The 72,089-nt window shown below is 35.7% G+C and overlaps 1 protein-coding gene across 2 annotated transcripts; it reads left to right on the forward strand.

Moving 5' to 3' along the window:
* Positions 1-1,483: 1,483 nt before the first annotated feature.
* LOC148955328 (transmembrane protein 33-like) lies at positions 1,484-58,505 on the forward strand. 2 transcript variants are annotated; one of them, XM_089108155.1, is made up of 6 exons: positions 1,484-1,846; positions 50,317-50,622; positions 53,036-53,217; positions 54,565-54,632; positions 57,006-57,136; positions 58,222-58,505. In XM_089108155.1, exons 2-6 carry the CDS (start codon positions 50,441-50,443, stop codon positions 58,439-58,441), a joined length of 783 nt encoding a protein of 260 aa, XP_088964281.1. In that variant the 5' UTR covers positions 1,484-1,846; positions 50,317-50,440; the 3' UTR covers positions 58,442-58,505. The 2 variants fall into 2 exon arrangements, with proteins under 2 accessions (XP_088964281.1, XP_088964282.1); XM_089108156.1 differs by having other exon boundaries at positions 1,836-1,921.
* Positions 58,506-72,089: the final 13,584 nt, after the last annotated feature.

A 72,089-nucleotide genomic window follows, 5' to 3' on the forward strand; every position in this document is an offset into this window, starting at 1 on the left:
CTATGGGCTCATTGTCTATGGTGCATGTGCAAAGACCCAGATGCAAAAAATTGAAACAACACAAAATGATATAATACGTCTCATATTTGGTCTTAGGACACCCACAAGCACCAAGTTTCTGCTTATGGAGAGTGGATTAACAACAATAAGGGAGAGACGTAGCTTTCTCTTGATAAAACATCTTACAAAAATTGAATCAAATAGCTCACACACATTACATAATTGGTTAAGAAATCCAGCCATGTATAGAGGTATTGCAGATGAGTATGCCAATATTGAAAAGAAGTTCCCTGTACCAGCAAAGTCTATTGCACCTACTTTCCCCCAATCCCCTCCATGGAATTGGTCATTTCCCATAATAAATACTGAATTTTCAAAATGGAATAAAGATTTAACCCCATTGCTTTTGTCCAGAAAAAATTTTCAGAACTTAATACAATTACCTATAAAACTCACTTCCAAATATTTGTTGATGGGTCAAAAATGAATGATAAGGTTGCAAGTTGTGTTTTCCTTCATCACCTGAAAATTGCAATGGGAGAGAGATTATTTAATAATTTATCTATAATGTCTGCTGAGTTAAATGCCATAATCATGGCATAAGAACACCTTAAGCAAAACCAACCTTTGATTGAAAATTCTAATAATATTATCATCTATTCCGACTCTTTATCAAGCCTTGAGTTGCTTGCCTCAGCTCCTCAATATAAGTTGGACATTGACACTTATCATTGTCTCAGTATTATTGATAATCTTGCTTCAAGTGGCATAAAAACTTACTTTCAGTACATTCCTAGCCACTCTGGCATAAGTGGTAATCATCAGGTTGATGAAATAGCAAAAAATGCTATAAATATTGACCAGCCAAGTGGGAGACCAATCCCAATTAGAGATATTTACCGATGGAGGCTATCAGATATTAATTTTAATAAGATTAATCCTATCCTTTCCCCCTTTCCCAATAAGTATATTTCTAAAATTTATCATAGAATTCGTTCTGTAACAAATGGACTCAATTTCCTTGCATTCTCATATAAGCTTTCTAATTCAAGTGGTTCAATTCCCCTGTCCCCTCTTTGCAGGCATTGTAATATGAATAATGAAACAATTGACCATTGCCTATTTGAATGTAATATGCTGACGTCTGCACAACATACCTTGCTTTGTAAACTGTTAAAATACTTCAAACACCACAAAATCCCACTATCAGCCAAGAGCCTAGCCAACTATACCTGCACACAGAGCATAGAAATCGACATCTATCATCTTATATTTGAACTCCTAGAGTCGAAAGATCTGCTGAAAGATATCTGAATATATCTAATAAATATGAGGCAATCAAGCCAGTAGCTCTGTAGCCCACAGAGTGAAGCAAAAGGAAAAGGGCTAAATAGTTATACTGAAAAGCCCGCCTGCTGTTAAATAGAAGAAGAAGAATTAAAAATTTTGCGCAAATATCGCCGCCTATGTCAAACCTATGATTAGACCATCAACCATGTTCTTTTTGGTTGCCCTGTGGCAACTCTCAACCATAAAAAAGAATGGCTAACTTTATCTGCTATACTCAAGCGCCTCAAGCTAACCCCTAATATTGACCAACTAACACAAAGGAGACACTCTTCAACTGATAATGCTGAATTGTTCAAAGCTGTCTTTAACTGCCTAAATATAGGTGGTTTCATCAATGATGTATAAAGCCTATTATTGAATAATAATAGTCTAATCTCTATATTTGATTTCCCAGAACACCCCTGACATAATCATACAATACGAAAAAGGTTAAATGGATTCATCCGAAGCCTACAATTGAAGAAGAAGAAGAAGAAGAATAGACAGTCCGGACAGGGTGAGTTTTCAAAACTCTATTATGGAAAATATGACTTCTCATTAAGCCATTTGGGTTTCTCTTATCAACATCAAAGTAAAAAATCTTATAGAATTAAACTTGCTATAGCCTAAGTTGTGAATTTCTTGCCCAGTCAAGGGGCTTCTTGCTATCCTAGAAAGCAGTCAAGTTAGGTAGATGAAACTTTCAGAAATGATTCCAGAGCTCAAAATGTATCCTGGGAAGGTGCTATGAAGCTACAAGTAGTTTAGGCAGGGGAATAAAATCTTCAGGAATCAAGGATTTTCTCAAACATAGCTGTTCTGCCAAGCAAATTGTGTCATTTCTCAAATCTGAGAGGCTAGCCTAACTGTTTTTCATAAAACCAAATGAACTTATATTATCTAAAAATGACTTAAAACATTGGTGGGAATAGGAAAAACAAACAAATATGAGTAAATTTGAAGATTTTTCCATTAGGCTACTGTGCTCTGAATTAGCCTAGGGGGACATTTTTTCCAATATATTTTGGTAAATATCTACCAAATCATATTATTGACTTATGCATAAAGTGAATATAGCCTACCACTCAATGCCTTTTTTGGTAAATTTCTACCAAATCATAGGCTATTATTGAGTTAGAAATAATGTGAATACACCATTAAATGCCTTTTTTTATGCTGATTATGAATATAATAATCATTTCTATTGGAAATGAAGGTCAGTATCTACCAAATTATATTATTGAGTTAGGACTAGAGTGAATACACCTTTTGATGCCTTTTTTAATGCTGATTACAAATATAATAAGCATTTCTATCGGAAATGAATTTCCCCCCCCCCCCCATATATGCCAATTAAGGGTTAGGTTAGGTTGGGTTAGGTTTGTTTTAGCCTTTATAGGGGGGGGGGGGCTGAAACTCAATTTCAATATAAATGCTTATTAAATTCGTAATCAACATAAAAAAGGCATCGAATGGTGTATTCACTATAGTACTAACTTAATTACATGATTTGGTATATATTGACCACCATTTCTATTGGAAATGAATTTCAGCCCCCCCTATATATGACACTTCAGGGTTAGGTTATGTTAGGTTGTAGAAATATATACTCTGTATTGGCATATATAGGGGGGGGGGGCTGAAATTCATTTCCAATAGAAATTATTACTAGCCTATATTTGTAATCAGCATAAAAAAGGCATTGGGTGGTATATTCACTTTATGCATAAGTCAATATAATGATTTGGTAGAAATTTACCCCTTTTTTATGCTGATTATGAATATAATAATAATTTCTATTGGAAATGAATTTCAGCCCCCCCCCCTATATATCCCAATTCAGGGTATATATTTCTACATTAGGGGGGGGGGGTAAAGTTTAAACTTACCTTCCATTTACATCAGAAACAAAATTTGCCCCCACCCCCCTAATGTAGAAATATATACCCTGAATTGGCGTAGGCCTATATAGGAGGGGGGGCTGAAAGTCATTTCTGATAGAAATGATTATTATATTTGTAATCAGCATAAAAAAAAGTCATCAAGTGGTATATTCACTTTATGCATAAGTCAATAATATGATTTGGTAAATATTTACCTACATTTTTTTATTCTCACTCTGAATATAATAGTTGTTATATTCAAAAGATCAATTATTGACCCTTAAAGATAATCCCTTTTCTCTTATTTTTGGCTCTAGAAAAGGGTTAAAATATTAGATAAAACTTACTATTTGATTATAATTACATTCTATTAGAGTTATGTAGGCGTAGCCTAATCCACAAGAATGATTCATCATGATCTAATTGAACACATAATAGTACTGTTCTTTTATCTGTAACACATGCACAATAGATGATAAAATAAACTAGTTAACTGGGTATCTGTCAATAGAAAATTAAATTGCAAACCATGGTTTGTCATTACATTTACAATATTTAAGCTATTGTTTTTTGGGATTTAGGGGAAAAAAGGTACCTAGGTTAAGTTACTTATTTAATATATACTATGCTTTACCCCCCACCCCCCTAATTTGCAAATATATAGACAAAATTTGTTTCTAAACTATTATATTTTCATCCTATTTTCTTTTATTTCATTAGCATTAACCAAACATCACTTCTCATGTGTGTTACAGGTAATAAAACAGTACCCACATAATTTATAATTTTTGTTTAAATTGCTGCATTTACTTTAAGCTGTTTAAGTCACACTTTTCCTATAGCCAATGCTAAGAAAAAATATATTATCTTTAATGGTTCAGAAATGGCTTAGAATTGAATTTCTGAGTAAAACCACTATTATATTTTTAGGCGGAGGTTTCCCCTCCTCTAAGTTTAAGGTATATAGTTATGAATCTTTAAAACCCTATAAATTAGGACTAAGCAAAGATACAAGGCTCAAAATACATTCCTTGTGCATTAACCAGCAAGATAAGATCATGTTGAACCTCTTGTAGAGAATGTTGTTGGGAGTGTGAACCTCTTCAAGGTTAGGTAGCATCCCAAGCTAGTTTCCATTCTCTATTTGTCCCAATTGACACCCTTCTTGAATGATTCAGCAGTCTTGGATTGAACAGTCTGAGAGACTACTCCATGGTGGGTCAAAGCACAGCATAGACAATCTGATGCACACATTGTTGGCTTCTTGGCAGGGGTGAATCTCCAGCATTTTTGTTGCGGGGGGGTAAGAGTTTTCACTATTCAGATAGTCAAGGGGCATGGGATATATAATCATTCTTTCTCCACATTATTGAGGGGGTAACTGCCTCTCCTTGCCCCCCCCCCCCAACAATGCCCCTGCTTCTGGGGACCTGTAGTTTCTCACAGTGTCCCCTGGTGGTACTGTAGAGATAACTAAGACTTAATAGTTCAAGCAAGTCCTTAGAACATCTCTCTTCTTTCTTATGTATACCAGCATAGGGAGTATTAGGGATCTAAAATGCTCTTCATAAGTTTTTCTTGCAGGTGTGGTACAAGTTTGGTGGCTTGGCACTGAGCATTTTCAAGCATTTTATTATCCATTTTATAATAGGACATGCCAAAATCATACCAAACTCTAAAAGATGGTAGACTAATGCCTTATAGAGCTTCCCAGTTTCCACACACAGTGTCCCAGTGGTAAAACTTCTCTTGATAAGCCCAAGGGCCCAGTTTGCTTTTGTAGCTTAAGCTCAATTATGGCTATGGAACTTGAGATCCCTGTCAATAATAAAACCTAATTTTTTTTCTTTAGTTATGACCTCAATTTGATTGTTTCCAATGGTATATGATTGGTTGGGGTTATTCAGCCAACTTAAAGAACTTTACATTTGGATGCATTGAACTACAGTCCTCAGACCATCTTGGAAGCTTGTTGAGGTCTTCCTGAACAGTTGAGGATTCTTCATTACACCTGGCCTGCCGTAGTAGCTTACAGTCATCAGCATATATTGTCAAAGGATTCTTCATGATTGTTCAACTGTCATTGATCTACATACTAAAAAGTGTAGGCCCCAAGATGGTTCCCTGCAGGACACTGCTGAGAACTACAGCTGACTCAGAGAAGATGGTACCATTTTTGGTATTTATGAAAACCTTCTGTGTTCTATCTGACAAGAATATGAGTCAACCCAAAAATCTGGTCTCCCTCATAGCAATTCCAGTAGGACTTCCCAGTAGGCAAAGCTCACACAATAGGAGCAATCTCAGTTGCCTGCTTGCCAGCAAGTCCTGTAGACATGGTTGGTCATAATTCTTTTAATGAATTAATTACAATACTTTCTGAAAAAGAAGTTTTCCAAAGAAAAGTAAAGGCCATTTTAAACTTAAGTCTAAAACCTACTGTGTCATGGTGCTTTACTGAAAAGGAATTGTATTACAAATATTTTCTTTTGTACTTAATATTGAAAATAAACATTGAAATTACAATAAAATTTTGAACTGATGAGCTTTCAGCAATTAATATCATTATACATCAAATATTTGGTTTAATTTATTAGTTCTTTGTAAAATTGTCCAAGACCCCTAAAATTGTCCCCTTCCTTAACTGTAAAAACCTAAAGACTACTGCATCATTGGTGCTTCATTGAAAACAAAATTATATTCCAAATATTTTCTTTTCCAGTTGTTACAGCATTGAAAATGAAAATAAAAATACAGTGAAATAAAATCTTGAACTGATGGATCTTTAAACAATTAATATCAATATGCATCAAATATTAAGTTTGATTTTGTTTATATTTTCCAAGACTCTTCAAGACACATTAAGTTTTAAGTAAAGCACCATGACACAGTAGGTTTTTGACTTTTACTGTGAGAGAAGGAGGCAATACCCAAACTCTTGTTTGTAGTGAGAGAGAGTGATTTTTGTTTGTTTCAAGCTTGATTTGCATATTCAATTTAAGTATCACTCGTTTTAAGATTTATTTATTCATTTACATTAGTATCTATTGTATGTTTGTTTGTATTGATTCTTTATTTAATTTCTGTTTGTTTTGAGTTTCATTTATACTTCAATAGAGAAGTGTTTGTTTTTTGTTTTAAGCTTGATTTGCATATTCAATTTAAGCATTAATCACTTTAAGATTTATTTATTCCTTTATATTATTACTTGTTGTTTGTTTTTTGGCTATGATTGTTTCTTTAATTTCTGTTTGTTTGGGTTTCATTTATTCTTTCATAGTAATTTCCGGTCATTATGAGTTTGAATTTTAACAGGTATTTGTATCTGCTGATCTTAAGTTTAAAATTTTTCTAAAAATCTTTAAAAAAACTTCTTTTTCGAAAAGTTTTTTTTTTGATTTTTGTTTGTTTTTGATTTCAAAAAGTTTCAAAAGTTTTTCAAAATACCTTATTTCAAAATAAATTTTTTTTTCAAAATCAAATGTTCATCAAAGTATCAAAGCAACAATATCAAAGTAAAAAAATGGGTTTGTGTCTACCTTGGAGTTTTTATTAGCTGATGTTTTATTTTTAATAAAACAGCTATCTCAAAATTTTTATCAGATGGGCTCGGGGAAAAAAGGGTGTGTGTGGGGGGGGGGGCTTGTTGCCCTTTGATCTCTTTTGACTCTTTAATTTTGAACTAGAACTTTCCACTTTCAATCAAATGAGACCTCTCTGAACTTTATATGAGCGTTTCTTCTATAAGAACCATATTTGCACCCAGGGCGTAAATTACTATGCCCATCCCCAGGCCCTGGAGGGTTTTGTTGACCCTAGATTTTTTTCTGATATTCAAAACTATTTTTAATAAAATGGCTGCCTCAAAATTTTTATTGGATGGGTTTGGTGAAGAAAAAAGCATAGAGGGGGAGGGGCTAGTTGCCCTCTGATCTCTTTTGACTCTGAGAAAGCAAACTAGAACTTTTAATTTCAAATCGAATGAGCCCCCTCTGAAGTTTAAACACGCATTCCTTACATAAGAACCATATTTGCCCCCATGGCATAACTTACAATGCCTGCCCCTAGGCCCTCAGGGGTTGTTTTGACACCAAAATGTTTGTTATGTGATCATTGAACTTTTTTTTTAACAAAATGGCAATCTCAAAATTTTTGTCAGATGCATTTGGAAAAAAAGGGCGTGGAAGGAGGGGGCTGGTTACACTCCAATATCTTTTGACTCTTAAAAAGTGAACTAGAACTTTCAATTTTCAATTAAATGAGCCCTCTCTGAAGTTTATATGAGCATTCCTTCCATAAGAACCATATATGTCCCCAGGGCATACAATGCCTGCCCCAGGGTCGTGGGGGGTTTTGTTGACACCTGAGTTTTAGTTATCTGACTTTTGAACAATTTTTAACAAAATGGCTATCTCAAAATTTTATCAGATACATTTGGGGGAAAAGGGGCGTGGGGGGAGGCTAGTTGCCCTTCAATCTGTTTTGACTGTCAAAAACGGAACTAGAACTTTCAATTTACAATCAAATAAGCCCTTTCTGAAGTTTTGCCCTCGGGCCCTGGGGGGCTGTGTTGACCCTGGAGTTTTTGTTATATGGTATTTGAATTATTTTAAAAAAATGGCTATCTCAAAGTTCTTATCAGATAGGTTTGAGTGGAAAAGAGCATGGAGGGGGGGGGTAAATGCCCTCCAATCGCTTTTGATTCTTAAAAAGTAAACTAGAACTTTCAGTTTCCAGTCAAATGAGCCCTCTTTGAAGTTTATACAAGCATTCCTTTCAAAAAAACCATATAGGTCCCCAGGACATGAATGACACTGCCTCCCCTCAGGCCCTCGGGCGTTATATTGACCTTGGAGTTTCTTTTATTGTACCTTTCAATTATTTTTAACAAAGTGGCTATTTAAAAAATTTTTCGAATTTATTTGGGAAAAAAGGGCCTGGGGGGGGGGGCTGGTTACCCTCCAATATCTTTTGACTCATTTCTAATCAAATCAGCCCTCTCTGAAGTTTATACAAGCATTCCTTTCATAAAAACCATATATGCCCCCAGGGCATAACTTACAGTGCCTGTGCCTGGGCTCTTGGGGGTTGTGTTGATACCAGAGTTTTTGTTATGTGATGATTGAACTATTTTTAACATAATAGCTATCTCAAAATTTTTATTGAATGCGTTTGGGGAAAAAAGACATTGGGCTAGTTGCTCTCTGATCACTTTTGACTCTTAATAAGGACACTAGAATTCTCTATTTCCAATCGAATGAGCCCCCTTTGAAGTTTATATGACAACCATTTCCATATGAAGTGCCTGTGGAAAAAAACAACATTGGAGCCATATGGCCTTTACTATAGGCAATGCTATAGTGTTGCCTCTGATTTTGAGTCTCCAATATGCCTATCTACCTTAGCTCTTCCCTAAGATGGGTGTTAGAATCTCATCAAGAGGTGAAATTAGTCATTTCTATACAGCTCTGAAAAAGTTAAGCCAGCTCTTGTCTTTACTGTAATTAGCAAAGGCTCCCAAGTCTTTATTTACCTCCACCAAGTTAATAATTGCTGAGAACTACTGCTGGTTCAGAGAAGATAGTACCATTTTTAGTATTTATGAGAATTTTCTGTGTCCTCTTTGACAAGAAAGTCTCAATTCAACCTATAACCTCAACATGGACATCATAAACATTTAGCCTCAGTAACAGGAGGTCATGTTGCACCATGTCAAAAGCTTTTGCTTGATCTAGCAGAATTATGTCTACAGAAAGGCTTCCATAAGTGAGTCTAATGACAATATCATACAACTCAATGAGGTTAGTTTCAGTGGAGTGACCTTTGTAAAACCCATGCTGACTTTTGCTAAGTAACAGGCTATTATCTAGATGATTGACCCACTCATCATTTATTATACTTTCCAGAACCTTCAAAGTGCCAAATTAAGGCTGTTGGAGCAGTAGTTACTAGCATGTTTTTTTTTTGTTCTTTTTTTAAGTGGGCTTGGTATTGGAATTTCTTCAGTCACTAGGGAGGACTTTTGAAGTCTATGTCATCTGGAATAGCTTTACAATAGATTAAGCTATATCTGACCCAGCAGCCTTATTCTCATCAAGCTTCTTGATCCTTTTGAGGGCATTTTCAATGATTATAACTTGGAAAGACATAGATGTAAGAATCAGGGATAACAGCATTGCAGGTGGTGTATTAGGCAATGACTTGGTAGAGAAATTGGTCGTGAAGCTATCATTCAATGTTTTTCCCTGATTCTAGAGCTTATGAGGTTACATGACAACACACTTTTCCTCTTGTGAAGGAAATACTGTTATAATAAAATTTATATTTTGGTATATACAGAAAAAATATATTAATTAGGTTGTTTCCACATTTTTCCATCATATGTATTTTTTTTTGTATTATGGTTATCTATTGTTTGTTTTTGTATGTTCCTGAATTTTATGTTTGTATGTTATGGTGCTAAATGCTATCTATTTCTTTGCCAGTGAAAATTTGCAGGTATCTGTTTCAAAGATTCCAGAATCTTAAAACAAAATTTTTTTTATACATCCAGTTAGGCCACATAGACACCATTGAAGAGGAAGGTCCTTTATCTAATTAAAATTAATTATAGGTCTAGTTAAGAAAGTAATATCCTAGACAATGCCTTTGAGTTTTTGATTAAATTAGAATAAGCTCAGAAATTTTTTTTTTTAGGATAAATTTTGTACACATATAAAAATATGAATTCTGTCATAGTAGTATTTCTTTAGAAGAGGCCAAAGACAAGAGTGTTACAAATTGAAAAGGAGACAGTTTTGCCTATTTTATCTTAAGCCAAAAGCTCAATGTCAGCATTGGACGTTTAACGTGCGGGGGTCACCACTTTTAAAGGCAAAAATGGCGCAAAGAGTTGCTATGCCACTTAATGGAGGGGGAGATCTTTCGTCGGCCCCAAATTAGTGGGATTCCGTTGTTATTCCCACGGATCCGTATACTAGTGTGATTAGATGGTATATGGACACATTTGAAGCCAAAGTTTACCCATATTTTTTTCTAACTATCTCTTTTGTTTAGACCTAAGCTTAAAAGTTAAAAGAGTACATAAAAAAAACCTACTGTATTCACAACACGTTGTATAAAAGAACTGAACTAAAAAGGACTCTTTCTCCCAGCCCGCTAGTCGCGTGCTGCGACAGGAGGTTACGAGGGTGGTAAATGAATCTTTCCAGCCAATCCTAGGACTTACTAATCTGCTGGTCAACTTCCCTAACTGCGCAATTTCTTACCTCGTGGTCTATTAAACACGTACGCAATTAAGAAAACCCGAAATGGCGTCACAAAATTAAAAAGAAATTAATATTTATGAGTGGTGGAAGGAAAATAATAAAGGGGCCAAAATAAATGAATCTGGTAGAGACATTTATCTGAAAAAACTGGGACCAAGGATTCCAACAGCTCCCTTCTAAGATAAATGGCCCGCATCTCCGGTGGATTGGCTGGAATCTCAGACATAAAATCAAATCAAAATAAACACTAAATTTTTCTTTATCTTGCTCCGGTCTTCCTGTTTATTTCTTCCTTATAGCTCCTGCCGTGTGGGGGTTTCTGCCTTGCCAAGTAGTGTGGGGTACTATGAAGTTTTCCTTGTTTATCAGTAGCTTCTCTTCCTCCTCCGTTGGAAATAATTGCAGGATGTCGTCCTCGGGAGTCTCCTGACGGTCAACGAACATGTTGAGGAGAGCCCTATCAGTTACTCTTTCGGGGCGGAGGAGGGGGGTTGACATAGGTAGCAGAGGTTTTATTTCTTCGGCCGGATATCGAATATCCGTGGCGGGATAAATAATCTCTGCTCTGCTTGTAGTTGCAGTAGCAGGATACCGAATATCCATAGCGGGGTAATGAATCTTTGGTGCGGCTGCATTAATAGTTGTTCCTTTCGAAGGTTGCCTTTGTAAGGCCACTCCAAATGAGGCTGGTGATGAGTTGGGATTGTGAGAGTTACGGGGATTGTGGTGGGGTTTTATTGGGGTGTGAATGGATGCAGAATGCGGTTGGTTGTGACGATTTGGGGAGGGGTGTAAATAAGGATTGGTGCTTGGGCGACTGTGTGTGGTGGGTGGACGGGTTTTACGATTTGGAGGGGGAAGAAGAGGGTTGACGTAAGGGCGCGCGGGCTCAGCCTGCGGCCTTCGGGGTATTTGATAGCTGAATATTGGTTGGTCGATTCCTAATAACGATGGACGGTCAGGCACAGCCCCCACGTCCAGTCTGACGTGTCTTTATTTCTTGTGAATGCGGTGGAGGGTTTTGGGATCTGCTTGTTTCTGCTCTGGCGTGGGTCCCTACCTCTCTTTTCCCTTTGTGATGGGACGGCAGCTGGCGTTTTCGAAGAGACTCTTCCTTCCATGCCGAACAGCCACACCCCTCCACCGATTCCTTTAAAATTTGATTGAGGCTTGGAATATGCACGTATTCTTTTATGCGGTGAAACATCTCCTTCACCGCTAGATGGTTTCCGCTTCGGTGCAGGTGTTTCGCCAGTTCCACAAGCCTTCCCTATGGAGGTGTAATTTTCCACGCGACAATGTCGGCTTTAAATATTGTGTACCCTACAATGGGTCCCCCCATTACTACTCGGTCTGGCATTATTACTGGTTGCTTTTGTTTCATTTCTACCATTGGTATCATTTCTGGTTTCGTCCAATTTTTGAGACATCCTATGTCCTGTGCCATAAATGCTTCTTTAACCTCCTTCTCCGTCGGCATACGTTTACCCCAAAATATCGACATCTATTTAATGGAGAAAAAATACAATTATTATCTTTTTCATATATATACATGGTATTAGGTAGGCACAGCCCACCTAATTTAACTTATATTATTCTTTTTTCACAATCGGGACATGCCGTCAGCATTTCCGTTATCTGTCCCCGGTCTGGATTTTATTTCGAAATCATATTCTTGTAAGCACAGGGCCCACCGTGCTAATTGTCGGTTATGTGGCTTCATTATATTCAGCCATTTCAATGGGTTGCGATCCGTTATTATTTTAAATTTACTTCCATATAAATAATAGTCCGGTTTTTTGACCGCATAAATTATCGCAAGTCATTCTTTTTCAATTGTGCTATAATTTAATTCTGCTTTTGATTTTCTGGATATAAATGTGATTGGATGTTCCCCATCTTCAAAATTTTGGGATAAAACTGCCCCTAATCCGTAATCTGAACTGTCAGTTTGTAGCACAAATGGTAAGGAAAAATCTGGATCTCTGAGTATCCTTTCGCCACAAAGAGCATCTTTCAGTGTATCAAATGCATTTTGTTCAATTTGTGACCACTTAACGGGGTCTACGGCCCTCTTCCTTGTTAATTCCGTCAAAGGTGTAGCAATCGTTGCAAAATTGCAAGTGCAATTTAAGGTAATATGTTTTTGCAAAGCTTACTGCTTGAGATTGGGTCATTCAGTTGGATACCCAAAACAATTTGTAAGAAATTTCTCAGAAAAAAAATCTAGGAAATCCTCCTCTCTCATTTGGGAGCACCCACACTTTAGAGCCCTACTTGACCACTGCCATCACTGTAGCTTCCAATATTCCAATATTGTTTTGCACTTATCTTCCTGTTACCTTACCTCAAATTACCTTAAATTGCAGCTAGGAGAAATCTAAGGATTTGTCCTTGTAGAGATCTAGAATAATGACTTGCATTGTATACAAAGTTCTTTAGTGACCAGGTTCTATTCATGATCAGTGGTATCCCAATTGAGTTTACACTCTCTGGAGGACCACTCGGCATCCAGCCTTCATATGAAAACACCAACAGATTCAGTAGTAACTTTTTCATTAGACGGTTTGTTCCAATTGTTGACAATTCATGATGAGAAGAACTGAGTATTCTTTCAAAAAGAATTTCAACTGTGAAAAAAAACTGGCTTTGGCTATTCTACTTTTAACATTTCACTGTACCTTCCACCTTTACTGACAATACTACCTATGTAAGTGGAGCTGTCCAGTTGATCAGTCTCCTTGTCACCCAACATCCCCTCTTCACATTCACATATTCCCAGTCTTAGCAACTTCCAGGTGTAAATACGGCAGACTATATAGGAAAGAACAGTAATTGTGCTTAAAAATTATAGTTAGCCCTCACAAATGACAATGATTGTTAGTCCTCTGTGGGGTCCCAAGCAATGGTCCATGGTTTACTGAGCCACTCCCTACCTACTGATGACTTGAACATGTCCATGCTGGTAGATTTTAGGATTGAATATTGTTCAATCCTGCTTTCCAGGGCTATAATGAGAGAAAGGTTGAGATGGCTAGGACACATTCTACATATGAAGGGTGACAGATTGCCAAAGATCATCCTTGTCAGTTAACCATCAAGGCAAAAAAAAGCAGGTCACCCCCAAATGGAGTGGGAGCATGCTGTAAGGAAGGATTTAAGGGAAATGGGAACTCCTTCAGAGGGTGTAAATAGAAAGTCTTTGACTTGATCGGGAATGGTGAAGGAGTTTGAATAGCTGTTTTGGCCTCAGGTGGCTTTGTACTGCAGTGAGTTGCTACTAGTAGTAGTAGTATACAGCTTAAAGGTTTCCCTCCAGAAAAGGCCTGCTCAGGAAAATAACTGAATATTTTACCTATGGACATCACATCAATGCAATAGAATTCTGTGAATTTTTAGTTTTATTCTTTGATGGGTAAAAATAAGAAGAAATTCCATTGATGGAAATGATGTAGGAGAGGCATTTTCCTTAAATTTTTTCCTGTAATACAGGGCTTCTTTTAGTAGACCTTTCCACAAACTCTCAGTTTGGGCATTGTCTTCCAGATGAATCATAGATTACAATGAAATTGGGCTGGAAATAACCTTAGATCTCATATACTATGCTTTGCAGAAGACACCACTGGTTTTGTGTACTGCAGACAATTTTGTTCTGGCTATTTTGCAGAATATAAAAATCCAAATGGACTAAAGTTTCCCAATACATGCAGGAAAATCAGCTTGGGAATCATCTGACTAGCTAATTGTCAAGCCCTAACCAAATATATCCATTAAAATGAACTGTGATCTACTAAAACTGGACTCCTTGCCTGAAATTTGAACCACAATTCTCATGAAATTTAATGTTTCTTTGGATAAATCTAGTTTTTCTTACTTTTTTCTGCCAGTTCTTTGTATTTTATATCTTAATATTTTTGTGTATGTATTATATAGCAATTTGAAAATTCTTTCCGAATATCCTGTGTGTAAATGGTAGAAATCTAGCCTGAAATTCAACAGCACCAAGTGGATTGAAACGAATCTTCTACAAGATGTGTTCTGGGTAGCCTTTGCCTAGCTGAACTATGAACTTGTGATCAGATTAAAATGAATTGTGAGCTACTAAAACTGGACTCCTTGCCTGAAATTTGAACCATAAATCTCATGAAATTTAATGTTTCTTTGGATAAATCTAGTTTTTCTTACTTTTTTTGCCAGTTCTTTGTATTTTATATCTTAATATTTCTGTGTATGTATTATATAGCAATTTGAAAATTCTTTCTGAACATTCTGTATGTAAATGGTAGAAGTCTAGCCTGAAGTTCAACAGCACCAAATGGATTGAAACTAATGTTCTGCAAAATATCTTTTGGGTAGCCTTTGCCTAGCTGCTATTTTTTGCATTGTGCCTGAAATTTTCAAAAGTGGGCCATTTTTGTGTTTTTCTTTTTCAGAAAAGTAAATGTGTAGCTTTGTCTAGTTTGAATTTTGTTTTTCATTAAATTGCAGCATATGTGAACCACAGGGTAAGTGTGCTCAGAAAAATCCAAATGAAATTGGATTTAGAGCACAGCAAAATATGCTTCTTTATGAAGATTCACATAAATTTTAAAGTCATTTGAGAATTTTGGAACGGTCTAACTTGTTCATATTTTATCATTTCTATGCTGAAATTTTCTGCTAGGATAACTTAAGCTTAAGATTTAATATCATTTTATTTCTTTTTTTCTAAATTTGTTTTTTCTTGCTTCTTTTTGTTTTCTTTGTTTTTCTCATTTTTTTTTAACTTAAGTTACAAAAGCTTATGTTTAGCTGAATTCTAATATGAATAGTTGTAATGACTTTATAACATTCTTTTGCAAGTTGGCAAGCAGAGCCAGCTTAGCTTTCCATCTGATATTCCTGGTGATCAGGAAGTTACAAGACCATTTGTCTACTTAGAAGAGACAAGAATTTTTTTTTTTTGCTTTGAGGTGTTTAGTTTATTAATAAAACATAGAACTTGACAAAATGCATACATATATGTAAATATATAATACATGAAAAAAAAAACAAGTCTTTCAAGGAAATCTTCTAGCCTGCCCATGAACTTGCTAAGGCAAGTTGTCCTAGGGGCGTGCCAGGAATAGAAAAAAGAGAGAAAATTTTAGTACTAATTTATAGCACAAATTAAGTATACCAGAAATATTGATAATATAAAAAAAAATATGTATTTGTGTATAAATAAAATACATAATTCCTGGCTGAGTTACTACTGGAGTCACCGTAAGGACAACAAAAAATAAGGAAAAACTATCCAAATAATCCACTATACTCCTTCAGACACCTCAAACAACAAAAGAAGAAGAAGAAGAAAAAAAAACGAATAAAAAAACGAATAGCAGCTTAGGACCCATTAATATAATACATTTTTTCCTTGAATTCACTTTTTTTTACTTCACAATTTTCCAAACCATTTTATACCATTAATAATCATATTATTACTAATCCATAAATTTATAAATCAAATACAAATAAAAATGACAAATAATAATTTAAAACTCATAATTAGAATACATTTTTTCCTTAATTTTATTTCTAAATTCTTCAAAACTTGTTGTGTCATTAATTGTCTTATCATTACTTCTCCATAATATTATTCCTTAATTTTTTAAAGGAGAACTTAGAACTTGTAGCACCGGTGAGTGGAGGAGATAGCGCCTTACTTTTATGAGTGTTATGACTGTTGCAATTCAATATGATATTAAACATTCCTGAGAAACAAATGGGTAAATTATTATTGCTTTACTTGAAAATTAATAACTGGTGATAAAAATCCCGTAAGCCAGCAGCAGGTAAAATTTGTTGTCTTCTATACTCCAATCTCACAGAATCACTATAAGATCTATTACAAAGTAAACAGATCGCATTATTTTGGAGAATTTGAATTGGATTAACTAGCGACGGAAATGTCCCTAACCATACCGAAGAACGATATAAAATATATGGATGTATTATCGAGAAATACAACAACCTTAAAATGCGATGCGGGACAAAGTGTGCGAATTTTCTAAGGATTCCGATGTTCCGTAATAAAATCGCTGATGTTTTCCCAGTATGTTTCCCAAACTAAAAAGTGTGATCAATTTTAATACCTAACTACTTGACACAAGACCTCCTTTTAATCCCGCCATAACTGTATCCTAATCGAAGAATCTTGGGATAATACGTAACTGTTGTTGAGAATATAATAAAACTACTCTTAACCAGGTGAATTTGTAGTTTATTTACGCGCACTCAAGTTGAAACTTTGTCTGACGATCGTTCGCTTAGTTCAAGTAATCCCTTCTCAGTTCTTGCGAGACAAACAAGTGACGTGTCATCAGCAAACATCGGTACTGTCACTTCTTGTGGATCACTGAATAATTCACTGAAATTGTTTTTTATATTAGATATGGTTTGAGTTAGGTCATTTACAAAAATTAGGAATAATAGCAGTCCAAGAACAGAGCCCTGTGGAACTCCGCATGTAATAGGAAAGCATGATGAGCGCTTTGAGTCAACCTGAACATACTGCAGCCGCCCTGCTAAAAATGCACGTAGAAACTTAAACCCAGGACCTCTTATGCCATAAAACTCACATTTTAGAAGTAGGAGATCATGATTTACTGTGTCGAAAGCTTTAATTATATCTAAAAATATTGCTAAAACCCTGTAGCCTTCATCCAACGCTTGATTGACTACGCTGCTTAGATAAGCAACTACTTGCTGTGTTATATGAGCATGCCGAAATCTGAATAGGGTAGGATTTAACACATTACGACGCTCTAAATATACATAAACACGGGCAGCAAACCACTTCGCTAAGGCACGTGATAGCGCAGGAAGAATAGAAATTGGCCTGTAGTGTCCTAAATTAATTGCCTCAACGACCCTATGAACAGTAGTAACATTGACTGCTTTAAAGCTAAACGAGAAAAAACCTTCTTTAAAGGGAGAATTAAATATGGACAAACGTGGCTTCTGGATTAGGGGGCAGAAAATTTAACCGTTCTTAACAATGTGATATCACTGCCAAAGGCCTTAATTCTCGTTTTGTAGATGATCTGTTTCATCTCACTAATGATACAGGTGCTAAATACATTGAAACCTCAGATTTATAATCATCACGGTAGTCAAAAATGCTGGGATCATGTAAGATTGGACAGATTCCTTCAGCAACACGCTTTCTTGCTACTGAGAAATAATTTTCGAATACCTTTGAGACAGCATCAGCACTTTTGGGCATTTCACCTTCTTGGTTAACTATTTCAAGTGTGATCGTTTTTCTTGGCTGCTGACGTACTTCTTTAATTATGCGCAATGTTTTTGCCGGACATCCCGATAGTTCCTCGAACTTCCTCGAGTAAAATTTTTTTTTTTGGCTTTTCTTAACAATCGAATCAGAACATTGCGATAATTATTATATATTCTATCGTTTATATCACATTTGTGATCGATCTTTTTTTTGTTAAGTTGGTCTCTAGTACGCATAAATTTTAGAAGGTCTCCAGTAATCCAGGGCGTCTTTGGGGTTGTCTTACGCCGTCCTTTTTTCCTTTGACAATGCTTTTCTAATTCACTTCGGATAATCTGGTAAAACAAATTAAATCTTTTTTCATTATTAGATGCAATTGATAAAATATTATCACAATTCATTTGAGATAAAACCCTCTTATAACGCAAGAAAATTGTTTTATTCACATAATGCCAAGAAAACTCATTCATTAACCTTCTACTATTTCCTAGAGGAATAGCATGTCTAGTAAACACACCAAAATGATCAGAAGTATAATTAACAACAACACGGGGGGTATCAGGACTAACATTAGAGAATATATTATCAAGGCATGTCGTGGATGTATCCATGACCCTCGTAGGTATGTTGATTGACGGAAGTAATCCAAATGATACGAAAATATTCAATAGTCGGCTGCTCTTTGCATTTATATCAATCAGGTCAATTGACTGGACTTGAAAAGTTAATCCAGGCCACTTGGTTCGGTTTGAATGTGTTTTTTTTTTTCTGTCTAGTAGTTTTTAGCACTTAATTCAAATCATTATGCTAGTGACTTAAATAATAGCTAAATAAATATATTAGTATATAATACTGAAAAATATAGTACCCATTGAAAAGACCTTTCCACAAATTTGTGAATGGGCTAAGCAACCTTTGATAATTACCTTAATCTTCAAGAAGAAGCATAATTTTCTATGCTGTAAAAATTGAAAATAATATCAGGCTACCTCAATTCAATGTTGTGACTGTTGTTCTTCAAAAAAGTAACTACATTTCTTTCAATAATGTTCAGTTTAATTAAAATTCAGTATCAGTTTGAATGGGGGGTAAAATTCAAAATCAGTTTCAATTGAACTGACTAATAGGCTATTAGCTAAAGAAAAAACACAGGGTACCATTCCTGAAAGGCTCAAAAGCCCCTTATATAAAGTAACTTTATCAGATGCCTTAGCTTGATCAACTGATATTATATCTATGCAAGATTTTGATCAATCGTTTTTGTACTCTATTCAAAATGTATATTAAACCGTTGTTGGTAGATCTTCCCTTCCTGAATCACACTCTTGAAAGGCTTTTAGGTAAAAAATAAACGTTTTTTTTTGGGGGGGGGGGAATCCACACGGGGGTGGATTTTATGTTGTTTGGCATTAAAATGAGCATGACATTAAAAAAAAAAAAAATCAATATTTGTGTTTATTGATTCAGTGCATTGTCATATCTTTTTATTTATGGAGTTGATCCCTTAATGAAGAGGAATTGTTGGGGTGGAGAATTTTTCAAATACTTTGAAATTTAAATTGTTATTAATACGCAGGAGAGGAGAAATTTTCCGCGAAGGGGAACTTGTCTGTAGTGGGGGGGGGGGATTTCCCTGAATTCCTTTCTCTTGAGATTGTAGCAATGCACAACAGATAAGCTGGTTATCAATGAAATAGATCATATTTGGGATGTTTACTGACAATAGATCTAATAAAAGTAGAAAGGCCCCTATTGATCCCACCCCTCACCCCTGCTGCCACCTACAACTTTTTTTAACACCAAATATGGGCATAGAGTCCCTAGGGAGAACACGTGGTTAATGGGGTCAATGACCTAAATTTCCAAGGTCGATGTTGTTGTTGTTTTGGCCATGTGCATAGAGTCATTAGGGAGAACACGTGGTTAATTAAAGCGATTGGGAATTTGGAACACCTGTGCTGTCAGTCATTAATCAAATTGTTTCCGGGCAAAGTTTAATTATGTCTGACAGGTACTGTCAATCATTAATCAAATTGTTTCCAGGCGAAGTTTAATAATGTCTGACAGGTGATGTCAAGATTGATTGATATGTCACGAAAAGGGAATTAATTTGTTGTTTCTAAGGGGAATTATTGATTCACGAAAGGAGAATTAATTTGATGTTTCTAAGGGGAATGTGGGGAAGAGATATATTGATTGCGTAATCGAAGGGAGAGAATTCCCGAGAAATTGATTACATAATCGGTAGAACCCTATAAGGAGCTCGTGACGGGAATCCATTTATGGGCATAGAATGACGTAATCAACTAAGACAAAAGGATTTCTGAGAAATTGATTACATAATCGGTAGAACCCTATCAGAAGGTCGTGACGGGAATCCATTTATGGGCATAGAATGACGTAATCAACTAGGACAAATGGATTTCTAAGAAATTGATTACATAATCGGTAGAACCCTATCAGAAGGTCATGACGGGAATTCATTTTTGGGCATAGAATGACATAATCGACTAAGACAATTGGATTTCTGAGAAATTGATTACATAATCGGTAGAACCCTATAAGGAGCTCGTGACGGGAATCCATTTATGGGCATAGAATGACGTAATCAACAAGGACAAACGGATTTCTGAGAAATTGATTACATAATCGGTAGAACCCTATTAGAAGGTCATGACGGGAATCCATTTATGGGCATAGAATGACATAATCACCTAGGACAAATGGATTTCTGAGAAATTGATTACATAATCGGTTGAACCCTATCAGAAGGTCATGACGGGAATTCATTTATGGGCATAGAATGACGTAATCGACTAAGACAATTGGATTTCTGAGAAATTGATTACATAATCGGTAGAACCCTATCAGGAGGTCCTGACGGGAATCCATTTATGGGCATAGAATTACGTAATCGACTAAGAAGATGCAAGTTACTTTCTTAATGTTCCTCCTAAACCCATTTTGCAACTTGAAGTACTTATCTTTTTCACCCACAACTATACTTTACAGCTTTTTGGATACCTCAACACCAAGAAATACTTTTAAAGGCCATTTCAGAGCAAATTACTTTCTTAATGTCCCTCCTAAACCCATCTTCCAACTTGCAGTACTTATCTTTTTCACCCACAACTACACTTTACAGCTTTTTGGATACCTCAAAACCTAGAAATACCTGTCAAATACCATTCAATAGAAAGTTACTTTCTTAATTTAACTACTAAACCCATTTTACAACTGGTATTACTTATATTTTTCACCCACAACTATACTTTACAGCTTTTTGGATACCTCATCACCAAGAAATACTTTTCAAAGACCATTTCAGAGCAAGTTACTTTCTTAATGTCCCTCCTAAACCCATTTTGCAACTTGAAGTACTTATCTTTTTCACCCACAACTAAACTTTACAGCTTTTTGTATACCTCAACACCAAGAAATACTTTTCAAAGACCATTTCAGACCAAGTTACTTTCTTAATGTTCATCCTAAACCCATTTTGCAACTTGAAGTACTTATCTTTTTCACCCACAACTGTACTTTACAGCTTTTGGATACCTCACCATCAAGAAATACTTTTCAAAGACCATTTCAGAGCAAGTTACTTTCTTAATGTCACTCCTAAACCCATTTTCCAACTTGAAGTACTTATCTTTTCACCCGCAACTATAATTTACAGCTTCTTGGCTACCTCAACATCAAGAAATACCTTTCAAAGATCTTTTCAGAGCAAGTTACTTTCTTAATGTCACTCCTAAACCCATTTTCCAACTTGAAGTACTTATCTTTTTCACCCACAACTATACTTTACAGCTTTTTGGTTACCTCAACACCAAGAAATACTGTTCAAAGACCATTTCAGAACAAGTTACTTTCTTAATCTTCCTCCTAACCCCATTTTGCAACTTGAAGTACTTATCTTTTTCACCCACAACTATACTTTACAGCTTTTTGGATACCTCAACACCAAGAAATACCTTTCAAAAGGCATTTCAGAGCAAGTTACTTTCTGAATGGCCCTCTTAAACCCATTTTCCAACTTGAAGTACTTATCTTTTTCATCCACAACTATACTTTACAGCTTTTTGGATACCTCAACACCAAGAAATACCTTTCAAAGACCATTTCAGAGCAAGTTACTTTCTTAATGTCCCTCCTAAACCCATTTTCCAACTTTAAGTACTTATCTTTTTCACCCACAACTATACTTTACAGCTTTTTGAGTGTCCCAACACCAAGAAATACTTTTCAAAGATCATTTAAGAGCAAGTTACTTTCTTAATGTTCCTCCTAAAACCATCTTCCAACTTGAAGTACTTATCTTTTTCACCCAAAACTATACTTTACAGCTCTTTGGATAACTCAACACCAAGAAATACCTTTCAAAGACCATTTCAGAGCAAGTTACTTTATTAATGTCCCTCCTAAACCCATTTTTCCAACTTGAAGTACTTATCTTTTTCACCCACAACTATACTTTACAGCTTTTTGATACCTCAACACCAAGAAATACCTTTCAAAGTCCATTTCAGAGCAAGTTACTTTCTTAATGGCCCTCCTAACCCCATTTTCCAAATTGAAGTACTTATTTTTTTCACCCACAACAATATTTTACAGCTTTTTGGATACTACAGAACAAGGAAATACTTTTCAAATACCATTCAATAACAATTTAAATGACCATTATAAAATCTAAACACATTTTCCAAATAGAAGTACTTATTTTTTTCACCCACAACTATACTTATTCGCTTTTTGAATGCTCCAACACCAAGCAATACTTTTCAAAGGCATTTCAGAACAAGTTATTTTCTTAATATGCTTCTTAAACCAATTTTACAAATTCTAAATTTTTCCATAGTAGATAGAATAAGCTATATCATAGCTGTGAATACTTTCTCGAAAGATAAGCAGTTCTATTTCAGTTTTAAATTTTCTCAATGAACTGAAGAAAAGTTCAAGTTCTCTTCTGAATTTTGTCAATGAAGAAGAAATTAGTTTTTATTCAAGTCTATTTTCCCAAATAATATAACAATTTTCCACTTTAGTTCAGATTTCTATCAAAGTGTTGAAAAATTTAAAATACTTTTTCAAATTTTCTCAACGATGTGAAGAAAAGTTCAAGTTCTCTTCTGAACTTTACCAAAGAACACACTTCAATTCTAATTTCTCAAGAGAAAACAAAAATCTTCCACTTCAGTTCTTTATTTCACAAAAACATAAAGAAATTTAATGTTCAATTCTAATTTTTCGGTGGAAGATAGAAAAAGTAATCCCCAACCCGAAGGAACCCCCCGGTCCTCCAAGGCCAGCGGCCCCCCCGGTCCCCCCATACCCCCTCCAGGACCCCGCACCCCAAGGCCCACCCAGGCCCCCCGACACCCCCAAAAGACCAACAAAAAAAAATTTCTCTTAGAAATAATATTTTTCATCACTGATAACACTTTTCTGTTCGAACTAGCAAGTTTTCTACCAAAGATAGCAAATATTTTCATAGAAGTAACATTTTTTGTTTGTGAAGACAATTTTTCTGTCAGAAGTAGCAAGTTTTGCTTAACACTAACAAACATTCTCATCAAAGTAATGATATTTTACCTTAATACTAACATACTTTTACTGAACACACAGAAATTTCTCTTAGAAATAATATTTTTCATCACTGATAACACTTTTTCTGTTCGAACTAACATGTTTTCTACCAAAGATACCAAATATTTTCATAGAAGTACCATTTTTTGATTGTGATAACAACTTTTCTGTCAGAAGTAGCAAGTTTTGCTTAACACTAACAAACATTCTCATCAAAGTAATGATATTTTACCTTAATACTAACATACTTTTACTGAACACACAGAAATTTCTCGTAGAAATAATATTTTTCGTCAGTGATAACACTTTTGCTGTTCGAACTGACATGTTTTCTACCAAAGATACCCAAATTTTTTCGTAGACGTACCATTTTTTTATTATGATAACAACTTTTATTTCAGAAGTAGCAAGTTTTGCTTAACACTAACAAACATTCTCATCAAAGTAATGATATTTTACCCTTAATACTAACGTACTTTCACTCAACACACACAAATTTCTCTTAGAAATAATATTTTTTCGTCAGTGATAACACTTTTTCTGTTCGAACTGGCAAGTTTTCTAGCAAAGATACCAAATTTTTTCTTACAAGTAACATTTTTTGATTGTGATAAGAACTTTTCTGTCAGAAGTAGCAAGTTTTGCTTAAAAATAACAAACCTTCTCATCAAAGTAACAAAATTTTACTTTAATACTAACATACTTTTACTAAACAAACAAAAATTTCTCTTAGAAATAATATTTTTCATCAATGATAACACTTTTTCTGTTCGAACTAGCAAGTTTTCTAGTAAAGATACCAAATTTTTTCTTAGAAGTAACATTTTTTGATTGTGATAAAAACTTTTCTGTCAGAAGTAGCAAGTTTTGCTTAACACTAACAAACATTCTCATCATAGTAACTATATTTTACTTTAATACTAACATACTTTTACTGAAAACACACAAATTTTTCTTAGAAATAATATTTTTCATCAATGATAACACTTTTTCTGTTCGAACTAGCATGTTTTCTAGCAAAGATATCAAATTTTTTCTTAGAAGTAACATTTTTTGATTGTGATAACAACTTTTCTGTCAGAAGTAGCAAGTTTTGCTTAACACAAACAAACATTCTCATCAAAGTAATGATATTTTACCTTAATACTAACATACTTTTACTGAACAAACAAAAATTTTTCTTAGAAATAATATTGTTCATCACTGATAACACTTTTTCTGTTCGAACTAGCAAGTTTTCTAGCAAAGATACCAAATTTTTTCTTAGAAGTAACATTTTTTGATTGTTATAACAACTTTTCTGTCAGAATTAGAAAGTTTTTCTTAACACTAAAAAACAATATCATAACATTAAAAAAATTTTACCTTAATACTAACAAACTTTTACTGAACACACACAAATTTCTCTTAGAAATAAAATTTTTCGTCACTGATAACACTTTTTCTGTTCAAAATAGCAATTTTTGTAGCAAAGATACCAAATTTTTTCATAGAAGTAACATTTTTTTGATTGTGATAACAACTTTTCTGTCAGAAGTAGCAAGTTTTGCTTAACACTAACAATCCTTCTCATCAAAGTAACGATATTTTACTTTAATACTAACATACTTTTACTGAACACACATAAAATTTTCTTAGAAATAATATTTTTCGTCAATGATAACACTTTTTCTGTTCGAACTAGCAAGTTTTCTACCAAAGATACCAAATTTTTTCATAGAAGTAACATTTTTTTATTATGATAACAACTTTTCCGTCAGAAGTAGCAAGTTTTTCTTAACACTAACAAACCTTCTCATCAAAGTAACGACATTTTACCTTAATACTAACATACTTTTACTGAACACGCACACAAAGTTTTCTTAGAAATAATATTTTTCATTTCTATGTCTGAATCTATTTGCTTACATGTCTGGGTTGGTGTTTGTTTAGGTTAGGTTAGCTAAGTTAGTTTAGTTTAGCTAGTAAATATTTCTTCATGCTTAAGTTAGGTTAGGTTAGGTCAACTTATCATGAGCGCTCATGATAAGTTAACCTAGCCTAACTAAAGCATGATACAAAGTCGACATGGGTGGATTTTCCGGCGAGTATGGTTAGGTTAGGTTAGGTTAGCCTACGTACGCGCGCGTACGTAGGCTAACCTAACCTAACTTGATCTAACCTAACCTAACCATACTCGCCGGAAAATCCACCCATGTCGACTTTGTACCATGCTTGAGTTAGGCTAGGTTAGCTTATCATGAGCGCTCATGATAAGTTAACCTAACCTAACCTAACTTAAACATGAAGAAATGTTTACTAGCTAACCTAACCTAACTTAGCTAACCTAACCTAACCAAACACCAACCCAGACATGTAAGCAAATAGATTCAGACATAGAAGTGAAAATATTATTTCTAAGAGAACTTTGTGTGCGTGTTCAATAAAAGTATGTTAGTATTAAGGTAAAATGTCGTTACTTTGATGAGAAGGTTTGTTAGTGTTCAGAAAAACTTGCTACTTCTGACAGAAAAGTTGCTATTACAATCAAAAATGTTACTTCTAAGAAAAAATTTGGTATCTTTGGTAGAAAACTTGCTAGTTCGAATAGAAAAAATGTTATAACTGACGAAAAATATTATTTCTAAGAGAAATTTGAGTGTGTTCAGTAAAAGTATGTTAGTATTAGGGTAAAATATCATTACTTTGATGAGAAGGATTGTTAGTGTTAAGAAAAACTTGCTACTTCTAACAGAAAAGTTGTTATCAAAATCAAAAAATGTTACTTCTAAGAAAAATTTGTTATCTTTGGTAGAAAATTTTTTAGTTCGAACAGAAAAAGTGTTATCATTGACGAAAAATATTATTTCTATGAAAAATTTGTGTGTTCAGAAAAAGTATGTTAGTATTAAAGTAAAATGTCGTTACTTTGATGAGAATGATTGTTAGTGTTAAGCAAAACTTGCTACTTCTGACAGAAAAGTTGTTATCACAATCAAAAAAATTTTACTTCTATGAACAAATTTGGTATCTTTGCTACAAAAATTGCTATTTTGAACAGAAAAAGTGTTATCAGTGATGAAAAATATTATTTCTAAGAGAAATTTGTGTGTGTTCAGTAAAAGTATGTTAGTATTAAGGTAAAATGTCGTTACTTTTATGAGAAGGTTTGTTAGTGTTAAGCAAAACTTGCTACTTCTGACAGAAAAGTTTTTATCACAATCAAAAAATGTTACTTCTAAGAAAAAATTTGGTATCTTTGGTAGAAAACTTGCTAGTTCGAACAGAAAAAGTGTTATCAGTGATGAAAAATATTATTTCTAAGAAAAATTTTTGTTTGTTCAGTAAAAGTATGTTAGTATTAAAGTAAAATATCGTTACTTTGATGAGAATGTTTGTTAGTGTTAAGCAAAACTTGCTACTTCTGACAGAAAAGTTGTTATCACAATAAAAAAATGTTACTTCTATGAAAAAATTTGGTATCTTTGCTAGAAAACTTGCTAGTTCGAACAGAAAAAGTGTTATCATTGATGAAAAATATTATTTCTAAGAGAAATTTTTGTTTGTTCAGTAAAAGTATGTTAATATTAAAGTAAAATGTTGTTACTTTGATGAGAAGGTTTGTTAGTGTTAAGCAAAACTTGCTACTTCTGACAGAAAAGTTGTTATCACAATCAAAAAATGTTACTTGTAAGAAAAAATTTGGTATCTTTGCTAGAAAACTTGCTAGTTCGAACAGAAAAAGTGTTATCACTGACGAAAAAATATTATTTCTAAGAGAAATTTGTGTGTGTTCAGTAAAAGTATGTTAGTATTAAGGGTAAAATATCATTACTTTGATGAGAATGTTTGTTAGTGTTAAGAAAAACTTGCTACTTCTGACAGAAAAGTTGTTATCATAATAAAAAATGATACGTCTACGAAAAAATTTGGTCTACGGTAAAATATCATTACTTTGATGAGAATGTTTGTTTGTGTTAAGCAAAACTTGCTACTTCTGACAGAAAAGTTGTTATCACAATCAAAAAATGTTACTTCTAAGAAAAAATTTGATATCTTTGCTAGAAAACATGCTAGTTCGAACAGAAAAAGTGTTATCATTGATGAAAAATATTATTTCTATGAATAAATTGTGTGTTCAGAAAAAGTATGTTAGTATTAAAGTAAAATATCGTTACTTTGATGAGAATGTTTGTTAGTGTTATGCAAAACTTGCTACTTCTGACAGAAAAGTTATTATCACAATAAGAAAATTTTACTTCTATGAAAAAATTTGGTATCTTTGCTAGAAAACTTGCTAGTTCGAACAGAAAAAGTGTTATCATTGATGAAAAATATTATTTCTAAGAGAAATTTTTGTTTGTTCAGTAAAAGTATGTTAATATTAAAGTAAAATGTTGTTACTTTGATGAGAAGGTTTGTTAGTGTTAAGCAAAACTTGCTACTTCTGACAGAAAAGTTGTTATCACAATCAAAAAATGTTACTTGTAAGAAAAAATTTGGTATCTTTGCTAGAAAACTTGCTAGTTCGAACAGAAAAAGTGTTATCACTGACGAAAAAATATTATTTCTAAGAGAAATTTGTGTTTGTTGAGTAAAAGTATGTTAGTCTTAAGTGGAAAATATCATTACTTTGATGAGAATGTTTGTTAGTGTTAAGCAAAACTTGCTACTTCTGACAGAAAAGTTGTTATCATAATAAAAAAATGGTACGTCTACGAAAAAATTTGGTATCTTTGGTAGAAAACATGTTAGTTCGAACAGAAAAAGTGTTATCACTGACGAAAAATATTATTTCTACGAGAAATTTCTGTGTGTTCAGTAAAAGTATGTTAGTATTAAGGTAAAATATCATTGCTTTGATGAGAATGTTTGTTAGTGTTAAGCAAAACTTGCTACTTCCGACAGAAAAGTTGTTATCACAATCAAAAAATGGTACTTCTATGAAAATATTTGGTATCTTTGGTAGAAAACATGTTAGTTCGAACAGAAAAAGTGTTATCAGTGATGAAAAATATTATTTATAAGAGAAATTTCTGTGTGTTCAGTAAAAGTATGTTAGTATTAAGGTAAAATAACATTACTTTGATTAGAATGTTTGTTAGTTATAAGCAAAACTTGCTACTTCTGACAGTAAAGTTTTTATCACAATCAAAAAATGTTAATTCTACGAAAAAAATTGGTATCTTTGATTGAAAACTTGCTAGTTCGAACAGAAAAAGTGTTATCATTGATGAAAAATATTATTTCTAAGAGAAATTTGTGTGTGTTCAGTAAAAGTAGGTTAGTATTAAAGTAAAATATCATTACTTTGATGAGTGGGTTTGTTAGTGTTAAGCAAAACTTGCTACTTCTGACAGAAAAGTTGTTATCACAATCAAAAAATGTTACTTCTATGAAAATATTTGGTATCTTTGGTAGAAAACTTGCTAGTTTGAACATAAAAGTGTTATCAGTTATTAAAAATATTATTTCTAAGATACATTTTTGTTTGTGGGTCTTTTGTGGGTGTCGGGGGGGCCTTTAGGTTCGGTGGCCCTGTGTGGGCATTGTGAGGACCGGGGGGCCTGGGGCCTTTGAGGACCGGGGGGTTCCTTCGGGTTGGGGATTACTTTTTCTATCTTCCACCGAAAAAATAGAATTGAACATTAAATTTCTTTATGTTTTTGTGAAATAAAGAACTGAAGTGGAAGATTTTTGTTTTCTCTGGAGAAATTAGAATTGAAGTGTGTTCTTTGGTAAAGTTCAGAAGAGAACTTGAACTTTTCTTCACATCGTTGATAAAATTTGGAACAGTATTTTAAATTTTTCATCCCTTTGAGAAAAATCTGAACTAAAGTGGAGATTTTTTATATTATTTCAAAAAATAGAATTGAATAAAAACTAATTTCTTGTTCATTGAGAAAATTCAGAAGAGAACTTGAACTTTTCTTAACTTCATTGAGAAAATTTAAAATTGAAATAGAACTGCTTATCTTTCGAGAAAATATTCACAGCTATGATATAGCTTTTTCTATCTACTATGGAAAAATTTAGAATTTGTAAAATTGGTTTAAGAAGCATATTAAGAAAATAACTTGAAATGCCTTTGAAAAGTATTTCTTGGTGTTGGAGTATTCAAAAAGCTGTAAAGTATAGTTGTGGGTGAAAAAGATAAGTACTTCAAGTTGGAAAATGGGTTTAGGAGGGATATTGAGAATGTAACTTGCTCTGAAATGGCCTTTGAAAAGTATTTCTTGGTGTCGAGGTATCCAAAAAGCAGGTATGGATAGGACTGTGTGTATAAGATAAGTACTCGAAGTTGGAAAATTTGGTTAAGGAGGGATATTAATAATTTAACTTGATATTAATTGTCGAATGAGAAGTACTGCTTGGGGATTAGTAATACTAAGGTAATAAAAGAAGAGTTGTCGGTAGATAAGATAAGTACTTCAAGTTGGAAAATGGGTTTAGGAGGAACATTTAGAAAGTAACTTGCTCTTAAATGATCTTTGAAAAGTATCTCTTGGTGTTGGGACACTCAAAAAGCTGTAAAGTATAGTTGTGGGTGAAAAAGATAAGTACTTCAAGTTGCAAAATGGGTTTAGGAGGGACATTAAGAAAGTAACTTGCTCTGAAATGGTCTTTGAAAGGTATTTCGTGGTGTTTAGTTATCCAAAAAGCTGTAAAGTATAGTTGTGGCTGAAAAAGATAAGTACTTCAAGTTGGAAAATGGGTTTAAGAGGGAAATTCAGAAAGTAACTTGCTCTGAAATGCCTTTTGAAAGGTATTTCTTGGTGTTGAGGTATCCAAAAAGCTGTAAAGTATCGTTGTGGGTGAAAAAGATAAGTAGTTCAAGTTTGAAAATGGGTTTAGAAGGGACATTAAGAAAGTAACTTGGTCTGAAATGGTCTTTGAAAAGTATTTCTTGGTGTTGAGGTATCCAAAAACCTGTAAAGTATAGTTGTGAATGAAAAAGATAATTACTTCATGTTCAAAAATGGGTTTAGTAGGGACATTTAGAAAGTAACTTGCTCTGAAATGGTCTTTGAAATGTATTTTTTGATGTTGAGGTAGCCAAGAAGCTGTAAAGTATAGTTGTGGGTGAAAAGATAAGTACTTCAAGTTGGAAAATGGGTTTAGGAGGGACATTAAGAAAGTAACTTGCTCTGAAATGGTCTTTGAAAAGTATTTCTTGTTGTTGAGGTATACAAAATCAGTAAACTAAAGTTGTGGGTGAAAAAGATAAGTAATTCAAGTTGCAAAATGGGTTTAGGATGAACATTATGAAAGTATCTTGCTCTGAAATGGTCTTTGAAAAGTATTTCTTGGTGTTGAAGTATCCAAAAAGCTGTAAAGTATAGTTGTGGGTGAAAAAGATAAGTACTTCAAGTTGCAAAATGGATGGAGGAGGGACATTAACAAAGTAACTTGCTCTGAAATGGTCTTTGAAAAGTATTTCTTGGTGTTGAGGTATCCAAAAAGCTGTAAAGTATAGTTGTGGGTGAAAAAGATAAGAACTTCAAGTTGCAACATGGGTTTAGGAGGGACATTAAGAAAGTAACTTGCTCTGGAATGGTCTTTGAAATGTATTTCTTGGTGTTGAGGTATCCAAAAAGCTGTAAAGTATAGTTGTGGGTGAAAAAGATAAGTACTGCAAGTTGGAAGATGGTTTTAGGAGGGACTTTAAGAAAGTAACTTGTTCTGAAATGGCCTTTGAAAAGTATTTCTTGGTGTTGAGGTATCCAAAAAGCTGTAAAGTATAGTTGTGGGTGAAAAAGATAAGTACTTCAAGTTGCAAAATGGGTTTAGGAGGAATATTAAGAAAGTAACTTGCTTGTCTTAGTTGATTACGTCATTCTATGCCCATAAATGGATTCCCGTCAGGACCTCCTGATAGGGTTCTACCGATTATGTAATAAATTTTTCAGAAATCAATTTGTCTTAGTCGATTATGTCATTCTATGCCCATAAATGAATTCCCGTCATGACCTTCTGATAGGGTTCTACCGATTATGTAATCAATTTCTCAGAAATCCATTTGTCTTAGTTGATTACGTCATTCTATGCCCTTAAATGGATTCCCGTCATGACCTACTGATAGGGTTCTACCGATTATGTAATCAATTTCACAGAAATCCATTTGTCCTAGTTGATTACGTCATTCTATGCCCATAAATGGATTCCCGTCACGAGCTCCTTATAGGGTTCTACCGATTATGTAATCAATTTCTCGGGAATTCTCTACCTTCGATTACGCAATCAATATATCTCTTCCCCATCTTTCCCTTAGAAACATCAAATTAATTCCCCTTTTGTGAATCAATAATTCGCCTTAGAAACAACAAATTAATTCCCATTTCGTGACATATCAATCAATCTTGACATCACCTGTCAGACATTATTAAACTTCGCCTGGAAACAATTTGATTAATGATTGACAGTACCTGTCAGACATTATTAAACTTTGCCCGGAAACAATTTGATTAATGACTGACAGCACAGGTGTTCCAAATTCCCAATCGTTTTAATTAACCACGTGTTCTCCCTAATGACTATGCACATGGCCAAAACAACAAGAACAACAACATCGACCTTGGAAATTTAGGTCATTGACCCCATTAACCACGTGTTCTCCCTAGGGACTCTATGCCCATATTTGGTGTTAAAAAAAGTTGTAGGTGGCAGCAGGGCTGAGGGGTGGGATCAATAGGGGCCTTTCTACTAATAAAGATGGAATTGGATCACCGCTAAGCCTAATTTTTTTTTTTCTTCAATAATCTTTGGTATTGAGAGTAAGCTCAGGGTTTTTAAGCAATTCTTGGCAAGGCTTGTTAGAGGAAGTAAAACTTGAACTGCTCATCCCCCTTTCATCTACGGTGTAAAAATCCATAGCAAAAAATAATTTGTGCGATTTGTTATTCAAAGCATTCTCAAGGGTCATTGAAATGGCTTTATAAGGGTCAAAAGATGCTGGTACAGGAGGGGGGGCCTACAGTAGGTACATACAACTGAACAAACTTGCAATTTTGTTTATAGATTAATTGTAACAACTTTTATCCAAGTGTTGGGCCAATGGAAGACAAAAAGAGATATTGCATACCATGAGATGATCTCTGGCTCAAATGCAACTCCTCAGCAAACTAAGTGATCCTTTAAGTTTGTGATTAGGGTATATCAATTCAAAAAAAAAAAAAAAAACTGAGTTCACTAATCAATTGATGAGCTGTTAGGCAAAACTTCACAGGGGCAAATCATTTCAGGACTGCAATTAGCAATGAGGGGAAGTAGATGTTTCATTTTACTAATTAAAATGTCATGATTTAGATACAGTATTCTTAGTTTGCTTGAAAGCTGAACTGGGGAAGTCTGGAATTTATGAATTATATCAGCCATTGCTGCTACTCCTTCGGTACATCGGTAAAGAAAATTCTATTGATAGTACTGTGTATGTGTATATTGATAATCATAGTTGTAATTTTTTTCTGTTAAAGTTGTGTTGGGGTGACATCCCATTCCTGTGTTTTTTGCATGTATTCTATCCTTTTTAATGACAAAATTAGATTCATTAGCTGCAGCTTTAGCCCTAAGTTTAGTTACAGGGCCTTAAGTATAGCATGATCTCTGGTTGACATGATGTCTTTTTTTTCTGAGTTTTTATATTCTAATTCCTATTCAACGATTCGCATGCAGATGTACTGCTTTCGTACCTATTTGTTCATTTGAATAGCTATTATAGCACTCAAAAACGAACGCTAAATTATGCTCCTTTTACAATAAAAAAAAATAAAATACTTATTCAGTTGCGTTAATACAAAACACTTCAATTGAATAACAAGAGAAGGATTTCTATTACTTGACAATATATGTTTTAAGTTTTTTTTTTTTTTTTTACTAGCATTGAAAAATTTTCCCATGGAAAATTCCTCCTCTCCCCGCAGAAAATTCCTCCTCTCCAAACAATGTCATTTTTAAAGAAGAAACGGTCAAAAATGGGGTTTTTAAGGCCAAACGAAAATGCTGAAAGAACACACAAAGCGAATATTTATAAAGGACAACCGCCTCTCTTCTTCAGCGCGAACAAAAAAAAAATATATATGTTTAAGCAAAATGCCAAAAAAGACTAAGAAAAAAAAGCAAATATGTAAAGCCAATGTGAAAAAAACAAAGAAAAAACCAAAATTAAAAGATGAATAAAAATCAATAAAAGCCAAAATTAGAAGAATTAAAACCAAATACTTAACAACGATAAAAGCGAGTAATTCACCAATATCCGCGTTTTTGCACAAAATCCAAAAATTTGAACTGCCATCGATGGGTGCTAGCAAACAACTGGCAAATAAAAGAAAATTCACTCAAACCAACGAGTCAGCAATCAAATAAGTTGGCCTTGGGAAGCCAGCTTATTTAATTGCAAATTATGTTCTGGACTTGGGAAGGCAGAGGGGTTTAGAGCCCTACTCATGTTAATTTCTGCTCTTTTTGAGTTTGACTCGGTTATTTATTGTAATTTCTGTTCGTTTTGGATTTCATTTATTTATCGATGCTGATTTGTGGTAGTTCCACGCTTGGTAGATTATTTGATTTTATTTTTGCTCCTTTTGGTTGAATAGAGTTCTTTACTTTTCTTTGAAAAACTTATTTTGTGGAAACAAATCTTATTTAATTAATTTCTGTTCGTTTTATATTGACATAGTCTTTTCAGGGAAATAGAAAATAATACTCTACATCTTTTCGTTTTTTTAAGACTTTATAGTTTGGCCTTTTATTTGCATGCTGGAGAAAAATTTTCAGCAATTTTTAACAACATACACCCTTTTAAAAATCTGGACACAAATAGAAGTCTTTAATTTAGTTTCACACCTCTTCTAGTTGACCTGAAATAGAAAACCACCATTCACCAAAAAAAAAATCTGTTTACTTTCTTTGATAGCTTGGATACACTTATGCTATTTTGATTTGGTTAAATTTTATGAGCAGAAGTAGCCCCGAGAGTTTGAAAATAATACCCTCAGTTGTTCTTAGGATATTGCTGAGATATTTTATTAAGAATTAGCTTTATCACAGTACGTTAGTATTAGACCTCGAGGCGATATTTGATTTCTAACAATACTAGGGAAATTGGAAGGTGGGTGTTGGCAAAAAATTAGTTACCCTTCGAACCTTTTTGACTATCCAATTTGACATCATCCCGTTCCATTTTCATTCAAATGAGCCATTTTCGGAATTACTACGACAACTCCTTCGATACGAAGTGCCCTGGTCTAAACAAAAAAAAAGAAAAAAATAATAATAATACATTGTACTCACATCAATCTTTAATATAAAAATGACAACCCTTCCAATCACTTTCAACTATTAAAAGGGAACTAGTCCTTTGAATTTCCAATCGAATGAGACTTTTTTGAGTTTCTACGACAATGCTTTCTATAAACACCTTATATGCCCCCAGGGCATAACTTACAACCTTTGCCCTGAGGGCTGGGGGGGTGTCATCCTCAAAGACCTAATTTCCAGAACTTTCAACTATGTTTGACAAAATTGCTATCACAAAATTTTGATTGGATGTGTTTGGGGAAATGGTGGGTGTGAGAGGGGGGTTACTTGCCCTCCAATCACTTCCGACTATTAAAAAGGGCACTAGCCCTTTCAATTTCAATCGAATGAGCCCTTTTTGAAGTTTCTACGATAACGCTTTTTTATGAAGAAAAACTTTATATGCCCCCAGGGCATAACTTAAAACCCATGCCCTGAGGGCTGTGGAGGGAGTGTCCTCCTCGAAAACATAATTTCCGGACTTTTTAACTACCATACGTCGAACATAATGGCTATCTCAAAATTTTGATTGGATGTGTTTGGGGAAATGGTGGGCGTGAGTGGGGTGTTCGTGGCTCTCCAATCAGTTTCTACTATTGAAAGGGCACAAGCCCTTATAATTTCTAGCCGAATGAGCCCTTTTTGGAGTTTTTACAAAATCACTATCTATAAAAACCTTATATGCTCCCAGGGCATAACTTACAACCCTTGCCCCGAGAGCTCAGAGGGTATTATGATCCTCAAAGACCTAATTTCTAAAACTGTTAACTACGTTGAAGAAAATGGCTTTATAAAAACGTTGATTGGATGTGTTTGGGGGAAAGGTGGGTGTGAGAGAGGGGTTAGTTGCCCTCAAATCATTTTCGACTATTAATAAGGGCACTAGACCTTTTTCAAGTTCCTACTACAAAGCTTTCAGTAAAAAATTTTGATTGATGTGTTTGGATAAATGGTTGGCGTGGAAGGGGTGTTAGTTGCCTTCCAATCTTTTTCGACTATTAAAAAGGGCAGTAGCCATTTCAGTTTCCAATCAAATGAGCCCTTTTTGAAGTTTCTATAACAACGCTTTCTACAAAAACCTTATATGCCCACAGAGCCTAACTAACAACCCTTGCCCTGAGGGCTGTGGGGGGGGGGGGGTTGTCATCCTCAACGACCTAATTTCCAGAACTTTCAACTACGTTGAACAAACGGGCTATCTCAAAATTTTGATTGGTTTGTTTTGGGGAAAAGGTGGGCGTGAGAGGGGGGTTAGTTGCCCTACAATCACTTTCGGCTATTAAAAATGGGCACTAGCCCTTTGAATTTCCAATCGAATCAGCCTTTTTTGAAGTTTCTACGACAACGCTTTCGATAAAAAAAACCTTATATGCCCCCAGGGCCTAACTTACAACCCTTGCCTTGAGGCCTTTGGGGGAGCGTCTCCTCAGAAACATAATTTCTATCTGGAAATAAACTACGCTGAACAAAATGGCAATCTCAAAATTTTGATTCGATGTGTTTGGGGAAATGGTTGGCGTGGACGGGGTGTTAGTTGCCTTCCAATCACTTTCGACTATTAAAAAGGGCACAAGCCACTCCAATTTCCAATCGAATGAGCCCTTTTCGAAGCTTTTACGACAACTCTTTCGATACGAAGTGCCCTGGTCTAAAAAAAAAAAAACAATACATTGTGCCAACATCGTTCTTTACTTAGGCAGCGCTATTGCGCTGCCTATGATAAATTTGGGAACTTATGGTTTTAGTGGGTCTTTAATAAGTGCAAATGCTAGTTTTCCTTAAATCGTTTGAAATGTGGTCTGAAACCCCTTTTACGTACGGGAGACCAAGATAAACTGAATTTTCTCTTTGATCTGTGTTTACTGTGTCACTGATAACTTTTCAAAACGTTTTTCAATCAAAGAATGTATCAAACTAATATGATAACCATTCCCAAATAAAACACCTCTAAGGTGGTCTAGCTCCGATTCCAGGAAACGTGATGAACAAACCTGCAATGCTCTATCAACTAGGGAAGTGACCTCTCCTCTATTCACCGCAGGATAATGATAAGAGGTATAATTTAAGAAACGGTCACTATGTGTAGGTTTTCTATAGACCCCAAACTCAAAACATGTATCATTATGGTGCACCAGGACATCCAAGAAAGGATCTACCTCTATCTACGTCTAATTCTTGAGTAAATTTGAGTTTTGGATGACTCATATTTCGGTTTTCTTAAAAGAGAAGCCTATACTTTTGTAATCCCTGAAATAAATGTTGAATCACCTTCGTGTTCACAAAATCAAACGCGTCGTCAACCACTTGGGTCTCAAAGGGTGTCTGCAAGGAATGCAATTATTAAATCAGAAATCAAATGATAGAGTTTTCCAACTTTTTTAATTACTGGCTTGTTGATTTGAGTTATAGACGTATATTTAAAATTATAAATCTATGGTTTGAGTGAATGAATTTTTTCTTTTTGTTTGCCAGTTGTTTGCTAGTATCTGTCGATGGCAGTGCAAATCGCGGATATTGGTGAATGACTCGCTTTGTGGTTGTTAGGTATTTGGTTTTAATTCTTCTAATTTGTCTTTTATTAAATTTTATTCATCTTTTAATTTTGGGTTTTTCATGGTTTTTATTGGTTTGTTTTTTCACATTGACATTCCACGTTTGCTTTGGTTTTTCTTAGTCTTTTTTGGCATTTTGCTTAAATATTTTTTTTTTTTACGCTGAAGAACAGAGGCGGTTGTCGTTTCGAAAATTTGCTTTGTGTGTGTTCTCAGTATTTTCGTTTTGCCTTAAACGCCCCCATTTTTGATCGTTTCTTCTTTAGATTATGGCAGGCCAATATGGTTTATGGAATTATCTATATTATTTTTCAATCAAGACTAGGCCTCCCTGATTGAAAGGTAAAAAACACCCATCTGAACCACATATTTGAATCAACGAAACGTATTTGATTCGTATTTTGTTGCAAAACAGAGTAAAAGGTAATATTTTTTGCCATTGTGAGTTTCTTATGGAGAAGATCTTGAGAAACTTCAGTTGCATTCATTTGGCGTTTGACATCTATTGTTCAGGATAAGGTTGATTTTGGCTACTTTTTTGTAATCCAAGTTATTTTTTTCCTTAGCATAGTTAAAAAAATCCCGTCTGGTTAATCCATCATTGAAGTTAAAATAATGAAAAAAGCTAGAAAAAAAGATGACACATCAGTGCAAACCATGCAAAAGAATGACTTTCCTTTATGTTCAAGGTGAGGGTTCTTTACGATGCTAGGCTTATTTAACCCCCAGAAAATACCCCCCTTCCCCCTAGAAAATCCTCATCTCCCCCGGATAATTCCCTCCACATGCAAAAATGAGCAGCTACGTGGAAAGTATGACAAGCGAAAGTAATGAAGAAATGAAGAAATTTCGAAATATTCTACCAATAGTCAAAAATATCGACATACAATGTATGTGTAGACTGTTTTATAGTTTTTATTTTTATTTTTTAATTTTAGTTATTTTTCCTTCTTTCTGGGAAGTTGAGTTATCATAGCAGGGTAAGATACAGTTTAATATTGTGGCTGTGGGGGTAATATCAACCTCAAAGTCAAACTTGTGAGACATTTCGAAGTTTTTGAACAAAACAATGACCTCAAAATTTGGTTTGATATTGTAGGGTTAGAAAAGACTCAGAGCAGAAAAAGAACAGAGAGAGAGAGAGAGGGTGGTTGCCTTCCAGTAGCATTCTGTCTTAAAAAGGACACAAGAACTTCCAGTTTTCAGTCGAATGATCCCCATTCCAAGTTTCAAAAAAATAGACCCTTCAATTTGAAGTGGGCCAGAAAAAAGGTTTGGGTCCTTTTTTGTCCTGCTTTTTGAGGCAAAGAATATTTTTCTCGTTTTCCTTCTGCAGTGGGGTTTTGTTAGTCCAATGTTTCATTTAAGTTTCAAGCCAATCAAAAATAATTGATGTTCTTTTGGCCCCTTGTTAGAGGAGGGACCAATCCTTTGAATAATTTCTCACATAAAATGTTAATGATCTTTTTGACCAAGAATATACTCTCTGAAAGTTTTTCATGCCACTGAACTCCCAAGATCAAGCATACCACCCCGCCCTTTTTCTATTATGAAATATATCTCTAAAGAATTGACAGTTCGCATAATTCACGTCCTTAACCCATGGGCTCTGGGGGTTATGTCATTATTGGATGCAAATCTTTTGGTATTTTCAACTACCCTGGACAAAATGGGTTCCTCGTAATGCTAATCAGGTATCCTAAGGGGTTAAAAAAGGACCAGACATAAAAAAGGACTGTAGGACAGGGGTTGGTTGCTCTCTGATCACTTTTGACTTTTTAAAAAAAGCACCAGAACATTCAGTTTTCGATCGAATGAGCATCCTCCAAAGTTTCTCTGACTACGAGATGAACTGATGAGGAGGAAACCCCAGTAGTATCGATATATGCAATCCTACGGGAGGTTGTATAAAGCGACCAAACACTCTATATTATGGACCTATAAAGTGACCAAACACGTTATATTTCGGAACCATAATGCGACCAAACAAGCAGACAGGTTTTTCTGTGGTCATTACCCAAAACTAAGATGATTTCCTGTCTTAATATATCGGAAGTGTATATCATTTAGAGTGATCCTAGCCTCTAGTCAAGACAGTTTTTGTTAGAAATGCGTCGTGGGCAATTACAGGACGAGGAAAGGAATTGTACAGTCAGAATTGTTTTAACTTGTATCATTACGAAGAATATAGATATGTAGCCAAGATGAGAATAATACGAGAATTATTTTAACTGGATTCTATGGAAGTGGTAAAAAGGATTCTATTTGCGAAAAGCGATTCCATCTGCATAACTCTGCTCTGAATGATCTTAATTGGTGATTGAATAATAGGGGTGAAACAAAGCTCGATAACATACTTAGTTGGATTGTATGAAGGTGGTTAAAAAGGGTTAAACTACTTGCCAGTTAAAGTAAGTCTGAGAGGATGGTAAGTCTCATGCAACTTGACATAAATGTTAGAATGACATCATATGTATCAGTCTATGGAAACGGTTACTGCTGACAAGGTGATCATGGGACTTAGTTTTACTTCTTGGCTGTGTTCTGTATAATACGTAACTACCATTTGAGCAGTGTTGCCAATATAAAATATGCTTTAGCATTGTAGTATACTAAAAAGTTAGGCCTGGGAAGGATTTGGAAAACAATCAGAAATTAAATAAAAAAAGAGCTTTTCAACTGAAAGCGAAGAACAGATTTGAAACCTATTTGAACAGATTATTCTTTATACGAAGGGGGTTGTCTCCTCCTTAGCTCCTTACTCTTTACGGTGAAGTTTTGCTTTTTTTCCAGATTTTTTTTCTCTGAAAATTTACGAATGGAAAGATAAGATTTTTCAAAGCACAAAAAATACTTTTGTTTAATGAGCAAGGTGTTGAGAAGAAGGCAGTCCCCCTCATACACAGAGTTATTTATGTTTGTTTTAAGTTTTATACTTGATCCTTACTTTAGTTGAAAACGTTTTTCTATTTGTTTAATTACATCTGATGAAATTGTAAAGTTTTATGAATACAATACTTTTGGTAACGCAGAAGAAACGATCAATATTTCAATAATCTTTGTTTGGATTTTGATGGGTAATCAAACAGTTCGTGGCAATGAACTGTAAGTACGGAGCGGCCCAGCTCAATAGTAACTGAAACTCTAAAAAACTTAATTTTGATACCAATTGATATATCAAAAGAGTTGGCTTATTATGCTAATTCCAAATATATAACCTTCATTAAATTTAGTACGAGCCTGAGTAAATTTGTCTAATTTTCTAAGAAAGAGGTAAAGACCCCCTCGAAGTCATATAATTTTAATGAAAAATACACCATCGGATTCAGTGTATCAAAGAACCCTGTTGTAGAGGTTCAAGCTCGTATCTACAAAAATGTGGAATTTTGTCATTTTTGCGAGAAGAAAGGTCAAGGATGCGTGTTTATTATTATTTTTTTCCATTGATGTTCGTGCAACTCCAACAGCCTTTGACAGCTAAGGGAGGGCTCACTCTGATAAAAAATAAAGGTTACAGTGCCCTTTTTAAATGACTAAAGTATCTGGAGGGTAACTAGGCCCCCCTTTAGTCCATCAGTTCCCCAAAATCTTTTCATCAAAATTTTGAGATAGCTTTTTTCTTCAGCATAGTTGAAAGGCCCAATAAATGTATCTTTAGACATAAAATGACCCCCTACAGCCCCTAGGGAAAGGTTTTTAAGGTGTAAAATTTACCTATTGTTTCACTTGTTATTGGGAATAGGCATGCGCTTTTCGGGTGAGGAGGGGAGGAAGAATTTTCTGCTGGGAGGATTTTACACGGAGAGAATTTTCCATTGAGAGGGAAGTTTCCAGGGGGTGAACTTTTCAGGGGAAATTTTACACTTGGTGAATTGGCCAGAATTCCTTCACGAAATTTCTTTATAGGTTTTGCTTTTTCTTTACCGATTCAATTTGGGCGTGGAGATGTTAAGAGTAATTATCCGGGGTAAATTTTCGCCAGGATTGAGTTGCCCAGAGGATATTTCTGTGGGGAGGGGGGTTTTTCCTTGGAGCCAGGTATCCTGGCCTTATTAAAAAAAAAAAATCAGAAATTAAGTAACGAGCAACATTAAAACTAAAAACGAACAGAAATTATTACGTATATGAGGGGGGTTGCCCCCTCCTCAACAGGCAAGTTGTCTTAGGGGCGTGCCAGGAATAGAAAAAAAGAAAATTTTAGTACTAATTTATAGCACAAATTAAGTATACCAGTAATACTGAAAATATAAAAAAAATTATATATACGTATATGTGTATAAATAAAATACATAATTCCTTGCTGAGTTACTACTGGAGTCACCGTAACGACAAAAAAAGAAAAGAAAACACTATCCAAATTATCTACTATACTCCTTCGCACATCTCAAACAACAAAAGAAGAAGAAAAAAATGACAAATAATAGCTTAGGACTCATTAATAGAACACATTTTTTCCTTGAGTTTACTTCTATATTTTTCAAACCATTTTATATCATTAATTATCATATTATTACTAATCCATAAAGGGTCGTTTATTTGGAACAACAAGTAACTTATTTTTAAGTGCCGAAAAACTGTAGCATGAAGAGCGAGGTATTGAGGAGGGGGGAAACCCCCCTCATATACGTAATAATTTCTTTTCGTTTTAAGTTTTAATGTTGCTCCTTACTTTCAGTCGATTTTTTTTTTTTTTAATGAATCTTAGAGACAACCATTATTATAAAGGCATTGAAAAAAGTATGTCAATTAAAGTTAAAGTATATAAAAATCGAAAAAGTAATTAATTAAAAAATTACACAAAACAATAGCCTACTTACAAAAACTAAGATATAAACTCCCAGCATTCAGTTCTGTTGAGCAATGCCGAAGCGTTGGATACCCGGCTCAATAGCAACCGAAACTCTAAAAAAACGGATACCAGTAGATATGTAAAAAAAAAAATCGGATTTTTATGCTGATTTCAAATATATAAGTTTCATTAAGGTTATTCCTACCATTAAAAGTTACGAGTCCGAAAAAAAATTGCCTTATTTTCGACAAAAAGGACAAAAACCCCATAAAAGTGGTAGAATCTTGATGAAAGTCAAACCATTAGATTCAGCGTATCCGAAAACCCTACTGTAAAATTTTAAAGTTCCTATCTGCAAAAATGTGGAATTTTGTATTTTTTGCCAGAAGAAAGATCACGGATGCGTGTGAGGATACGTGGGAGGGTCTCCATGGAGGATGTTTTCATGGGGGAAGGGACTTTTCTATGAAGGGGGACGCCGGATTTCCCAGCATTATTTAAAAAAAGATCAGAAATTAAATAAAAAAAATAAGTTTTTTCAACTGAAAGTAAGGACCAACATTAAAACGTAAACCGAACAGAAATTATTAAGTATATGAGGGGGGGTTCACCCCCTAGTCAATACCTCGCTCTTTAAGCTAAAATTTTTTTGTACTTTCAAAAGAGCTATCTATTCTAATTAAACGGCCTGGGTGATTCAGGGGCTTGGGATTCGAACAAAATTCGAACTTTAGCGTAAAGAGCGAGGTATTGACTAGGAGACAAATCCCCACATATATGTAATAACGTATGTGTAATTAAAAACAATAAAAAAAAACAAGCGATACAAGCGAAACTTTAAAAATGGGAATTTTGATGTCAATAAATATATCAAAAGAATGGGCTTATAATGCTGATCCTAAATATTTAAGTGGAACTAAAATCAAACTTAGGTTATTATAAGGTTATTATTAGTTAAAAAAAGTAAAACTAATATGCAAATTTCGTTTTAATTATTCATGTACAGTGAGTCAAATTCAAAACATGCATTAATTCGAAAACGTTCAGAAAATAACTAAAAAAAAAACAAGTTTTTTTAATTGAAAGTAACGAGCGACATTAAAACTTAAAATGAACAGAAATTATTCCGTATATGAAAGGGGATGTCCCCTCTTCAACTCCCCGCTCTTTACGCTAAAGTTTTTTATTGTTTTAAAAAGTAGAGCTTTGAGAAAAAGACGAACTTTTGCGTAAAGAGCGGGGCGTTGAGGAGGGGACAGCCTTTCATATACGGAATGATTCCTGTTCGTTTTAAGTTTTAATGTCGCTCGTTACTTTCAATTAAAAAAAAAAATGAGTTAATTTTTTAACAATATCGACAGTTTTGAACTTGGTTATCAAACACCAGAATATTTAATGCCTTTAGATTCATTTGTTCATAAAAAGTAACGTATAATCGAAGTAGTTTGTCCAAAGTAAAACATTAAAACTAAGATTAAGAAGATCGAATAAAGTTTTTTAATTCAATATTTTTAATTTAATTTCGAATAGCAAAAACCAATATATTTGGCACCTTTATACTTCATAACTGTAAAAAATTAAATCTTTTCCAAAGCGAACTAGATAAATACAATCGCTCCTGGAAAAATAGATAAATGATCATAAAACACAAGAAACGTACTCGTTCATGCGGAAAATATAGAAATTTCCGGCATTCCGTTCAGGGGAAACAATTGTCATTATAATAGCTTTACAGAGCAGCTCATGGGTACTCTGGTAATGTAAGCAAAAGTTGATGGCAATTTTTTTACCCAAGCTACCCCTTATTAAGTTGTTTTCCTTGTGTTTTCGTTAATTATATAAACTTTCTTGTGTACTAATAACTGCACTAATTACTAATAAACAAATACATATTTAGATCGCCATAAATAGCTGATTATTTGATTTAGTGTTATCAATAGTTAGGCTCTCATACTTTCGTTATAGGGTCAAAATCTATTGGGAGGCAGTCAACGATGGGGTAACTCACATTTTTTTTATGGTTTTTCCATATTCTGCCTTTTTTCTGTTGGTTTTCTTATAATTACTTTATAGTCCCGAATTTCCAGGAGGGGGGGGCATGACCCCCCTGCCGGTGCCCATGAGTGATTCAATAAAAATAACTAATGTGAACTATTTACGCTCTTCTCAAGGTTGTCATATTGGCTCATTTCTCGCCAGACTGGCTTATTTTAATGGTGACTGGCGAGAAAATTTTGAATTTACCCGCCGGCTTAGGTTTTGACCAATTTTATAGGGATCTGGCTTATTTTTTGGTGTGAACTCCTTTTCCGGGGAGAAATTATTTTCTTCAACAACCCATAGGTTCAAGGTTTTTAATTATTAATACCATATTTACACAACATATTAAATTCCCGACAGAGAGAAAACTCGACAGAGTCGGGATTAACCACGACGGAATATGGCTGTATGGGTTTGACAGAGCCCATACAGCATTTGAATCCAATAATTTTCACTACATATAACAAAGCTATAATCTCTGTGTGCACGAAAGGCTGCAAAAGACGAACTAAAGGCCTTGATTTGTCAATTCTTCCAATAGGTCCAGGGTTATGTTGTCGGAGATTGCGTTTGGTGCTGTATAATCACAAACCCACAAATTAAAAAAAAATGTAACACGTGGTTGGTTTTATCTTACCGAGGAGGGTTGATACTGGTAAGAATGAAGCAATGAGGTTTTTTCTATCGTAAAAGCGAATCCTAAAAATAAAAAGCCGTCCGCCGTTGGAGAAGATCTTGTATTACCTGCTGCTATTAAAATGGTTGAAGTAGTACATGGAAGGGAATATGGCGATGACATTCGAAAAAGTCCTTTGTCAAACGGCAATGTCTCGAATAGACTTTCTGATATTAACAAGGACAAATTAGTGCAGCTTACTACAATAATTTAAAAAAAGCACAAAATTTTCAATTTAGTTGGACGAAACAACTGATATTACTAAATTGGTTCAGTTTTTAGTATGTGTCAGGTACATTTATAAAGAAAACATGGAGGAAGAACTGTTATTTTGTAATCCTGTGAAAGACTACAGGGAAATACATACATTGAAAAGTTGACGAATTTTTAAAAACTGAAGGTTTGGAATGGAAAAATTGCTGTGGAATATGCACAAATGGTGTATTTGTGATGACGGGCAAAAATATTGGTTTTTAATAATTTTTTCAAGCTGCTTATAATGATCATATAACTTTTACGCACTGCCTTATTCACTGAGAGGCCCTTGCAGCAAAACAATTAGCACCAGAATTGAAAAAATTGCTTCAGGATGCTGTTAAGATTATGAATACTATTAAGAGCCATGCTCTTAACAGCATATCTCTGTAGAATTAGAACTGAATTTCCCACAATCGGTGATATGGCGGTAAATGTTCTTCTGCCATTCTGCCAAGAGGTGCGAGCCGTGTAGATAGTATTTACTGCACTTCAGACCTCATGAAAAAGGTGACGAAGATTGAAAACGTTGTGATACTTTTCACAAATCACACGGCTTTATTTACGACAGTCAACTTTGATCCAGACAAGACCGTAGTATCGACGTCAAAATAACAAGCATTTTGGAGAATAGATCCAAATATATTACGAGAAAAAGGGACCAGAACAATAATTCGAAGTAAAGTAAAAGAATTACGAAGAGTTTACGCTGAACAAACAGGCGTTGCCAGTTTTGGATTACGTTCAAAGCAAAAATAGTTTATTTCATTATAGGCCTTGAAAAGCAACAGAGAAGAGAGACAGAAGCCCTCAAACGCCATCTGTTTAGGACGTTAACAGATCTAAAGGAAGAAATAGATTTAGGGCAAAGCATTTGGTAGGAGTATTACGAAATAAAACAACAAATAAGACAAATTGAAGAAAAAGAGTTCGAAACCTTCAAGATAAAAAAAAGATTACAAGAGTTGGAAGGATTAAGACTGGTAACGATGTCAGAAAAAACTAAAGCGCATGCAAAGAGAAACGAAAACCGTATTGGGAAAGTCAGAACCAAAAACGGTGGAACAACATTAGATCAAACGAGAATATAAAAAGAAACTGCCTCCTTTTACAGGGTGTTGTACAATAAAAAACCTCCCGTTGAAAACACCACAGAGAACTGCTTCCGTGATTTCCAATCCGTATACTAGATTATAGATGAATACAATGTACGGCTAGGGCAAAAAGTTATGAAACATGAATCAGAAAAAATAATATCCGGGTGAATAAATGGAATATCGGTAGAAAGTGCTGGGCTAAGCTGTGATTTTTATAATTTAACTTGGAGCGAAATCGGAGAATTTTTGTTGAAAGTACTAAATGAATTTGGGTCTAGAGGATACCCTGAAAGTGAACTGTTAATTATATCACTGTTACATAAGGGTGGACCTAGAGAAGACCTCCGAAACTGGCGACCAATCTCCTTAACAAACTGAGACTATAGAATATGTACTAAAGTATGGTCTAAACGACTAGAGATAAGTTCAGCAAAAATAGTGGGAGATTACCAGCACGGTGGAATAAAAAGCAGGAAAGCCCAACATGTTCTGACAGTTCTCAGAGACCTTTGCCTTCGGTGAGATAAAGAAAAACGATACAAAAAGTGTTAGGCTGGAACCTACTAGCCCTAGTTGGCGCTGACGTAGTGAAGGTGTATGATTCCGTAATACGGGAAATGTTCAGGTAATTAATGTGACTAAAGATGAATTTTCGAAAGGAAGTCATAGATAAATTAGAAAGAATATATTCTGCACTGAAAGTGGTTATAAAAGTGAATGGAAGACTGACGACAATAATAAACCTAGAAAGAGGTCTGCTGCAAGGGGACTCTTGTTCTGGAACGCTATTTGAATTATATCTTGACCCACTCTTTCGGTATGTAGAAGAAATAATGTGCGGTGTTCAAGTTTCTGAAAATGTTTTTTCTGAAAAGTGCAGCTTTCTTAGATGGCTGAAATTTTATCACAGGAAGTGAAAAAGATGTGAAAACTGTGTGTAAGGGGTTGCATCATGGGCGTAGGCAGCATTAGGCAGCATATTGTCTAGTATTATGACGACATAGCAAGAAACTGTTGGCTCCCGGTTGTCGGAAAAGCGCGAATATTGGGCCTGACTTTTGAGAATGTGCTGAACACAATACATATTTGGGAGGAAAAGGTGAATAAAATAGTCGGGATATTGAGTCAACCGAGAAAAAACCTTTTCAAAACGATGTTCGAAATAGTTCTGTATGTCAATACATATTGCCTCACACTATTATTTTACACTGCTCCTCTTTTCGCATTACCTGAAAACCTTGCCAAACAAATTGAAAGAGCCATCTGGAGATTTGTTTGGACGGGGAAAATTGAAAAGTTACAAATAAAAATGCTATATCTTCCTGTGGAATTGGGCGGAACTGAGGTGGCAGATTTCAGGGTATTATGCAAGACGCTCTTCCTCAGAAACATTTGCGAACTTGTGGTTAAAGGGGAGCCATCAACTGCAATTATGAGGCAGTGGTTTCTCCCTATAGTGAATGAGGATGCAGAAGAGAAGGTGAAAAATTAAGAAAAAAAAATTCCTAACCCTCTGCGGTGGATTTTCAGCCGTCTGAAGAAATCAAAGGAATTAGGAGCACTGGGATGTGACTTCGGGAATGAGGAACTAAAGAAGGTATCGGGGGATGTTCTTAGAAGTGAGAAAGAACCAAATTACAGAGCTAGAAAAAAGGAACCGTTCATTCATATTCATTTATCTTTTTAAAGTCGAAGTGAATTGCCGTTTAGTTATGAACAGAAAGAGTTTGTGTACTGCATGATTTATGGAATCTTACCCTTTACTGACAGAGTTAGTCGCATATTGAAAACCCAAACGCCTACTTGTTCAATGTGTGGAGACGAAGTGCTTGACGGACTGATGCCTGAATTGATTCAATGCCCCTCGAACGGTGGATTACCCCAAAGATTATTGGAAATATTAGGAAATGAAGGAATAAAAACAACGTCTGTAGAAGAAAAAAAGAAAGCTCTAAAGCTGTCCTTTTGTGTTAAAGATAAGTCAAGGAACTATGCGCTGTATCTGTTATTGACAAGTGTTAGCATACATGTGTGGAAAATGCGGAAAAGTCAAAAGCAAGTCAAAATTCCTTTGGCGAATGTTTGGCTTGTAAGCTATGTGGATGACTCGAGACAGAGTCGAGTATAGAGAGAGAGAGTAGATTTAAAATAGATGAATGAAATTGAGTTTTAAATTTGAAAGTTCTGATTTAAATGTTATAAAGTATAACTAGTTTTAACTTGTAAATTTAAATTTTTTTAGGAAATGAAGTTAGTATTAAGATAAAAGATTTTAGATTATATTTTAATGGTTAATGTATGATTTTTGAGTAGCAAAAGGGTATTAAAAAGAATTTATTAGTTTATTTGTGTGTTATTAAAGAAGAATTAGAATGGCGTGCCTAAAGATATTTTAAGGGCACAGCATTCCACTCCTAGGTTTGTTATTGGGTCAAGGGAAGATTGGGAGGATGGAGGATGACGTATAGTTGATTGAGAACAAGGTTTTAAGAAAAGAATTTGTTTATTATTAATTTATTTCCACGGTGAAAGGGGTGCCCTATGGCGGAAGGGCACCGTGCAAAACCAGGAATGGTATTTTTTGTGGTTTTGAATTTTATAGGAGTATACCTTGTTTTCATCTTTTATATTTGGCTACCCAAATTAAAAAATAAAATAAGTTTTTAAACTGGTGTAGGCAATAGTAAAGCTTGAAATTAAGTGAAAAAGATTATTATGTCACCGAGAGGAGAGGAGATGGGATTTTTTAAGTTAAAAAAAATGTTCTTCTGCCATTCAAATCATTTATGAGAAGTTGTTTTCTCTGCTTTAACACTTATTAAATCCCAATTTCGTCCATCGCTAGTCAATGTTGAAGGTGTTACGTCCAGCAGTGTCAAACATTCCACCAAGATTTAATTTGTCGTGCAATAAAAAACAAGCATCTCACTAAATTTTTACTTTAATTTCAATATAATACTAACCACTGATCGACTGCGTTCGAGTATATTCGAGCGAACTATGACGGTCTGAATTTCCTTTTATTCATGTTGTGGCGAAAATGCAATTTTGATGAAAAATATGGCAAATAATTTTTGTAACTACATTAAATAGTGTTTATTTTTGATTTTTTTTATGGTTCCAAACAAATTACAAAATTATATGTCTTCATATGTTTATATATATTGTCATCTAATAAATAAATCATCAAAAAATATCTATTTATGTTTCTTTTGTATTTATTTGGGATCGCCAGGAAACTCGCAATTATAAATGAAACCTTGAATGAAAAAAGTTTAAGAAGCCCTGGTATAGACTAATAGACACTTTCTAAATACAGGGCCACAAGGTAAATCACTTGATTTAAAATTCATTTAGACTTGACTCAAGGAAGCTTCAAACTGTGAAAGATAAATTAAAGAATGAATTGAAATCAGACAAGTACAACAAGCATAGGTCTCTTTGAGTGTATTACATAGCTTTCTAAGGGCAAAAGAATAATCGAAAGATACAAGTGTTAATCCACCGCGGGATCTGGGATGGTTCTTGAATTCTTAGGGTTTGTACAACTATTGCAGATGTTCTACAGATACTGGGAACTCTCTTCAAGACTGGTCTATACAACCCACAGTGAATTTCGGAAAATCTAGGCATAAAATTCAAATTGGTCCCATTTACAAAAGCCACATCTGCCTAATGGGAGGTATCTGAGGGGCAGTCATAACTGGTAGAAAAAGATATTTCGGAATCTCCAACTCAACGACTAGGAAACATGATTTTATGGACTATTCTTCAAATTGTTCGAATTTGATGGGAAAGTTGGCTTACCCCCCCCCCCCGTGGTATTTTAATTTGGACTTTCATTAAAATTAACTTATACTTGGAATCAATTTAACTTGTTGAATACAAATAAAAACATGAAACGTAAATTGTTGGAAGAGTCTATTGCACATTTACACCTATTACAGATTAGTACAGCCTATTTCAAAACAAACGAAAGTAAATTTACTGAAAGACAGACATATCGAAAATACAGTCTGTTTGGAGGTTCTAAGTTCTGTGTTTGTAGTTTCCATAGCTTTACAAGAAACAAAAACTAAATACACGCAATTAGCTTTTAAGTATGCTCTTTGTATTGATTTTTAAGGGGGAATTTGTAAAAAGCAAATGATTAGTAGTCAACTGTTGCATCAGAAACATGTCCATAACCAAATTTGTGTAATATACTCCTCCCATTTTATTTGCATGTTCATGCTTCATAATATCAAGCTTATTCATTCTGTGTGCAGTGTCGTTTAGCATGGTACATAAATTTTGACATTTTTTTCAGTGTTTTTGTGGTGAAAGACGTAAGACAAACCACCAAATATATTTGCAAGTGCATTTCATAAGTAGTATTGTTTGCTTCGGCAAGATAAGTGCTCATATTGGAACCTGCACCTTCCTAGGAAGCAATGTCAAATCAAGGACAGCCATCTGAACAAGAGCAAGCACCACCAGAAGCAAGTACTTCAGATCAGGGAAAATTTACTGCTCTTATTTCATATTTCAAATCTCATCCTTATGATGTTGTACTAGCTGTTACAAGGCTTTTGACTTTGGTTTACAGCTTTGGCTATGTCTTCCCTTTTTTCATGTAAGTATATATAGTGGTACCAGTTTTGGTAGTGGTAGCTTTTTTTTAATTTATCTTCAATTCTGGCTGCCCTAAGTTGGTAATACAATAAAAGTCCATGTACAATTGAAAACACTGCTACTGCCCATGTATTTTGTCTTTGTTCTCTATTTTTTTATTTTTTTTTGTATTGCTCTTTTGTTTTACTTGGGGAGAGGGAGATTTGATGATTTCCTGTCATTTGGTTTCTTGCAAATAAAACTTTTTGTCCAGCATGAATTTTCGTCCAACCACTATTTTGTAGGTTCCTACAAATCATTGTTTTAATGAATTTGGAATGCAATCCCTACACAGACAAAATTACTAAAGATAACCCTGTCACATTGTTGCAGGGATAGCAATTATATTTTCGCTATCTTAGTTCCCTTCTTTCTATGTTTTCTTTGGGGGAGGGCATCATTTAACGAAATTTCATTTTATAGCAAAGGATATTGTGTCTGCCGAAGACCACAGGAAAGAAAAGTTTTAAAGGCTTGCTGATCATTCTTATGCTAGGGATGCAGAATTTTGCTTTAGGTATTACTTTAGAAGGTGATAAAAAAAAATGGGACTTGAAACCTTGGGCTTGTAAAGGAAATGGAATAGAACTTTATTATACTAAATCACATCTTATAGTGATTGAGGGCTTTCCTATGCCATAGAACCTTTCCATGTCGAAAACTGTTGAGAAAACACTTGATTTCTTGAATACATTTGACTGGAGGAACATAGCTTGACTTCTTGATATCTCAAACACGGGAGGAAAGGAGGGCTGACTGTGAAGTCTCCCAGTCAATTGAATTTATGTTGCCCAGCTAACTATTCTTTGTCTGATCTATCCTTAGGTGTGTCAAAAGATGTAATCCTATTAGGCGTAACCCTATTAGCATTGAAGCAGTCCACTATGGTAGTTAAGCAGAGTATACGTGACTATTACTAAACAGAGACATTGTTTTAATCCCTCCGCCCCCTCCACCATGGTTTAAAAGATTTTATTTTATAGGCTATACGAAGTTATTGGTCTGAAGGTTCAAATTATTTTTCTACCCCCCTCGCCCCGCTCACCCAGTAGATTGTAGGTGAAATAACAGGGCCCCGTCAATGCCATAAATGAAAATTTCCATTTCTAAAACTTAAAAACTTTGCATCTTAAATGTCTCCAGTTGGTGGTAAGTTTTGGTGGTTTTCTTGAAGTATTTTCTTCTTTACATTTGTATTCGTAATTTTGCTTTGGAACATCTCTGTATTACTTTGTATATCACTCTTCTTTTTCATTTGTATATAAAAATTCTATTTTGAATCTATCTTCATATTTAGGGGAGGCCCGAATGAAGCAATGACTGAAGGATTAAGCTGCCAATTGTTGTGAGCAAAACGAACAGAGAAGCCTGAAAATTCTTTTGAAGTGTATGTTTTGCTACCCATCAGCCCTGTGAAGATTTTTGGCTAATCCGCTATAAATTTGAGTAGGGAAATGCACTTGATCTCCTGTGGGTGTACCACTGTTTTGTTATAATTGAAACTGGGTATAGATTTGTTTGCAGAAAAGTTTTTGACTTTTCTTGAGCAAGATCACGGTTGAAAAAACTTATGTCTGTTTTACTGCAGCTTTTGTTGTTTCTTCTCTTTTCTATGGTCTTCCAGAAACGATAAAAGTTTTTTGGACCCTTGATTACATTAACATATAAAAATTCGATATTTCACATAAAGAATTAATCTTGATCCTTTATCTTTTCATGTTTTTAAACATATTTATTGCACATATTGTGGTTTGGTATCATGAGTATCAGTATTTGACGGAAAAGACTATTCCAAGTAGTATTATTGCAGAAACTGATTGGACTGCATTGTTGTTCGAACTTTGAATTCTGAAATACGGCAGTGGCACACTGTATACAACGTGCTACCGTTATTTATTCATACCAATACTGCTGTTACTCATGCTTTTCAATGGGAGAATCTTCATTAGTTTCTTTTCCTCTGCCAGATAGTAGTCTATGCTTCAATCAAGTCGGACATCCACCCTAGCTCATGTCATTGGTTTTGGGCTGTCAAATTCATTGAGCTTCTAACTAAAATAGTAATTGAATTTGGTTCTAGAAGCTTATTTGGTGAATTTGATGCACTTAGTTTCGTTGACATTAAGCTTCCATTTTACTGGGCGGGGGGGGGGGGCTCATCATGTTCAACTTCTGTGCTTGTATTGCAAGAAGAAGCTGCAAAAAAAAATAAAAAATCTCCGAAGAACTGATGTTAGAGAAGGGTATTTTGACTAAAAAATTTCGAACTGCTAAACACATGGAACTATGTTCTTGTTGACAGTCATGTATACTTTTGTGTGTGTAAGCGGTCTGTGTACTTCTGAGAGTGTTAACACCAATTCAAATTTTTTCAGGAATCCTCAAGATTGTTACTTCAAGGCCCTTGCTTCCAGTGCGGCCACCTCTGCCCTAAGACTTAATCAACGAGCACCTCCTTTTCAGTTGAGCCAAATTTATTTCGCGCAGCTGCTGCTAGAAGATAGTGCCCATTATTTGTTTTATTCTTTGACGTTTATATATTCACCCCCCTTGACACGTAAGTTGATAACTATATATGTTGATATATGTATAACTATATGTGCAAGTTCTATTGTTCGTCTGTTCAGTCTCTTTAATGATTTTCAACGAAAATTTTTAAGCTATAAATTTCAAATTTTCTGCAAATAATCTTGAAGCGACGAAAATGCAATTCTAAGCTTATATTATATAATAATAATAAATATCAATATATACATATATATATATATATATATATATATATATATATATATATATATATATATATATATATATATATATATATATATATATATATATATATATATACTCTTTGTCTAGTTTGTAAATGTCTATACATACATACTTATATTTTTATATACGATATATATATGTATACAAAAACTCAAGCTAGAAACTTGAAATTTTATGCTAGTAATACTGTAAAAATGAGAATTCAAATTAGCTATAAAAACGAAAAAAAATGCAGAAACTGAAAAGGTGATGTCATGAAATATTCATGACCGGCCAGGGAGCTAGAAACTTAAAATTTTCTGCGAAGAAATCTAGAATCACGAGGAAGCAAACTAGGCTGTTAAAAAAGAAATGATTTAAACTACAAATGTGTACAAAATTTAAATCTATGTGTACATAAATTTAATTGTTTATTTATCTGTATGTCATTCCAGTGATTGCAGCTAAACTATTTAGGCTTGGAATCGAAAATTGGCTGCGAATAATCCCAAAACCGTGAATATGCAAAGTTATATTCAAATCCAAATGTGTAAACTTAACAACAAGTTATGACGTCATTATAACAAGCGTGTGAGTGTCTGACCATAGAGTGCGGAGGGGAGATGACGTTAGGCTAAACCGCTAAATGTGTGAGGGCCAGATGCCTTACCCCTGTATTCGTGAGGGCCGAAAGCCTTAACTGCTAACTGTAGGGACCGGAGGCAGGTGACAAAAAGCTGACGAACCCAGCTTTTATCTCGTATATTTATGTACGAGACTCTGTGTTACTATTCACGCTTAAAAACAGCATCATATCTTATAAAAATGTAGTTAGGTAGTTGATATTTGCATTCTAATATCAGATTTACTAATATCAGATTTTTGTTACGAGTAAGTTCTATATATAATGTAGCTGTATGAGTTTCTGGAGGAGGGGCGCAAATAAATTTTCGCGCTCAAGTGTCAGTCATGTTTTGCACCGGCTGATGCTAGACATAACTGGGTCTTGTTTGTTTTTGTACTGACGGATTTAGCTCTTTTATTATAGATTGTTATATTTAGCTTGTCTAAAGGAAAATGACTTAGATTAAAGTTTTATTGAAACTGAATTTTATTTTATTCTAGAAAATTTCAAACTGAGTTTTCTTTGCAGTTGTTTTGCTGCCTGTTGCACTGTTCGCTATTCTTAATTTCTCCCATGCGTGTTCAGCTTGGCTTGCTGTGAGTACTTCCTTTTTGTTTCTTTATTTTTTTTTCCGTTGGGTGTTCATGAAAAATCTTGATGCTTTTTTTTAAGTAAAAGAAAGCGCAATCTAGAATACCTACCGTTTTTAGACTTAGTCCAATCGTTTTTACCAATGCCCCAGCCACACGCTAGTAACACGTATGAGTAAGAAAGCTTTATCAATGATATGTGTCTTTCCTTGATTTTGACGTCACATTTGTACTACAGAACCCAAAAAATTAAATGGCAAGAAATTTGTTTGAAATTCTGTATTTGACGGTATACATTATTGGCTCTGTAGTTGTGCATAATTTTGCTTTTATCCAACTTGCGTGACTGTAATTTGGCTTAAGAATATCCCATGCTTTTGAGAAATTATTGACCGAATCGACAAATGATAGTCATAATAATCCCATAAAACGTTTTGGATCTGAATGTTTCAGTTCTGGACTATGCCTTTTTGAGCAGACAATTGAAATCTTCTCTGTTTTTTTGTTGTTTTTTTTTCATTGCCGTTGTCAAGTTCTTCGAAACTGTTTTTAGCCATATGTGCAATCAAGTTTGACAAGAATAGTTGCGATCCAATTGTAATCATGCGGTTTTTTCCAATAAATTGCTGTTATGAGAAAAAAACAATTAAGTAGAAATTTTTTTAAAATCTTCCTTTTTTTGAAAAGTTTCTAAATTACTTTCTGTCCGATTTTAAATGCCGTAGTTTTATTATTGGCTAATCCTAGGAATATTCGTAATTTTTTCTGTTTTGGCTCAATAACTAAAATGTCGGATTGTAATATAAATGTTCGGTAAAATTTTAATGTTCAGTCGAAATTTTCGATCAGCCGTAGGTTTGTGGAATAATTGACTTTATAGTATTTTCAGCGTGAATTTGGGTTGGATGGGGAGATGTCCCCCATATGCATTTGTAAAAACGATGGAAATCTTTCGTAATTAGTCTGTAATCGGGAGACTATCAAGTAGGTTCACAGCACAAACAGATTCACACTTCGCAGCAGTGTTTTACATCTCCAATAATAATGGGCTCGTAGCGTTTTTGCTTATGCTTTCAAGGAGAGTTTCACAACTAGAGCATTCTTCAGATAATTTATCAAGAAAAATCCTAGTTTTGCATTATAAGGTCAGCCGTGTCAGTTGGGGTGGGATGGGGGGTGGCTGTATCCGTTCTTAAATTTTTTGCCCCTCTCCTCAAGATTTTGAAACCAAAATTTTTGGGGTGTTTTTATTGAAAATACCCTTTTTTAGTATTTTCGTTGGAAAGAAAATGGAAAAAGGACAAATTTGCCCCCACACCCTTGATATTGGACAATAACCCCCCCCCCCCCCGTAAATCTTTGTCATTTTATGTCACTACATGAGGCAGGTAAGTGTTTATAAAGATGGTTTTACTAAGTTTGACTGCCGAGAAATGCCCATGAGAAAAACAACATGACGGACTCAAAAAAGTTAACTCTTGTTTTGTGATGGAGACCAAACATCCGGGTGGCCCTCCAAAAGTAAATCTTGCGTTTGTTGTAAGAATTAGGCGTGGCTACACGGTAGCGTAGGAACTTAATATTAGTTAAACCTTAAAAAAAAATGTTCCTATAAGAATACAGTGTAAACCTTACTGTAAATGTCAAACTTACTCAGATAAAACGTGAAAAATCAGTCCCCTCCCCATATCGGGGTGCTTGGGTAGTTTTGGAATTAAAATTCATAACCATTATAAAATGTTGTAGACTCTGAACCCGAAGGGAAATTAGATGGTTTTGTCTGAAAGCTTTTTATTTAGAATTACTTCTTTAAAAAGGGCTATAAAAATTCAAACTTACCAGTGCAATTTGACGAAGATGAAGCCAAGAACTGGGTAAAGTAATATTTTCGTTAAAAAATTGTCCTAGAAATTGTTTCATGTAATCGAATATACCTCTAGTTCTTTGACCTACTTTGGGTCCATAACTTTCCAGACTTGAAAGAGTCTAGCTTCAAAATTCTGTATGAAGCTTTACATAAAAAGTCACCTATTTGGAATCTATAACGAAAGACAATTACTTTTTGTAACCTGATATTATTTGAAGAGTTCTGAGCATATTAAACCTAAAGGCCTATTATTTTTAAGTTATTATATTTGTATACATACTTTTTACATAAAAATTCTGTTTGAAGTAAAAAATACACACAAGGGCCATTTTATTTTTACTTTTAGATCCTAAATTTGTTGAAGACTGGCTTCGTCGCCTCTTGGTTAACTAAAAAATATTTTCATGGATTTTTGAGCCCCCCACTCTCTCTCTCTCTCTCTCGTTTCTCCCTTCCTCCCTCCCTCCCCCTGTATGCTGTGTAACTCAAGTACTTTTTTCTTCCTATTACAGCAATTAAATGAGAGCGATTTGCAAATTGGTCGAAAACTGATTGGTTTCATAGAAGCACAGAGAGTGAACATTCTAAGACTTATTGCTTACAGTGAAATACTTCTGATGCCGCTTCTTGTTATTTTAGCACTGTAAGTTTTTTTTTTCTTCTTTTCTGTATGTCTCGTATTGTTTGAAGCTGTCTAACATTTAGTTATTTGATCTTTTATGTTTAAAAAGCTTTTAATGAGAACAAAACCTAACTGAAACAAATATTAAGGTATTATCCAGATTCAGCACGGTTGTTAAGTTTTAAATTTAACAATAAAGCAGAGTTGTCTCTGTGTTTTTCTTACTATATTTTAGTCTTAGTGAATCTAAGTTCAAAATCTTCTTAGAGGTCGTTTGCTATTTTCATTATAAACTTTTTTTTTATTATTTTAGGTGTTTTACTACTTCTTTTTTTCTACTGACTAGAGAATTTAATAATGTTTCAACCGGGCACGTACAATTTTTTTTTCATATTTTCATGCACGCCTAGTCTTCGTGTAATTATTCTCTAGATGCTATGCTAAGAAAACTTTCTTTTATGAACAGCCGTGTTCTCAGGATTCAATTTTGTGTCACCAATCTCCTTTTTCGTAAATCTGCAATAGCCCTTATCGTTTCCGTATATGATATTGTTGTCAAATTGTGCTGATATTTTAACCAATTTTGGTTTACTAAGTCGCTTGGAATAGGAATAAGTAGCGAAAAAGCTATGAAGTAATTGATTGGTTTTTTGGGAGAAACGGATTGTAGTAAAATTACAACAAAGATACTATTGCAACAAGGTCGTCATGGCTTAATGTCGCCTTAGCCATTGCACTGCAGATGGCTCCTCTATCTCATCCTCTTGACAGCTTCTCCTTTGGTAACCTCCTGTAAAATCCAATAAGGGTTTAGTTTGTTTCTCACAATACCTCCTCCTCATTACGGATGGCTATTTACTAACATGATTTTGGGAATAAAGTGTTGTTGCAGACCCTAGCCATTAAAGCTGCTCGTTTGTGACGCATATACTGAATGGACTAGAAAAATGTCTTTTGTAGAATTGCATTGTGTGCCTGATAAAAAAAAGGTCGAGTCAGGGATCTGATTCTTAGGCATCAATCGTTGGGTACTAAATTACAAATATTGAACATTCGATTTATTGCTTCGTTTAATATCACTCTAACATTTTTGTTTTTTACTTCAGCTCCAGTCTTGGTATTTTGAAGATTTTCATGTACTACCGTTTCTTGTCTCTCCGATACTCGTCAAGAAGGAACCCGTACACAAGGAATAGCTTTGCTGAATTCAGGATTGTATTTGAACAGCTGGCAAATAACCCTCGATGTCCAACATTTATCCGAACTTTGATCCACAGAAGTATTAGCTTTATCAGTAGATTAGCTCCAATGGCTGTGCCTACCTAGTAAAGTTGTACTTAATTTTAGCTCTGTCAATAACTAAGTAATAAAATTTGAGTGTTTGTTTAAACTTGTGATGTACTTTTCCTGTTTTTATAAACCAATGTGCCCATGCCTCATCAACCAGTTTGTTAATGAGTCATGTTCCATGGCAACGACAGATTAAGGAACGGTTAAATATTATATATTTTTTTTTAATTCATTAGCAAATTGTTGCGAGCAGTGGTTACAATTGCAACAAACTGAAACATTATCGGTTGTCTTATTCCTTGATCTTTAGCATGAAATTCAAAACTTTTAAAGAAAACAAAAAATAGCTAGTATATTTTTTCAGCTGATAAGAGATGTCGGGCTGTTTTGTATTTCAAAATTGATGGCTTCAGTTTAACACATTTAATTATCCTTTTATATGGTCAGACAAAAATAGGGTGTATATCACACTTTTTTGAAGGAAATTCGAAAGTCATAATGATTCATTCAGTAAATTTTTATTCATTAGCCGCATCTGCAGAGGTGTTTTTACTTCACTGAATGTGGGGTTGAAAAGTCGTGATTGGAAGAAAGGATGCTTCAGTCTCTCTAGCTCGAAGCAGAGCCGTCTCGAGGGGTTGCCCCCTCCCCTCTGTGATATATCAGGTCAGGTGTGTATGGTAGATTTGAGTAAGTCACGCAAGTCAATATTTGACAAATTTTGGAGATCATGGGATCTCTGCTGATAGTATTTGCCAGAATTTTACTAATAAAATATGCTTGATTACTTCCGATAAAACGCTGAAAAATCCTTTTAATTTTCGTAAAATCTCAGGAAATTCCCTGTCTCCAAAAAACCCACATTCTTTTTAGGTTTAAGGCCTGCTGGTCGGAAAAAAATATATCTTTTTTCTAGAATATTCTTTATGTAGTCTTGGTAAAAATATACTTTAAGCAGCTTTCTTCTTAAACATAATTTCTAGGGATGTTTTTTCAATAATGTTGTATTCTTTTGACACCGTGGGAGACATCTTTGACAGAATTCCCAACATATTTGTTGGTTTTTATTCTGGTGGTTTTAATCCGTTGCTGTTTAGTTATTTCTGTGCTGACGCTCAACACTGACAATGTTTGAGGATGAATTTCGTTGCCGAAAATCATATAACATATATCTCTGCGGTTTAATTTTGTGCCTATTTTCCCGAAAATAGGACAGAAAAAAATATAATTTTCAGTAGTTTTGTCTTCTGTGTGTTTTGTAAAGAAACCTGCTTTTTTGAGCAAATAAAATTAAGGGGCAAGGAGGAGATTGGCAACAAATTCACTATTCCTTAATTTCTACTAATGGCTTGAACAGAAAGAGTGGAAAATTTGAGTCAATTTCTATCCCAAAGTTAAACTTGCGTGGCCCGTTAAGTTTGATTTATTGCGTGAATATACTTTTTCAGTAGTTTTGTCTTCTGTGTGTTTTGTAAAGAAACATTTTTTTTTAGCAAATAAAATTAAGGGGCAAGGGGAAGATTGGCAACAAATTCACTACTCCTTAATTTCTACTAATGGCCTGAACAGAAAGAGAGGAAAATTTGAGTCAATTTCTATCCCAAAGTTAAAGTTGCGTGGCCCGTTAAGTTTGATTTATTGCGTGACTTTATTTCTGCTTGTTTTATATTTTAGTACCACTCTGTACTTTTGCCTGAAAAACTTTTTTTTATTAGATGGTTGAAAAAAGGGAGACACGACTAAACAAATGCAGAGCCCCAATATCTGTATTCTTTTTGTAAACACTGCCAAAACAGCTTACAGTTTGAACTCAGCTGCTACAAAATCAATGGGGTATCCATGAGGCTTTTAATATATTATTTTAGCTGGTCCACATGAATTCTTATGATGGTGGTTTCACGTTGGCTAAGAATGCCTGTAACACTATAAGGTACGTAAGAACTAGACCTAGCTTCCGATTGGTAGATTATTTTCAGGTGACGAATCAAATAAAATTTCCCATTCTTACTCTAAGGAGCTGAGTCGCACTCGTATATTCTAGGTACTCTGATGTCAAATTGAAAATTTTCGGCTCATCTCTTTTTACAAGTTTCTTCTTCCAGGCCGTTTGTGGAAGAGGATACCATGCCGCTGAGACAGCACATTACGTTCGAATAGGCATTGGTTAATGGTTTCATTTTTCATGTTACAAAATCCGCAATATATGAGGAAGACCTAGTTCGGCCTTTGAAAGGGGAAAGCTTGAAAATTTAAACTGTCAACACTTGTATTGATCCTGTGATAATATCAGAAAATTACGATGGAAACAGAAATTATTTTCCTGGAAAACTAGATGGCAAATGTAGAGGTAGATTACAGATTGAGGACAGACTCTGCAAAAATTTCGTAGCAACCATGACAACTGACCATGACACGGTCAGAACAGGTTCTGGATTTTGTCTGGTAATTGGTCAGGTTTGTAAATTTTAATGCTCCTAAGTTTGCGATTTGGTCGTCCAGTTTTATAAACCTCTTTTCTCCACTGTGGATTTTTGGACTAAGCCTGTGTATGGGTGCTGTGAGATGACACCCTCCTTTCTTATTGAGGAAATGATTGTTTTGTAAAATAAAAGATTACATTTCTATTCTTGTCCACACAAAAGAGGGAGAGATGAAAGGGCATTATCATGATCGCCATAAGGGAATTTCACAAGAGCAAGTGCTACCATGGGGTTTGATTTTACCAATAGTCCAGTAAATCTACGAAACTCGGGGACAAAATTTTAATATAAAAGATTTTTACACCGTCTTGTAGAGAAAAAAAATTCATTACAATATATCAAAAGTCTCCAAAAATCTCCAGAGCGGAACAGGGGAAAAGTGTAAAAATTCAGGGGCAGATTTACTGTGCGCTCGAACTTCACGTCTGCTCTTTTTCTGTGCGGAGAAATCGAAAAAAGAAATTTATGCTATTTTATCGATGGACTTCGCTTGATTTCTCCCCTTAACAGGGGAGGGGGAGGGGTGAAACAGTATCCTCTAGAGTTGTGTGATATGGCTGGTCAAAATGTTGCCCCCAAGGTTCTTCGACTCGATGATTTAAAAAAACATGATATTAGATTCGAATTTTGCTTTTCTGCAGTGTTTTCACCGTAGGGAAGACAATGCATCGGGCCTTCGGAGTACGTGGGCAGATTTACTTCGACTATATAATAGAAACATAAGATAAAACTAAATGTAAAAAAATGAAACAAATCAGATAACTTTGGTAATCCCTGCAAAAGATAATTACGGTTTTGACCGAACTAAAAAGGATAAGATCAAGGATTTGTACTAAAAATCGTCTTCTTCATTGTTATCAACAAACACATCTTTATTGGAACACACAATCCTTTGGCAGTCTTTGCAAGCAAGTGTGCAAGGCAATCCATTTTTTCGGCAACTACAGCGTGAACTGTCACAGTTGGAACGCGTACAGCTGCAACGAATCACATTTAGCAGATGAGGTGGAGCAGGTCTGATGTCTGTCATGATCGGAGTGAGGCGTCCGTCACGTAATCGCCAACCAAAGTCTTTCGGGTCGAGTTCTGACGCAGTATTACGCCATTCCATTACGTGATAGAAGACTATAAAAATGAAGTTTCGCAACGATGAAGTTGGTGGAAGTCTCTCTGGGTTCACAAAAGTTGATGTCCTTGAGCTGTTCAGTTTTTCAAGAAAAACCCTTTACCTAGCTTTGCTGAGACCCTCCTCTTTCTTAGCCTTGTAGAATCACAGCAAACAATTTTCACCGGCTTGCTGGACTTCTTCCTTGGTAGAACGCGGATTAAAGAATACTTCACAGTTATTACTAAGTTCTTTATGGCTTTTCAAGAATGGCAGGACAGCCTGCTTTCTAATCTCAAACTAACGGGATGTCGTGTCGGAACCAAGACGAGCGTGGCCAATAAGAATATAGTGACAAACCTGTCCCAGCGATCTTTTGATAAAGTTGATGTGCCAGTATTTAGTTGACACTGCTCTTGACTTGGTACTGATTTCGAAGTAGAGACCCCTGGCTTCCGGAGGCAGGTGATGGCGGATAAGGATCAACAAATATGCAATCTCTCTGCATGAAGGACAGTGGACAAACTTCGTAATTGACGGTTGGACACTAGATACTTTTCGTTCGTCTAACCTGGATGACATCTTTGGTAGACGGACCTGAAGTGTAACCATCAAAGACGACGGAAGCATTTGAATACTTATGTGTCACGAGCAAGTAACTGGAGCAAATCTTTTCGAAAATGTTTCCTGTTTTCCATGGAATATGCTGGAGCAGGTATCCGCCATCGATCCGTATTTTTTCGGCTCTTTTGATAGGACGCTCACAGGTTCTGCCTTCGCTAATTTCCAAATAGCTTTCGCTAGCTGCGCTTTATCTGGCTGTCACGGCATGATTGACGATTCGAAAAGAGCAGTAGGATAGCTTGAGAGTTCAAATCTGAAAGTTTCTTCCTTATCCCCTCCGGCTGTAGTTGCCGCTGCTGCAAGACGTTGGAACAGAAGACACGTGTTAATTTGTATTTCTTCACCGTCAGCTTCGGAAATGTTGCCTTGATAGGCCATCGTAATCGCTTTGGTTTTACGTTTAAAGATGTAGCGATCGGCATTGGCGTCGTCCATTGACTTCAAAATCTCTTTTCCTATGCTGCATTTGCTTTGCCTTTGCTGCATTTGCTTTGACATCTCTTGCTGCTTTCATACCATTTGATATATTGCGCAATTGAGTGCAGTTGTCGTACGGACAGGACTTCGCAAAAAGGTTACTAAAGCCTTTTCGTCCTTTTTATCTCTTTCTATCCGAGCTGGTCTTGCGGAAACGTGCTGGTCAAATGACACGTACTCAACGCCGGTGAGTGACTGCATAAGCTCATTAATTTCAGCTCGCACTGGCATTGACATTGTCCAGATCAACCTATGCGTCTCACTCATTCCATTTCCTCTCGTAAGTCCCCCGCTTGTTTTCAGCAACCTCATCACTTGTTTCAGTATTTGCTCAATTACTAAGTCGGGAGGGAGCCCAGCCCAAAATCTATCGCTTCTTCGAGTGACAAACATCCCATCTGCAATGTCTTTATACAGCTTCGGGTTACTTTCTTTCAGCTCTTGCATTTGCTGAAGAAATATCTCACCGAATTCGTATACAGGTTGTGGCTTGCAGCTGCGAAGTAAGGGAGCATCTCAGCGAGTGCTTGAAGATACTGCACCCAGTTTCCGGTCCGTTCTGCCTTGATGGCCTTCTTAAGCACTCCGAACATTTCTGAATACTGAAACCATATTTTGTAGTCTTGTTGTTCTGCAGCGTGTTTTGAAACTCCATCATTTGTGTTTGGATTAGACTCACTACGTCTGCGTTAGACGCGTCTTCGAGGGTTACTTTCTCATTTAGTAGAGCCATACATTTTGCCGAAGCTTTTTCAAAGCCTTGATGGCTCGCACATATGTCATCTGTGCAGTCGAAATCATGCGATTTTCAAAGGAGAGTAATCTGCAATGTTGAATCTCTAAGCTCGTGCACTCTCATGGCTCTTGAAACAGCCTCACCGCTAAGGATATGCTTAATATTGTTACCGGCATATAGGCACTCGAGCACTTCTTTTATTTCTGTTTCCGTCATCAAGTGCCCGATCGTTTCAAGAAAGCTCATACGGCAATGGAGACCACCGATCATTGGAACTGCTGCCTTGAGAGAACTATCAGCAGGCTCAGCATTGATGATATTCACCCCTCTCATGTACAAAGGTCAGTCGAAAGTCACAACTGGTACCATTCCGTGCTGGCGTGCTTTATCGGAAATAAAACGTAAGATCATGCATACACAAGAAAGATCGGGGAGACTATAGTCGATCATAGACAGAAAAACAATCGACGAAGCGCCTTTGTGTGACCCATGGTGAATTGCTTGCATAAATCCACTCCATCCAACCCGTTTCATGTCTTGTATCCAGCTTGCATGCCATAGTAGGTCAATGCCATCGATCTTGTGGTCGAAGGTGGTGGTCGGGGTGAGTTTGTACACAAGACTGTTCTCCTGTTGGCTTCTGTTGTAGAAAAAGAAAGGCACTTGTCCAACCTGCTGGAGTACTTCAAGGTTTACATCTGCTCTTGGGATTATGATCGGAAATTTGGATAGCCTTGGTGTGGCAGCAGCTAGCGTGCCCATCCTATGGAAAGCACCTTTTCCGTCAATACTGCAAGTGTCGTGGTTGACATTGTCACCAATGAACTGGAGAAAAGTTCCAGAAGTCATCCCTGGAAATTCTGTATCATGAGTTACTATGATAGAACGCTCGAATTGAAGCACTTTAGAGTAAGAAGTAGAAAAACCTAGCCTATTCAGCTGGTCGATGAGAAAACGTGAACCAGGTTGCTGGTGTAGCTGGACTCTAAGGTATACTTGTAGAGGAGCGAGCAAAGATAGGGGACGGCAAGCTTGAAGTATTCCTTGACTGACTAAACCTACCAGTAGTTCCTTGTCTGAGACCTCGATTAGCAGAGAAAGAAGGAGACTCATAGATGTTGGTAAGAAATTCACAACTTTTCCCTTTTCTTCTATACTGCTCAGACTCGTGTGTTCAAAGTCTGTACACTGCACTAACTGAATGTCATTCTTAATTACTTTGGCCACTGTCCCTTTCATGAACTTCAGCTGGTCTTCTTCACTCGGCTGTGGAGTCTGTAAAAATCATGAAGGATCTCATGTGCTGTTTGTCGGAGTCACAGTCACCAGTCACAACACAATCACCAATCGTCCTTTTTCCTAGAATCACAGCACTGAAGAATCGATTTTTTCACTTCAATTGTGGTCACTTTTTGGCACTCGTCATTTTTGGCTTTTTTTCATCTCAGACGGAAGGACTAACTTTGTATTGCAAAACATACAGTTTGACTTCACATCGTATGCGTCTTGACTATATCTAGTGGATCTGTTCAGAGATTAAATAATAAAAAAACAAGTTTTCTCTGACTGAAAGTAAGGAGCGACATTAAAACATAAAACGAACAGAAATTATTCCGTATATGAAAAGGGCTGTCCCCTCCTCAATGCCTCGGTCTTTACGCTAAAGTTTTTTATTGTTTTAAAAAATAGAGTTGTGAGAAAGAGTCAAACTTTAGCGCAAAGAACGAAGCGTCGAGGAGGAGACAGCCCGTTTCGCATACGAAATAATTTCTGTTCGTTTTAAGTTTTAATGTCCCTCCTTACTTTCAGTTAAAAAAAACTTGTTTTTTAATTTAATTTCTCAATGTTTTTTAATTAGTGTAGGTTTTGATTTTGGCTCACCGTACATGAATAATTAAAACGAAATTTGCATATTGATTTTACATTTTTTTTTTTTGCTAAATGGCTTTTTCGAAATTTTGATCAGACAATTTTGAGAAAAGGGGGCGGAGGAGAGGGCATAGTTGCCCTCCAATTTTTTAATTACTTTAAAAAGGCACTTGAACTTTTAAATTTATTTACGAACGTTTTTATTAGTAGTAAATATACGTAACTTAAGTATTAACTTAAGTTACTCTTTTTTGGCTGTGTGTTACTCGTTGGGATGGGTGTGTCTTTTTTAGCTTTCTGTGTCTTTTTTAGCTTTGTGTGTCTTTTTGAGCTTTGTGTGTCTCCTTGGGTTGTGTGTGTCTTTCTGGGCTGTGTGTGTCTTTCTGGGCTGTGTGTCTGTCTCTCTTTGGGCTGTGCGTGTTTGTTTGGGCTGTGTGTGTGTCTCTTTGGGCTGTGTGTGTCTCTCTTTGGGCTGTGTGTGTTTGTTTGGGCTGTGCTTCCTTGGGAAGTTAGTGTCTCTTTAGGATGTTTATGTCTCTTTGGGATGTGCTTGTCTCTTTGGGCTGTGTGTGTCTCCTTGGGTTGTGTGTGTCTCTTTTGGCTGTCTTTTTGTCTGTGTATGTTATTTTGGAATGTATGTCTTTTTATGTTGTGTGTATTTTTGGGCTTTGTGTGTCTCTTTGGGCTTTGTGTGTCTCTTTGGGCTGTGTTTGTCTCTTTGGGCAATGGATGTTTCTTTTGGCAGTGTGTATCTCTTTGAGCTTTTTGCGTCTCTTTTGGCCGTGGGTGTCAATTTGGGATGTGTGTGTCTGCATGGGTTCTGTGTGTCTTATGGGACTTTGTGTGTCTCTTTTGGCTGTTCGTGTCTCTTTGGACTGTGTGTTTCTATTTGGGCTGGGTGTGTCTTTTTTGGATGCGTGTGCCATTTTGGGCTGTGTATATCTCTTTGGGCTATGTGTTTCTTTTTGGGATTTGTGGGTCTCTTTGGGCTGTGTGTCTCTTTGTTCAGCGTGTGTCTCTTTGGGCTGTGTTTGTCATTTTGGGCTGTTTGTGCCTCTTTGGGCTCTGTGCGTCTCTTTGGGCTGTGTATGTCTCTTCGGACTATTTTTTTCTTTTTGGGCTGTGTTTGTCTCTTTGGGCTTGGTTTGTCTCTTTGTGCTGTGTGTATCTCTTTGGGCTAATTGTGTCTCCTTGGGCTCTGTGCGTTTATTTTGGCTGTGTGTGTCTCTTTCGTCTGTGTGTGTCATTTTGGGCTGTGTCTGTCTCTTTGGATTGTGTGTGTCTTTTTGGGCTTTTTTGTGTGTGTCTGTGCGCTGTGTGTTTCTCTTTTTGCTGTATTTGTCCCTTTTGGCTTTTTGTGTCTCTTTGGGTAGTTTGTGTCTCTTTGGGATGTTTGTGTCTCTTTTGGATATTTGTGCCTCTTTGTGCTGTGTGTGTCTCCTTGGGCTGTGTATGTCTCTTTTGACTGTGTGTGTCATTTTGGTCTGTGTATCTCTTTGGGTTGTGTCACACTTTTTGGGCTTTGTGTTTCTCTTTGGGTTACATGTGTCTCTTTGGGGTGTTTGTGTCTCTTTTGGCTGTGTGTGTCTCTTTGGACTGTGTTTGTCTCTTCGGGCTATTTTTGTCTCTTTGGGCTGTGTTTGTCTCTCTGGGCTTGTGAGTCTCTTTGTGCTGTGTGTGTCTCTTTGGGCAGTGTGTTTCTACTTGGCCTGTGTGTGTTTATTTGGGCTGTGTGAACCTCTTTTGTCTGTGTGCCATTTTGGGCTGTGTCTGTCTCTTTGGGCTGTGTGTGTCTTTTTGAGCTTTTTGTGTGTTCGTCTGTGGGCTGTGTGTTTTTTTTGGGCTGTGTATGTCTCTTTGGGCTGTATGTGTCTCTTTGGGCTGTGCGGGTCTCTTTGGGTCGTGAGTGTCTTTTTGGGCTTTGTGTTTCTCTTTGGAAAGTGTGTGTCTCTGTGGGCTGTTTGTGTCTCTTTGGGCTGTTTGTGTCTCCTTGGGCTGTGCGTGTCTCTTCGGGCTTTGTGCGTCTCTTCTGGCTGTGTGAGTCATTTTTGGCAGTGTGTGTCTCGTTGGGCTGGGTGTGTCTTTTTAGCTTTGTGTGTCTTTCTGAGCTTTGTGTGTCTCTTTGGGCTGTGTGTTTCTCTTTTGGCAGTAGGTGTTATTTTTGGCTGTTTGTGTCTCCGTAGGCTGTGTGTGTCTCTTGGTGATATGTGTTTCTTTTTGGGCTTTGTGTATCTCTTTGGCCTGTTTGTCTCTCTTCGGGCTGTGTGTGTTTGGTTAAGCTGTGTTTGTCTCATTGCGGTGTGTTTGTCAGTTGTGTCTGTATTTTTTCGCCTTCGGCTGTGTGTGTCTCGTTGTTCTGCATGTGTCTCTTTGGACTGTGTGTGTGTCATTTTTGGCTGTGTATTTCTCTTCGCGTTGTGTGTTTTTCTTTGGGCTTTGTGTATCTCTTTGGGCTGTGTGTGTCTCTACGAGCTATGTGTGTCTCTTTGGGCTGTGTGTTTTCCCTTGTTCTGTATGTGTCTGTTTGGGCTATTTGTGTATCCTTAGGCTGTGTGTCTTTATTTGGAACGTGCGTGTCTCTTTTTTCTGTGTGTATCATTTTGGGCTTTTTGTGTCTCTTTGTGTCTTATTTCTTTTTGGGCTTTGTGTGTCTCTTTCGGATGTGTGTCTCTCTTTGGGATGTGTGTGTGTCTCTTTTGGCTAAATGTATCTTTTTGAGCAGTGTGCGTGTCTTTGGACTGGTTTTGTCTTTTGGGCTGTTTGTGTTTCTTTTGGCTGTGTGTGTAATTTTAGACTGTGTGTCTGTTTTGGCTGTGTGCGTTTTTTGGGCATTGTTTGTCTCTTTGGACTGTGTGTTTTTCTTTGGGCTATGTATGACTCTTTGGCTGTGTATGTCTCTTTAGGCTGTTTTTTTCATTTTCTGCTATGTGTGTCTCTTTGGGCTGTGTGTGCCTCTTTGGGATGTGTGTGTCTCTTTGGGTTGTGTATCTCTTTGGGCTATTTTCTCTCTTTGGGCTGCGTTTGTCTCTATGGGCTGTTTGTGTCTCTTTATGCTGTGTGTGTCTTTTTGGGTTGTTTTTATCTCCTTGGGATGTGTGTCTTTCTTTTGGCTGTGTGTGTCTTTTTTATCTGTATGTTTCATTTTGGTCTGTGTCTGTCTCTTTGGGCTCTGTGTGTCTTTTGGGCTTTTTGTGTCTCTTTGGTCTGTGTTTTTCTCTTTGGGCTGTGTTTGTCTCTTTGAGCTGTGTGTTTTTGGGCTTTGTATGTCTCTTTGGGCTGTTTGTGTCTCCTTGGGCTGTGTGTGTTTCTTTGGTCTCTGTGTGTCTCTTTTGTCTGTGTGTGTCATTTTGGGCTTTGTCTGTCTCTTTCGGCTGTGTATGTCTTTTGGGCTTTTGTGTCTCTTTGGGCTTTTTGTATCTCTTTGAGCAGTGTGTGTCTCTTTCGGTTGTTTTGGTCTTTTTGGGCTGTTTGTGTCTCTTTTGGCTGGGTGTGTCATTTTCGGATGTGTGTCTCTGTTTGGGCTTTATGTGCTTTTTCAGGGTTTGCCTGTCTCTTTGGGCTGTGTATGTCTCTTTTGGCTGTGTGTGTCTCTTTGGGTGGTGTGTGTCTCCTTGGACTGTGTGTCTCTCTTTGGATTGTGAGTGTCTCTTTTTGCTGTTTGTGTCATTTTGGGCTGTGTGTATTTTTTGGGGGCTGTCTTTTTCTCTTTGGGCAGTGTGTCTCTCTTTGGACTGTGTGTACCTCATTTGGTTGTGTGTTTCATGTTTGGCTGTGTGTGTTTTCTTGGGCCGTGTGCATCTCTTTCGGCTGTGTATGTCTCTTTTGGCTGTGTGTGTCATTTTGGGCTATGTGTGTCTTTTTGGGACGTGTGTTTCTTTTTGGCTTTGTGTGTCTCTTTGGGTTGTGAGTCTGTCTTTGGGCTGCATATGTCTCTTTTGGCTGTGTGTGTCTGTTTGGGATGTGTGTGTCTTTTTGGACTTTGTCTATTTAGGATGTGTGTGTCTCTTTGGGCTTTTGACTCTCTTTTGGCTGCGGGTGTCATTTCGAGCTGTTTGTTTGTTTATGCTCTGTGTGTCTCTTTGGGCTTTGTGTGTCTCTTTGGGCTGTTTTTGTCTCTTTTGGCTGTGTTTGTGTCCTTTTGGGCTGTTCGTGTCTCTTTGATCTGTGTGTGTCTCTTTGAGCTGTGTGTGTCTCTTTGGGTTGTGTGTGTCTCCTTCGGCTGTTTGTGGCTCTTTGGGCTGAGTATTTTTCTTTAGGCTATGTGTGTATCTTTTGGCTTTGTCTGTCATTTTGTGCTGATTGTGTCTCTTCGGGCTATGTGTGTATTTTTTGGCTTTATGTATATCTTTTGGCTGTGTATGTCTCTTTGGGCTATGTGTGTCTCTTTGAGCTGTTAGTGTCTCTTTTGGCTGTGTATGTAATATTAGGCTGTTTGTGTCTCTTTGGGCTATATGAGTCTTTTTATGATTTATGTGTCTCTTTTCGCTGTGTATGTGTCTTTGGGCTCTGTGTGTCTCTTGGAGCAGATTATGTCCCCTTTAGCTGTTTGTGTTTTTTTTTTTGGCTGTGTGTTTCTCTATGGGCTGTATGTGTCTCTTTGGGATGTTTGTGTCTCTTGGTGCTGTGTGTTTCTCTTTTGGCTTTGTGTTTCTCTTTGGGTTGTGTGTGTCTCGTTGGTCTGTAGGTGTCTCTTTGGGCTCCGTGTGTCATTTTGGGCTGTATATGTCTCTTGGGGCTGTGTATGTCTCTTTGAGCTATGTGTGTCTTTTTGTGCTGTGTGTGTCTGTTTTGGCGAGAATGTGTCATTTTGGGCTGTGCTTGTCTCTTTGGGCTGTGTATTTCTCTTTGGTCTGTGTGTTTCTCTTTTGGCGAGACAATTAAACCATTGTATTAGTGAGTTTGGTAATCATTGAGGCATTAGCATGGCTCTAAGTAGCATATTACTTAGTAATATGACACTTTTGAGACTTAGATATACTTTAGACAAAGTGATAAGAGAAGAACAGTGCGGTTTAAGAAAGGGTAGAGGATGTTTCGACCAGCTTACCACCCCTTAGGTCAATAATCGAGAGGTACCTGTGTTATCAAATACCTTTGGTCCTCAGTCTTATAGATTATGAGCAAGCTTTGGATTCTGTTGATAGAAGAGTTTTAGAGAGGGTTTTATCGTTGTATGGTACACGTGACAAATACATTAAAGTGGTTAGAGCTATGTACGAAACTAAGACTGCAGTGCTTAAGGTAGGAAATGAGGTTAGCAGCTGGTTTCGTATTAGATCAGGAGTTAAGCATGGCTATGTTCTATCCCCCTTTATATTGATCATTTTGATGATGGGGAGGAAATGAATTGAGCATCCTAGATGAAAGTGTGAGCAAAATGAATGAGCTTTTAAATATTTGCGAGTTCAGGGTGCTAGAATAGGTTTGAAAACTAATGTTAAGAAGACTTTGTCGCTAAGGCTAGGAATAAGGGAGGATGAAAATGCGATGTTAGGTTACGAGATTTTCGAAGGTGCAAATGAAAATGAAAAGGTGACGCTGGGTAACAAAAGATTGATGAGATGGACAGCCTTAGTGAAGTTGGTAGTATCATAGGCAGTGCAATACCACTGCTTAAGTAAAGAATGATGTTGGCACAATGTATTTTTTTAATTTGTTTTAGACCAGGGCGATTCGTATCGAAGGAGTTGTCGTAGAAACTTTAAAAAGCCTAATTTGATCGGAAATTGAAAGGACTAGTTCCCTTTTTAATAGTCAAAAGTATTTCCCTAAACACACCCAATCAAAATTTTTAAACAGCCATTTTGTTCGACGTGGTTGAAAGGTCCAGAAATTATGTACTTGATGATGACACCCCCCCCCCATGACACAGCCCTCAGAGCAAGTATTGCAAGTTATGCCCTTTTCGCGTATAAGGTTTATATAGGAAGCATTGTCGTTGAAACTTTGGACGATTTGGCAGTTATTGGGGATGGGGAGACGGCAAAGTTTCCTATAGTAGGCATTAACTATTTAAACGGTCAATATCCTGCAATACTTGAGGGGATAGATATTCCTGAGATGGTCATTGAGCATTTTAAAATTGGTGCTTTAGTGTTACAGTATGAAACAAAAGTTTGCATAGGGTAAGCGTAAAGATAAAAAGGGGTAATGTATTCAGTGAGGGCACCGTCCATTGAATCACTGAAATACTGAGTATGGCTTCTTTACGAGCCTGCCACAGAGCCCGACCTTATTGGACATATTTACCTATTACTAATATTAGTCGGGTTTTAATTCAAGGGAAGAAAATTACACGTCACTATTGCCCAATGTGTCTATTAGCTTTCCAAACAGAATTAAAATGAAAACATCACTTGAGGCACTGTAAGTGTCATAGGTACCAGTCTGTTG

Source organism: Artemia sp. Qi Xiang Cuo, chromosome 2 (genome assembly GCF_049724085.1).
Source record: "Artemia sp. Qi Xiang Cuo chromosome 2, ASM4972408v1, whole genome shotgun sequence".
NCBI lineage: Eukaryota > Metazoa > Arthropoda > Branchiopoda > Anostraca > Artemiidae > Artemia > Artemia sp. Qi Xiang Cuo.

Coding starts and splice junctions, on each gene's coding strand:
- LOC148955328 (XM_089108155.1), top strand. CDS start 50,441: ATGTCAAATCAAGGACAGCCATCTGAACAAGAGCAAGCACCACCAGAA. Junction 50,623..53,035: donor TATGTCTTCCCTTTTTTCAT/GTAAGTATATAT, acceptor AAATTTTTTCAG/GAATCCTCAAGATTGTTACT. Junction 54,633..57,005: donor CGTGTTCAGCTTGGCTTGCT/GTGAGTACTTCC, acceptor TTCCTATTACAG/CAATTAAATGAGAGCGATTT.